Genomic DNA, 72,089 nt, shown 5'->3' on the forward strand with positions numbered 1-72,089 from the left:
AGATTTTCATCATTTTCAAGGGTTTTAAAGTGAGAGAGTGGAAGAATATAAGGGTTCTAGTCAAAAAGGCACCAAGGTATGAAAATTAGAACTGGAGAGAGAAAGTTATGAAAGCTTCACATCAAACTTCCATGGAAGAATTGAAGAAACGTGAGAGGGAAGAGAACAAGAAGAAGAAGCTGCTAGAAATCCCAAGAAGTTGCCAGAAGGAGAGGATATTTATGGCCCAAGCTTATCCACTCCCTTGGAAATTACTAAAATGCCCCTCCACAAATTAGCTTAATCCTTGAAATCCCACACTTTTTCTTCAATTTTACCACCTAGGGTTTGAGTTCTTTCCTTTCCTTTTCACTTCATGCTTTGGCCAGCCATATGGGGGAGACTAAGAGAGTTTTAAATAGATTTTACAAGGAAATTCTAGAATAATCCAAGCTTGACACATGGCATGTTTCCATTGGTCCATGTGTAATACTTATCCATTAAGCAATCTCTCTCCACCACAAAAAATGTTTCAATTATCCACAATGTAAAATGTTAATGGCTAAAATCCATGGGCATGACAAGTGTCAGGTGGTGTAAAATTTCAAAAATTCCCATTTTGTCCTTGGGTGATAAAATTACCATTTTGCCTCTAGAACATGAAAATCATCAAAATTTTTATTTCCTTGTCATTTAACCCATATTTTCATCATTCATTTATGGTTTATGCCTACTTAAGCCATAATATTGTTTAAAACTTACTTTTATTGAGAAACTGACGAAATTACCCCTAATTAGGGATATCACGTATATTTCTATCTACGAGTCTATAAAGGTTAAGGTCTCACATTCTCCCCCACTTAAAGAAATTCGGTCCCCAAATTTAAATTCAACTATAAGGTCACTTACCTCTATGCAACAAGAAGGTAGGGATACTTTGTTTGCATATCCTCCTCGGCCTCCCATGTTACCTCTTCACTCTATCTGTGCCTTTGGTAAACATTTTTCCTTTTCTTCCCCGAGGACCCTCTGAGGCCTTAGCTACAAACTCATCTTTACTTTGTGTTTCTTTAATCCTGTCTATTAAAATAGGCCTCACTCTAAAATATGCTAGCAATGCATTTATCTCAGCAACTTCCCAATGCACACCTATGTCTCCCAAGCTATGGATCTCCCTAACCAAGGATCTTCTATCTGTAGCAATATGTGTCAGACTCCCCATGGTGAGACGCTAGGTCGGATAAAGCCTTTATCCAATAAATCTTCTAACTGATCCTTACGCTCTTTAAGCTCTGCAGGTGCCATTCTATATGGGGTATGGATATAGGTCTAGTGTCGGGAATCAAATCTATGCAAAATTCAATCTCTCACTCGAAATGTAAACTTGGTAGTTCCTCAGGAAATACATCCATGAACTCATTCACCATTGATACTTGACTTACATTTCCAACCTTCGCTTGAGTATCCCTTACCACTGCCAAGTAACCTATACAACCCTGTCGTAATAACCTTCGGGTAGACAGGACCGATATCAAATTGGTTCGAACATTACTTTTATCCCCTTGAATACTAAATGATGGTTCACCGAGGAAATCAAATCTAACCAATTTATGATAGCAGTCCACACTAGCATGGCAAGGTGATAACCAATTCATCCCTAAAATCACATCAAAGTCTGAGATGTCTAACACCACTAGATTCATCAAAGTATCTTAATCCCGCTACAATACTAGCACTAGGCGAGTCATTCCCCTGCTGGGGTAATCGTGAGTCCCTTTGTGGACCTTGACGGCTAGAAGACTAGCCACCACTGCTGAAATCTCTACGGCCTTGATAACCTTCTGTTTTGGCCCTTTTTGCTCCATCCCTCGCAACCCTACTCTCACTTGTCCTCATTTCAATCCGCTGAGCACAATCTACCGCTGCGGAGTAGATTGTAAAATCTCAAGATGCCACAGCCCTAAACAGTGGCTCTACTAGCCTATCCACAAACCTCTGAATCTTCATCTCCTCAGTGGAAACTAGGTAGGGAGCATACCGAGACAACTGCGTGAACTTGATGTCGTACTCCAACACCATCATACTCAAGGTCTGTACCAGAGTCACCAACTCCCTAGCTCGTGCATTACGTACACTGAGTGGTAAGAATCGGTCTAAAAAGACTGCACTAAACTTACCTCAATCAGTGGTGCTGCATCCGTCAGTTTGCCTCTACATAGAGATCTATACCATTCCTGCGCCACATCCTCTAATCGGAAGGCGGCTAGCTCAACTGATCGGACACTAGAGTATCCCAAAGCCTTACATATTTTCTCCATATTATCTAAAAAGATTTGGGGCTTCTCCGACGCATCTGACCCTAAAAATGATGGAGGCTTAATCTTAAGAAAATTAGGAAGAGAAATCTCTAAATGACCTCTCTCAACCTCATGATATTGGCGGTCGGCCTGTCCTTGGGAGCTAGGGGATTCTTGCACTGTAGGTCCCCCCTCTACTACCCTCTGTATATCCTCTATACGGGTCGCCATCATCTCTACAACCCGATTAACTCCCTATAGGCCTGCCGCCAAATCCTTAATGGTAATACCCCTAGCTAGGTGTTTATCTACATCACTTGAAGACTATCCCTCCTCTCGCCTACTCACAAGCATATCCACCCTCATTGGCCTAGTGGCCCTACCATGTCGACCTAGGCCCCATAGGGTGGATGCCCATGGCCTATCTGCCATCTCAGTAGCAGCATCTTGCTCCCCCATCCGTCTTGAGGTGGCTCTTCTCTTAGGCGGCATTCTTATCAAGACAAGAGCAAACACCTGTTACTAAACACATTTTATAATCATACTCAAGGCAAAAATAAGTTTCTAAGATAGGGAATCTGTGCGGTCCCTTGGTCTTAAAATGTGCCGCAGTTCACAATTCACAACCGAAGTTCCCACATAAAAACCCGACACTCTGCTGGACCAACAAATGGAAGTCCTAGGACCTAGACAAACCTAGAGGTCTGATACCAACATTGTCACGACCCAAATTCTGAGTCATGACCCGCGCATGGGCCCAATGGACCTAGTCCACTAAGCCCAAGCAAGCCTATTAATCTGAGATGTTCATCATTCCATCATAAACTACTAAGTCATATATCATAACTTATAATCAAAATAATATTAAGCATTGCCACTTCATACTGGCATACCAAACAAGTGTATATACACTGTCTACACATGTATCTTAATAATTCACATTAGGTTCGTCTATACACAACAAAAGGAGACTTGATGTCCAGTGGAGAGACTCAGACGAATGTACAGCTACTGAATGCCGAGACACCTACCAAAAGATGGATACAAGCCCACGAGGACACCTCGTCCTAGTTACCGACTATCTCTTAATCTGAAAACATGAAGTTGAAAGCGGTGAGCATAAACTCAGTGAGCGAACAAGAAAGGAACAAGCATACCATAAGGAATGTTTATCGAAATCATGATGCACTCATTTTCTCAAAACAATGCAATTTGTTCCAGTTCTTAGTAGAACCCCTCATGTAAACCCCTAATGAGTAAATCACTTAAAAGATCCATACTCAACTATGGTACCAAAGAATCGAAAAATATAGCAAAACGCACAAGTTAGCCAAAATGGACAGAAAGTTTCTCGCTGCAGCGAACTTCATTCTCACTACAGCGAGAATCAAGTTTGGTGAAGGCCCTCAAACCCGAGAGTTTCTTGCTGCAGCAAGAATGAATCTCGCTGCAGCGAAAGTCTGAACATCGAGGAAAAAGTCTCATTTTCCTTTAAAACAAGCCATCCTGCTAAAATAACAATAGCAACATGTAACACATGTAAACTCTCCAAATTTCAACAAATCAAATGCTCACATATTTGCGTTTACAACTATACCATATATGTATATATATATATATATCAATCATCATATACGCCCTCCCATCATCATCATCTCATATGCAATGGCTTATGCGTACTCCCACTCGCATATAGCCGGGTCAGCAACGACTTATGTGCACTCCCACTCGCACATAGTTGGGTCAGTAACGACTTATGTGCACTCACACTCACACATAGCTGAGTCAGCAATGGTGTGAGACCTTGTCAAGCTCGATTAAAAGACGGTATGTACCGAGTGGTACAACTAAGTTAAATCGAGCCTTGAACTAGTTCAAATAGAAATTCTAAGAGGAAATTGAAAATTTGAAAACCCACAGAATGACTTAGAATAGTGATTCGGAGTTCAAAGTCCAGTTTGGAGTCCATCAGGAAAATTGACCGATTAGGGACAAAACGGTCATTTTCCCATTTGATGATAAAATGGAGATTTCTAGTCAAGATTTGATCACATTTGACCAAGAATAATTATATGAAATATAATTATGATTATTGGAGTATAAAATGATGTTTAGTAGTGAAAAATTGTGATTCTCGGTATTTTTGGAGCACAAGGGCAAAATGATAATTTTACCACTAGAGGACTAAACAAGAATTTTTATAAAATGATTTTTGCCCCATTTGGTTAATATTGATCAATATTAGTGTTATTTGAGGTTGAAAAGTAGAAATAATGTGATTCCGATACATTTCGGAGTATAGGGGCAAAATCGTAATTTTTTCACCTTGAGGGCAAATCGGTAAATTTTTGGCCCCAGCACTTGTCAAGACCAAGGGATTTTAATTTTGATAGGATTGGATAAATACCAGAATATTTGTGGTGGAAAATTAAGAAGAAAAAGTCAAAAAGTTAAAAAATTGGGCCAATAAGCATGTGACATGTGGCATGCTTGATTATTTTATTATTTTCTATAGAAATCAGCCCATTAAATCCCCAATTCTCTCACCATATTCAGCCTAGGCAACCAGCAACAAGAACAAAGGAAAAAAACAAGAAAACCTAAGTGAAAATTCAAAAAAAAAGTGAAGAAATCAAGGAAACAGGCTAGGTAAGTTATAATTTCTTTAATTCTCCTTGATACCTAGCTTATCCATGCTTTTGTTCTTGATTTTCATGGTTGAATATTGAGTTATCATGATGAATTCAATTCTGAAAAATGGGTATGGAAGAGGAATTGTTGTTGGAGCAATTTGATTTTATACTATATTAGTGTTTAGGGATAGTTAAGCATGGTTATGAATAAAAACACAAAAGAAATATTCAATTTCTCTAGGGTTCCTTGTTGGTCGAACCATGAGGGCTGAATATCAATGGGGGATTGTTTTTATTTCAAGGAAAATTCCTTGGAAAATGATGAATTAAGGTGAAACGGTTATGTAGAAAAAATTTCGGTGCTAGTGCACCAAATGATTAAATTTTTCTATAAGGAACTGTGAGGGTTCTAATGCTGAATTTGGCTTTATTTAAATGGTATGTGGTAAATTAAGGTATTAGAGGAGAAATTGATTAATTTAGAGGTGATTTGGACACAATCGCCAATTAATCGGTGATCGGTTGAATTTAATCGATACCGCGATTAAGCGGTAATCGGACGTATTTTTGCATTTACATGTCAAGCATTAGTAATTTAAATTAGTTTATATCAATTTAGGGACAATATAGTAAATTCCTTGACTTTGTTATTTGTCAAGATAGTGAGACGTCCAGAAAAGGCAAAGGAATTGCGCTTGGGGACTATTAGTCCGAGTGCACCCAGAATCCAGATTTTCGATACCGGTGAGTGGACTTGCATTTCAAACTTGTTTTGGGGAATATGAAAGATTCTATCCAACTTGTCTTAGAAAATGTACCTTGGGAACAAGCTTTTGTTAAATGGTTTGATGTTGTGATATGCGATTGCTATGGATTCATGCATTATTGCAATATGATGATATATATATGTGTGTTGTGCATGATGAATGATATTGTGTATAATGATTGTAACCGTGTGTGTGCACGATGTGGGAAGAATTAAGTTGGTATAAGAGCAAAGGATTTTACCTAATCCCTAGGAACTCTAACGCATGAACAGGGGTGAAGCATGGCTCTCCGCCCAGGGGCTTATAGAGGAAAGGGCTACCCAAAGAGGTGGAGCCGCCCTATGAGTGCTTGATAGGTACCATTTGTCGCCTCCGTAGTGAAAAGGTTGAGTGGTATGTCCCTCCCTAGTGACAAACTTGGTATCAGAGCCCCATTTTATGGTGGCGTGAGAGGTGGGTGATGATAGTGCCCGTGTGCACGATGTGGGAGGATGTACAAGATGGCACTGATTGTGCACGATGTGGGGAAATACACATGAGGGTGCCGGCTATGTGCACGATGTGGGGGGATGTACATGAGCTGGGTGTGATTACGATGATATTGATGTTTGTCTATCAAATTATGCATATCTAGACTTATGAAATGAAAGCTCATGAATGTGATATATGGTTGACATATATGTGAAATTTGATACATTGCACTTTGGGAATTTTCATGAGTTTTATGTTGATTTTGTTGGTTTAGTAGGATGTCCCTTTCGTTGAGTGAAGGGAAACTTTTCTCTTGTTGCTCTGTTTCGCTGCAGCGAGAAACTCTCGGGTTTGAAGGCCTTCACCAGAACTGGTTCTCGCTACAGCGAGAAACTTTCTGTCCATTTTGCAACTTGTGGGTTTTTGCCATATTTCCCATTTCTTTGGTACCATAGTTGAGCATGGATTCTTGTAAAGTGATTTACTCATGTGAGGTTTACATGAGGGGTTTAAAAGAGCTAAAACAATTGCATGGTTTTGAGAAAATGAATGCATCATGATTTCGATAAACATTCCTTATGGTATGCTTGTTCCCTTCATGTTCACTCACTAAGTATTGTACTCACGTTTCATAAAAATTCATCTTTTCAAATCAGGTGACTGTTTGACCCTAGATCGAGGAGACCCCGTAGTGCATCTCTTGAGTATGTGTCTAGCATTCGATAGTAATCCCTTTTATTGTAAATGTCTCCGCTGGAAGTCATGGGTCCTTTTGTATTGTGAATACAATCTAACAATGTGAATATGTGTATGCAATGTAAATTGCTAAATACATGACTGGTATAGTGCATGTATCTTATTATCGATAATGACATTATGTTTTGGCTATATTCACACCCGGGAAAAGGTGTGTGTGTGTATACATGATATGATAAATTTGTTAAGTAAAGGTAAATGGATAGGCTTGCTTGGGCTTAGTGAGCTATGCTCATTGAGCTCATGCACCGGTCATGGCTCGGGAAATTGGGTCATGACAAATGGCTTATGTGCACTCCCACTCGCACATAGCCGGGTCAGCAACGGCTTATGTACACTCCTACTCACACATAGCCGGGTCCACATCAACATGCAAAGAAGCATCCAATGCATATCATGCATTTTATCATATTGTGATAACACATAAACCATTGTATAGCACATTTTCACAATATAAATTCATTTTACTAAAAGCTTGTTCCCAAGGTACATTTTCTAAGACAAGTTGGATAGAATCTTTCATATTCCCCAAAACAAGTTTGAAATGCAAGTCCACTCACCGGTATTCGTTGAGCCTTTAGCCGACTCTTAATTCGCCTAATGATCCAATTAGAGTGATGGGGCTTCGTTAGCACCTACCATCAAATTAACATTTCCATAATGTCAATTTACATACTATAAACCCTAAAAGCTATGTTTTAGCTAGCTTTGAATTGCCATTTAAATGGCCATCCATTTTCAATTTCCTATCACTCCAAAGTGAATTAACAATCTCAACTACAAAATATTCACAAATCAAATCTCTAGTCATTCTCAACACTTAAAACCCAATATTAGTTTGCTACTCATCTTGATAGCTTTGTAACTTTGAACTTCATTCCGAAAGCTCTCAAGCTATTAATAAAGCTTCCTCTTTCTCTTTCTAAAACACCTAACTAGCAAAAGATTATGAAAATAATATTTTCATCATTTTCAAGGGTTTTAAAGTGAAAGAGTGGAAGAATACAAGGGTTCTAGTCAAAAGGGCACCAAGTTATGAAAATTAAAACTAGAGAGAGAAAGTTATGAAAGCTTCACATTAAGCTTCCATGGAAGAATTGAAGAAACGTGAGAGGGAAGAGCACAAGAAGAAGAAGCTGCTAGAAATCCTAAGAAGTTGATAGAAGGAGAGGATAATTATGGCCCAAGCTTATCCACTCCCTTGGAAATTACTAAAATGCCCCTCCATAAATTAGCTTAATCCTTGAAATCCCACACTTTTTCTTCAATTTTCCCACCTAGGGTTTATGTTCTTTCCTTTCCTCTTCACTTCATGCTTTGGCTAGCCATATGGGGGAGACTAAAAGAGTTTTAAATAGATTTTACAAGGAAATTCTAGAATAATCCAAGCTTGACACATGGCATGTTTCCATTGGTCCATATGTAATACTTATCCATTAAGCAATCTCTCTCCACCACATAAAATGTTTCAATTATCCACAATGTAAAATGTTAATGGCTGAAATCCATGGGCATGACAAGTGTCAAGTGGTGTAAAATTCCAAAAATTCTCATTTTGTCCTCGGGTGACAAAATTACTATTTTGCCCCTAAAACATGAAAATCATCAAAATTTTTATTTTCTTGTCATTTAACCCATATTTTCATCATTCATTTATGCTTTATGCCTACTTAAGCCATAATATTGTTTAAAACTTACTTTTATGGGCTTATTAAGAAAATGACGAAATTACCCCTGATTAGGGATATCGCGTATATTTCTATCTACGAGTCTACAAAGGTCAAGGTCTCATAGATAATGCTGGTCAGAATCTCGCTGTAACGAGAATGCCTTTCTGTTGCTGCGAGGACCCGTCGTTTACTTGACTTGAATTACACGAATGCTATTAAAGTTTTCACTATTCAAATCCTTTGTTGAGCATGGACCCTTTTTATCAAGTGATTTACTCATTTGGGGTTTACATGAGGGGTTTTAATAAGAGCTAAACTAAATTGCATTGTTTTAAAGATAAATGCATCATGATTTTCTTTAAACCTTCCTTATTGTTTGCTTGTTCCCTTCCTTGTTCACTCACTGGGTTTATATTCACCGATTTCAACTTCATGTTTTCAAATCAAGAGGCAGCTAGTAACTAGGCTGAGGTGTCTTAGTATATTCGACCTTTGGTAGGTGTCTTAGCCTTCAGTAGCTGTACATTCGTCTAAGTCTCTTTGTTGGAAATCGAGTCTTCTTTTTGATATGTATAAACAAACCTGATGTAAATTGTTAAGATACATGTTTTAGATAATGTATGTATATATTTGGATTGGTATGCCCTTAAGAGTTGGAAATGGTTAGCATTATTTTGGTTTGAAATTATGAAATGTAACTTTAGTAACTTTGATGGAATAATGAGCTAGATAATATAGATAGGCTTGCTTGGGCTTAGTGGGCTATGTCCATTGGGCCCTTACGTCGATCATGGCCCGAGATTTGGGTCGTGACAAACACCTCGACCTAGGTTCTGACTGCTTCCTAATCTGAAAACATAAAGTTAAAAACAATGAGTACAAACGCAATGAGTGAACATAAGAAAGGAACAAGCAACGATAAGGGAGGTTTGAAAATCATGATGCACTTATTTGAAAACAAGGCAATTTAGTTCAAGTTCTTAATAAAAACCCTCCATTAAACCTTTGGTTATTAAATCATTTATAATGATGGAATCATATTCAACATGAAATCAGAAAGAGAGAAAATTTTTGGCAATTATCCAAGTAAGGCAGCGTAATAGACAGATTCTCACTACAGCGGAAAAGCATTCTCGCTGCAGCGTATTTTAGGTACGTATCATTATCTGTACGAGGGTTCCTCTCAACTGCACAAGGGTTTCTCTCAACTACATGATGGTTTCTCATTAAAACCTCTCATTTCAAACTAGATAAATTAATCCTTTGACATTGGAAATTCATTATCAACCATGATGTTAAAGAAGTGGAAAATATAGCATAAATTAACAATGCCAACATACAACCCAATCACAAATATTTTAATAAACTTTCTATAACATACATATATACATATACATACTTTAGCATGCATATCACCGCCGCCTCACCCAGCTCATGTGTAACCCCCACATCGCGCACATAGCTGGAGTCATCGTGTGCACCCCCACATCGCGTACACGCACGGTGATATTCATTACACAATATTATTTACCAATGTACTATACATATATATATATATATCAACATATAAGGATTTCGCAAATTCATTACAATCACATTTCACAATGCAAGGAAAACATTTCATTAAAAGCTTGTTCCCGTATGCAATTTGAAGAAAAGACAATTTAAACAATTCAAGTGATTCATTCAAACATATGTACATCTACCCAAAACCTTTTAGTGCAGGTTCACTCACCAGTATTTGTTAAATCTTTACCCAATTCCAACTTCCTCTAGCGGTCCAAATGGGGCGGTGGAGCTTCGTTGGAACCTATCATCATAATAACATCACAATTAACTCAATTTACATAAATATAGTTCTAGAAGCTATGTTCTAAATCATGTTCTGCTAGTTATTCCTAACTAGTTTCCAGCTACCATTAAGTGGCTATCTATTTTCACTATTCTAATCACACTAAAATGAATAAATCACCTTCACTACAAAACACTCACAGATCTAACCACCAGCCATTCTCAACAACTAAGAATATCAACTCAATTTCAATACTCACCTTGCTAGATTTGTAATTGGATTCCTTCTCAAGAATTCCAAAACTATTATAGAGAGTCTTTATTTCTCTCTCTAAAACACCTAGCTAGTGATAGAAAGTATTAGTTTAAGACTTTGGAGGGTATTTTGTTGGCTCCATTAGTTTTTGATGATAATAAAACATTTCCATTTATTTATGTCTAATACCTTTACTTAAGTGTGCAAAAAAATCAATATATGAAATTAATTAATTAACTCTTCAAAAAGTATATCAAAAGAAAAAGAGGGATAAAAATAACAAGATGCAACTATCTAACAAGGAGGAAGCTTATTGGTGAAACAAGGAAGAATGTTGGTTGACCAAGTTTCAAATTGGAGGAATGGCGGGCTGAAGAGTTTGAGAAACAGAATCAACTTAGTCGACCAAGTCAGTCGACTAACTGCTCTCTGCTAGAATCTGCAACCTGAAATAGAACTAACTTAGTCAACCAAGTCAGTCGACTAAGAGCTCTCTGTCTGCAATTTGAACTAAAGTACTACAAGATAGATTAACGGCTAGAACTCATCCTCAATTATTTCCAACGAACATAAAACTGCCAAACTGCCATCAAAGTTGCTTTTCCAAGAATAAAAGGGTCTTCCAACAATTAGAAACAATTTTTAGAAGCCTTGAATGAGATTTGAGCTATAGAAAGTTGAAAAACCAGAAACTCTTCATTGCACTTGTCTGCACTTAAATGCCTACTATTTGCATTTGTATTTTGCACTCAATCTTGTACCAATCAGATCAACCAGTGATCATAGGTACTTTTTTTTACTACTCTTCTTGTATTCATAGAGTGAAGAAGTCACTCTAAGGGATTATTCAAGCTTGGGATAACTTGATTGTTGTAGGTTGTGGTTAAGCCTTGGAAAACCACTTTAGGTTTTAGTTTAGCCCATGAAAAACTAGTGTAAAAAGTTTTGGTTGAGCCTTGAAAAGCCATTGTAAAGCTTGGTGAAAGCTTGTAAATTTAACCGAATCTTAGTGGATTTGTTGGGAAAATCCTTGGTTGGATAATCAAGGTAGTGGATGTAGGTCTTGGACTGGACCACTCTAAATTGTTGTGCATCTTGCACTTTGTTTTTATTTTCTTAAGTTCTGGAAATAAGTTTCCAATATTGTTAAGAGCCAAATTGTGCTATTCACTCCCCCCCTAGCAAATATTATAGGGACCAACATTTTTAAGGTGAAAGAGTAAAAGAGCACAAAGGGCTTGTGAAAAAGTGCACAAAAGCATGAAATTTGAGACTAACTTGAGAGAGTTATGGAAGCTTGAAGAGAACTCCCATGGAGGATGAAGAAACGTGAGATGAAGAGAAAGATGGCAAAAAAAAGCTGTTGGAAAAAAATGAAGAAGGCTGCTAGAGAGTAGATATCTATAGTTAAAGCTTATCTAATTTTTCATGCAATTACAATAATGCCTTTAACAAGGCCACTTGTCTTCCTCCTTTTCTTGTGCAATCTTTTTTACTCTTTTGACATTGGGAAAAGGTCTAAAATCCTTTGAAAGAGGTCTCTTAAGTAGCCCCCAAAAGCCCTAACTTCAAAAATCCCCCAAGCTTGTTATTTTTGGAGATTACGGTGAGGGCCACGGCTCTCAATTTCCAACACTGCAGCACTTAAATGTTTTGTCCAAATATGTTCTTCTAGCGTAGTACTTTAACTTCGAAAAATATTTTAACCACTTTCCCATCAGAATTGGGCAAAGTGATAAACACCAAAGTTGTATCCCTACCTCTTAGCTTTCTAATGCTTCAAAAATCATGCTATTTAGACTTTTGTAATGGGAGATATGCTAGAAAAACCAAAACATATGTAAATAGAGTAACAGCCCATTATGCACCTTTCTTCACCAATTGAAATCACTTTTTAATCCTACTCCTATAACGACATAAAATAATTATAAGTAACGTAAAACTAGAATCATTAGCTCAAATTAAACCTTTAAACATAAGTTCTACCTCTAGTTACGTGTCTATGAAGGTCGAGGTTTCACAATACCCAAGCGAAGGTCGGGGATATAAACCAAGTGTCGATAGTGAGTGAGTTTATAGATGTATTTCCAGATGAACTACCAGGTTTGACTCCCGAGTGGGAGATTGAATTTTGTATTGACCCGATTCCAGATACTAGACCCATATCCATACCCCTATGCAGAATGGCACCTGCAGAGCTTAAGGAATTTAAGGATCAACTAGAAGATTTGTTGGATAAAGGCTTCATTCGCCCCAATGTCTCACCATGAGGAGCACCGGTGCTATTTGTAAATAAGAAAGATGGATCACTTAGGTTATGTATTGACTACTAATAGCTTAATACAGTGACGATGAAGAATAAATAGTCCCTTCCGAGAATAGATGATTTATTTGACCAACTACAAGGAGCACAATGTTTCTCAAAAATCAATCTACGGTCTGGGTACCATCAGTTAAGGATCAGGAATGAAGACATACCCAAGATCACATTTTGAACGAGATATGGGCACTATGAGATTTTAGTAATGTCATTTGGACTTATAAATGCCCTTACAGCATTTATAGATTTGGTGAACCAAGTGTTCAAGCCTTATTTGGACAAGTTTGTGGTGGTATTTATTGATGACATCTTGATATACTTGAGGAGCCGGGTCGAACACGAGCAACACCTTAAGATAGTGCTCCAAACTTTGAGAGAGTATCAATTATATGCCAAGTTCTCCAAGTGTGAGTTCTGTCTCGAAAGTGTTGCATTCTTAGGACCTGTGGTCTCTAAGGATAGGGTACAAGTCAACCCAAAGAAAGTTGAGGCAGTAGAAAAGTGGCCAAGGCTAACCTTAGTTACAAAAATTAGAAGCTTTTTGGGTTTGGCCAACTATTATCGTCGTTTTATTCAGGATTTCTCCAAGATAGCCACTTTTCTGACCAAACTGACACATAAGGATACAAAATTTGTGTGGTTGGATGCTTGTGAAGATAGTTTTGAGAAGCTTAAGGTTTGTCTCACCACAACTCTAGTATTAAGCCTACTACAAAGTACAGGGGGTTATATAGTATTTTGTGATGCATCACGGGTTGGTTTAGGGTGTGTATTAATGCAGCATGGGAAAGTGATTGCATATGCATCAAGACAACTTAAAAGGCATGGGCAAAATTACCCTGCACACGATTTAGAAATGGCTGCAATTGTGTTTGCCTTAAAAATTTGGAAACATTACTTGTATGGTTAGATTTGCGAGATATATACAGACCACAAGAGTTTAAATTATATATTTCAGCAGAAGGATCTTAACTTGTGGCAAAGTAGGTGGATAGAGTTGCTTAAGGATTATGACTATTCCATTCTCTATCATCTCGGTAAGGCTAATGTAGTGACAGATGCCTTAAGTTAAAAATCGATGGGGAGTCTAGCACATATATCTGTAGGAAAGAGATCCTTGATTCGGGAGATGCAAGGTTTAGGAGATATGGGTGTGCATTTTGAAGTTTTAGAGACAAATGCATTGTTAGAGCATTTTAGAGTTAGGCCTATCTTAACAGACAAGATCAGAGAAGCCCAAGGTAAAGATGAGTTCATAACTAAGGCGTTGGAAAACCTTTAGGGAAGGAAAGGAAAAATGTTTACTAAAGGCACAGATGGAGTATTGAGGTATGGGACCAGACTTTATGTGCCCGATAGTGATGGATTGAGGAGAAAAACATTGGAGGAGGCACACATGGTATTCTATGTGGTACATCCAGGAGCTATAAAGATATATCAAGACTTGAGAAAGGTATATTGGTGGGAAGGACTCAAGAAAGATGTAGTTGAGTTTATCTCCAAGTGCCTAGTTTGTTAGCAGGTTAAAGTCGAGCATTAAAGGCCTGCAGGGCTATTATAGCCATTACTGGTGCTCGAATGGAAGTAGGAGCATGTTACAATGGATTTTGTAACGGGCTTGCCTCGAACTAGTGAGGGCTATGACTTGATTTGGATCATAATAGACCGGTTAACGAAGTCAGCCCATTTTCTTCTAGTTAAGACTACTTACGGGGCTGCCCAGTATGCTCGAGTTTATGTGGATGAGATAGTACGATTGCATGGTATTCCCATTTCTATAGTATCTGACAAAGGGATAGTTCACCAATAGGTTCTAGGGTAAGTTGCAAGAAGCTCTGGGCACTAAGTTAGATTTTACCACAGCTTTCCACCCTCAGACTGATGTATAGACTGAACGAACAATACAAACGTTGAAAGATATGCTGAGGGCATGTGTAATAAACCTTAGGGTCAGATGGGATCGGTATCTACCCTTAGTGGAGTTTGCTTACAACAATAGCTTCCAAGCTAGCATCCAAATGACACCATTTGAGGCATTATATGGATGGAAGTGCAGATCACCCATTGGGTGGCTAGAGGTGGGAGAAAGGAAACTCTTGGGGCTAGAATTGGTACAGGATGCCACCGAGAAAATACACATGATTCGTCAGAGGATATTATTAGCACAAAGTAGACAAAAGTCATATGCTGATAATAGACAGAGAGACTTAGAATTTCAAGTGGGGGATCATATATTTTTGAAGGTCTCACCAACAAAAAGGGTAATGAGATTTGGCAAGAAAGGAAAATTAAGCCCTCAGTATATAGGACCCTTCGAGATCTTAGAAAAGATTAGAGCAGTAGCATACCATTTGGCACTATCGCTAGACCTCTCTAATATCCATCCGATGTTTCATGTGTCAATGCTTAGGAAGTATAACCCGGATCCATCTCATATAACATGGTATGAAACCATTTAGTTGAGAGACGACTTAACCTATGAAGAACAACCAGTGTCTATCCTTGATAGGCAAGTCAAAAAACTCCATCCAAAGGATGTAACCTCAGTGAAAGTGTTGTGGCCAAACCACACCAGTAAAGAGGTAGAGTGGGAAGCCGAAAAGGAGATGAGAGCAAAGTATCCGCACCTCTTTAATACATAGAGGTACACTACCTTGTAGTTAGATTTAAATTCGAGGACCGAATTTCTTTTAGTGGGGGAGAATGTGAAACCTTGACCTCCATAGATATGTAACTAGAAGTAGATGCGATAACACAAAGTAAGGGTAATTTTGTCATTTTCTTTGGTGAGCTCCTAGAAGTCAGTTTTCTAATATTATTAAGGCCTAAGTAGGCCTAAGGAATAAATGAGTGATGCATACAATAATGAAATAAGTGAAGAAAATGGAAATAATGATAATTTCCATGATAGGGGCAAAATGGTCATTTTTGGTCTCGGGTATAAAATTTTAAGTTTTCATGAACCCAAGTACCTCTAATCTATTATGGACCTTTTCTTAGTGTCAAAAGAGTAAAAAGTTTGAACCAAGTGGAAGAAGAAGGCAAAGTTAACTATTGAATGGCATTTTTGTAAATAAAAGGAACTTTAGTCAACTATAGGATAAATATAAAAAATTTTCAGCAACTTCTTCTTTTTCTTCCCATCTCTTCTCTCCATTTCACATTCTTTATCTTCCATGGAAGCATCCTTAAAAAAAAAAAAACCTCCATGACTTCCTCAAGTTAAACCCCAATTTTCATGCTTTTGTGCACCTTTTCACAAAGTCCTTTGTGCTCTTTTACTCTTCCACCTTAAAACCCTCAAAAGTTTTACCTTAACACTTTCTCTCACTAGCTAGGTGTTTTAGAGAGAGAAAGAGAGACTTCCTATAATAGCTTGAGAAATTTTGAAAATGAATTCAATTACAAATCTACCAAGGTGAGTAATGAAATTGAGTTGATTTTTGAGTTGTTGAGAATGGCTAGTGGCTAGATTTGTGAGTGTTTGTAGTTGAGGTTGTTTATTCATCTTTAGTATGACTAGAATAGTGAAAATAAATAGCCACTTAATGGTAATTGGAAGCTAGTTAGGTATAACTAGTAGAACATGATTTAGGAAATAGACTTTAGTATTTATATGTCAAGCCCAACTCTATAATATATTTTCCATATTGTATAGGTACTTGATAGAATGTCTGCATACTTGAATGCCTCAGAAATCGTTAAAAGACGATATTGTACCTAATGGTACAATTAAGTTGATTTAAGCCTCGAACTACTCCAAATAGAGATTTTAAGATGAAATTGAGAATTTTAAAACCCCAGAATGACTTAATATGGTGATTCGGAGTTCGAGGATTAATTTGGAGTCAAATTGGAATTTTCATGAAGTAAGGGTAAAATGGTCATTTTGCCACCCAAGGGAAAAATTGGAATTTTACACCACCTAACACTTGTCAAGCCCTTGAATTTTACCTATTATACTTTGGATAGTTGAGATATTTTATGTGGTGGTGGGATAATGCTTAATTATTAAGTTTAAAAATGGACCAATGGGATGGTGACAAGTGGCAAGTTTTCATTTCTTTATAATTTACATTAAAAACCAGCACAAACCTCTCTTATTCAATTCTTCATGTTTGGCCTCACCAAGGAAAAGAGGAAAGAAAGGAAGAACAAACCTTAGTGAGCAAAAATTCAAGGGAAAATTGGTGGATTTCAAGGTATTAAGCAAGTAAAGGTAAAATTGCTTGATTTTAGCTTGTGATCTACCTTTCCTATGCATTCTTTTTCATTTTCCATGGTTGAGAATCAAGTTTGCATGAGGATACCTTTGCTGGCCGGACATGGGGGGAGGAGTTTTGATCTTGGATTTAGCTAGATTTCATGTTACTCTAGTGTTTTTAGTTGTTTGGTGATGTGTAGCATAAAGAGCAAACAAGAAAAATTCATGTCCTTCCATTACCCTCATTGGCCGAATCTTCCTTACGGTATGTTGATGGTGGATTTGATTTTATTTCAAGTGATTTGGTTAGGAAATATGATTTATGGTGTAAAAATCAAGTGTGAAAAACCATAGTGTTTATGCACCCATCATGGCCGAATTTTCCAAGAGAAAATGTTGAGGATGATTTTGCTATAATTCATGTTATCTAGCTTATATTTGATGATTTGGAGTATTAGAAGTGAAATGAATTTATTTGGAGTCAATTTGGATGTTGTGGTTAAATCAAAGGTGAAGAGTTCGAATTAGGTCGAAAACGGATCCATTCCGATCACCCTTAAACCAACGTGAATTCCATTTTTAAGTGACTATCCAAACAACCTCATGCATTCATATAGAGCCTGAAATAGATTTATAATGATATGACACAATATATTGAATTATTTGTCGTGTATTGTGTATAGGTGGTGAGTCCTCTAACAAGGGTAAAGACATTAAGCCAGAGGACCAAGAATAGGAGTATTTCGAACTCCTGATATTGTGAGTAACCTTATTATCGTCTTAATTATCTAAAGTAGGTTTTATTCATTTTTTTATGATTTTATAGAAAAATGAGTTTAAATGGTAAATCCTTATGTTTTTTAAGTAAAATGTGATTAAAAGAAATGAGTTTTATAAATCATTTTGAAATTGAATGATGATTTTAGAAATTGAGTAATTGGAGACTGTTTGATTGTGTTGTAAATTTATGGTTTGAATTGAATGGCTTATGGTGATATTGGCATGAATGGCTGAATTGGAAATTGTGTTGAATATATGATCTGTTTTGCTTTGGCTTGACAGGCTGCTAATATTATATTAGCCATGTTATGCTACCGAAATTTTATTGATTTGGTTTGTTATGTATTTAGCTTACTGCAATGGGCGGGTTTCTGTGGACCAACCTATTAGAGGGGCACGGTAAACCTCGTTATATTTACCTTAGTGCGAGAGGCATGGAAGGTATCTCCTAAGGTAAAGCTTTAGAGTTCACTACACGCTAAATGTCACGACCCAGAACTCCATCGTGCCCATGACAATAGCCTCATTGTCTCGATCGACACTCATGACCTAGATTGTCAACCAGAACCCCGCAAGGCTTCAATATCAGTTTCTCTTTTCCTTGGTGAGCAACCATTACCAAATATCATGTTCTAAAAGAATTTAAGCTATTTCCAACTGAAATCAATAATAAAATGATTTTTGTCCCACAGGGGCTTTTTGGTCATTTTTTCTTAAAAGTTTCGAAACTAGTTAAAAAAGTAGTATGAAAGTATAAAACACATAATTCATAATCAAAAATAAATTTAAACGTCTAAAACTTTCATTTAAATGAAATTATAACTATTTGAATATAATAAAGATATAGAATAAAATATTCAATTTTTTCATAAAATAATATTTTTAAAACACTGCGCAAATAATTTTTACAACAAAAAAGCAAAATAAATTCATTTATATTGTAATATAGATAACCAAAGTATAAAACTAAATTTGCAGTGACACGTGAGCCCACGTACGACTAAACGTGTCAAAAGAATTGAACCTACATATTTTGAGGATGCCAATCCAATTGTAGTCCTCAATGAAATGAGCTATTTACCGACTATCCTGATACTTGAAATGGGTAGAAAGGAGGGTGGTGAGATTATAAAATCCTAGTGAGTAAACAAATATCATTTAAAATATCTAAAGGCGAGTAAAATGAGACTATTAAAATATTTCATCAAACTGTAATTTATCATTTTTCAACTTATTTCAACCAAATGAAATCAATTTATTTAAATCAAGTAATCAGTATGGCTTATGAATTTCTTAAAAAGCTTGGCTCATGCCAAAAATTATTATCATACTCAGTTATCTGGGATACCTTGGCCGAGGGCTATCCCAACTGAGTCCACCAAGGCTATTAGAAAGTCATGTATGCATAAAACATGTTTTCATTTTGAAAATATGGCCGTTCCTTGGCGTTGGCCTAGCTCACCTTCACATGGTGGTTTGACTTGAAGTGAACTCTAAAATCATACCTCGGGAGTTACCCTACTCGCCTCTCCAACCGAGGTAAAATATAACGGGGTTTACCGTGCCCCTCTAATAGGCTAGTCCACGGAAACCCCTGCAATAAGCTAAACCCACCATACAATAAAATTTTGACTGCATGACAGGGCTAATATATTACTACCCAGCCTGCAAGGGTAAAATAAAACAATTCATACAATTCATAAAACACAGCCCAGCCAGTCATGCCAACACAATAACATAAGCCATCAATTCAATCTTAAATTTACAACATATCAGTGGTCTCCAATTACTCTATTTTCAAAATCATCATTCAGTTTCCAAAATAATTTATAAAATCTTTTTATTTAAACTCATTTTTGTTTATAAAACCTAAAATTTGCCATTTAAACTCATTTTCATAAAATTTCACCAAAATCGATTAAAAACATACTTTGGATAATTAAAATGATGGTAAGGTTACTCACAGTACTAGGAGTTCGATATACTCTTATTCCCGATCTTCGGACACAATCTCTTTACCCTTGTTAGAGGGCTCACCACCTATACATTATACGTGACACAAATTTCAATATATTGTGTCAATTTATCATAAACTATTTCAGGCTCTCTAAATCTAAATGAATGCATGCGATGGGATGCAAAATGTCTGATTAATCACTTAAATGTGATATTTGACCTAAGTCACACTATACTTGGCCTAATCGGTTAAAATCTCCAATTTAACTCCAAATCAATTCTTCTCACTTTCTACACTCCAATTATACCTAAACTACCTCAGTGACTGTGAATGAGATTCAATTTATCAGTCTCGGGTCAATAATCACACATGTCTATACGTTAAGCAAAAATTTGAATTTTCACACCAAAATTTCCCATTTAATTTCTAGCCTCACCAAACATCAAATATCACCAAAATATCATAAAATATCATCAATTTCAGCCACAATATCCTCCCTATAAAATTCGGCCAATGATGGGTAATGGGAGAAAATGAATTTTTCTTGTTGGTTTGTTTCTAGACATGATAAACTAACTAAAAACACTAACATAACTTAGAATCAAATCAATCCAACTTCATTCTCTCTCCATACCCATTCCAACCAGCCATGAATTCACCATGAAAACATGAAATCTAACCATGGAAAATGAAAAAGAAAGCATGGGTAGTGTAAATCACAAGTCAAAATCAAGAAATTTTACCTTTATTAGCTTAATCCCTTGAAATCCCACACTTTTTCTTCAATTTTCCCACCTAGGGTTCTTGTTTTTTTCCTTTCCTCCTTTGTTCTTCTTTGGCCAGCCATATGAATTAGAAATGGGCTGATTTTGTGTTAATTTTAAAGCTAAATATTTAATGGTTATAAATATGCCATGTGTCACCATTTCATTGGTCCATTTTTATTTCTTAACTATTAAGCTTTCTCTCTACACCATATAAATTTCTTCAATTATCCATGACAAAATTGGATAAAATCCATATGCTGGACAAGTGTTCTGATGGTGAAAAATTATAATTTTGCCCTTAGGACGACAAAATTACCATTTTACCCCTATACTCTGAAAAATATCAGGATCACCATTTTTCACTTCTTAACCTCAAATCATACTCCAATAAGTCAAATATGATCAAAATCTTTAAAAGAAAATTCCCATTTTGTCATGAAGTGGCAAAATTACCATTTTGCCCCTAGATAGTGAAATTTTCTATTTGACTCCAAATTGATCCTCAAACTCAAAATCACCATATTAAACCATTCTGGGACTTTAAAATTCTTAATTTCATCTTAAATTCTCTATTTGATCTAGTTCGAGGCTTAAATCAACTTTGTTGTACCTCTAGGTACAATATCGAATTTTGTAAATTTTTCGGGACTCTCCTAGCATGCAAACATGCTATCCATCACATGTATGTTATGACAAATATTTTACAGAGTCAGGCTTGACATCTTCTCCCCCACTTGGATCAACCTTATGATTCTTCTTCATGACTGATTTCGACATCCAACTAAATATTAATATTTTAATATTATTTCATTAATAAAATATTATTTTATTCTAAAAATTTTATCTTGTCTCTTTGGTTCCCAAAGTTCCTTATTATGCCTCAATTCGCATCCGACCAACTTTATTTATCACCATATCAAAGTATGGGGCATTTCACTAAACCACCACATGAGGGTGAACTCAGCCAACGCGAAGGAACAACTATGTTTTAAAACGTACAAATATGGTTTATGGATATATGTCTTTTCTTTAACAGCCTTGGCAGACTCGGTTGGATGCCTCTGATCCAAGTATCCCCGAGAATGAGTTTTGGGTTGAGCCAAGTTCTTAAGAGATTCATAAGGCTCGTTGTATATTTTGGATGAAATGTAACTAGTTTAAATGATTTGAAATGTGTTTTGATGTTATGAACCATCTTATGATGATCTATTTTAATCGTCTCTATTTACTCGACTTTAGATATTTTAGATGATGTTTGTTTACTTACTGAGTTTATATAAACTCACCACCCTCCTTTCCACTCATTTCAGGCTCAGGATAGTTAGTAGATAACTGATTTCGTCGAGGGCTACAGTTGGATTTACATCCTCAAAAACCCTAGGTTCACAGCCTTCGTTACTTTTGGTCATTCGGGGGTCCACACATCATTGTAAATTAAATTATATACTCTGGTTATCTGTATTACTATATGTACGAATTTATTTTGTTTTACGCTACAAAAATTATTTACGGATATCTCTATAAATATTGTTTCATAAGAAAATGGAATATTTCATTTAATATTTTTATTTTATTCTAATACCTATCATTTCACTTTAAATGAATGTTTTAGACATCTAAACTTATTTTTGGTTATGAAATATGTATCGTTCACTCATATACTACAATTTAGATGGTTTCAAAATTTTTAAAGAAAAATGACCAAAATACCCTTGTGAGACGAAAATTATTTTTTTATTGTTTCGATTTGGAAATAGCTTATAATCTTTTAAAATATGATGTTTAGCAATTATTGCTCACAGGGGAGGTGCGAAAACTGATATTAAGCCTCGCGAGGTTTCGGTTGGCATTTCGGGTAATGAATGTCTATCGGGATATCACGACGGTTGTTACGGGCTTGAAGGGAGTACCAGGTCATGACAATTCGGTTGGTATCAGAGCTTTTGGTTTTAAAGTTATTTTAAAAATTTATAGTGTTAGTGTGGCCCCAAGTTAAGTTAGGTTAGGTTGAGTCGAATGCATGCATTTGCATATAGAAACCTACCAGTTCTTGTGATGCGTAAATAATTAAGAAATTACTGCTTGATTGCGTATAGGTTTTGATGTGCGCTAGTTGCACACACCATGTCTAGGAGAGACGGTAGTCTCGATGCCTCTCATAGTATTAGCGAGGGATCGCTAGATTCTACTACTAGGAGCCGATGGCAACCCGAACCAAGTAGTCCAAAAACTACCTCGCCTAGGATTCCTATTAATTGGATTCCACCAGATTTGGAGATGAGGGTTCGTAAAAAAGAAAGCGTCGACCCTTGTAAGACCATTGAAAGTGCTGATAGTAATGACATTAATGTAAGCATGAGAAATTCCCTTTTGAAAGAGTCTAAGGAATACGCTGAAAAAAAAGGGGAAAATAATGATAGCCGAAGGGGATAATCATCCTATAAAGGTATCTGTATCCGTTGTTCTACACTTTCCTCCAAGCTGAAAGAGTAATGTAAGGGAACAACAAGAAAAGAATAAGAAGAAAGTAACTGTTGTAAATCATCACCCTAGGAAGGTATCTGTTGTACGACATTTTCCTCCCGATTGTGGAAGAAATGCTGCACTTGTGAGTTATGAGGAATGTAGGAGAATACAGCAAGCTTGGATTAAGGAACAAATGAGAAAATCTCAAGAGGAGGAGGAAGATCCTGAAAAAGATCCTAAAGATACTTAATACCTTCATTGAAGTTTGTATCACCATAAGTTTGGGCAAGTGTCGTTGAAGGCAAAATGTAATAGTTATCTGTACAAAAAAGTTAATAGTTTGGCTTTTAAAGTGTACGACTAGAATGTATTATAAAGTAGCTGTTTAAGTGACTGGATGTATATGGGAATCTTTTGGTAGGACAGAAGTGGATTAGCATTATGACTATTAAGGAAAGATATTTATCTTAGTGGCATGGTTGATCATCTTAGATAATTATTGAAGACTGATGTCGAAAGTCATTAATGATTCAAGCAATTACCCTAATTAACAATGAATATATTTTGCAGTACAAAGAAATGGATACTGATTAACGTGATGAACTTTTGGGGTGATAACCCTAGATTTTGACGAGATATAAAAGGCCATTTGAATTGATGATGTTTGTTGAAAATTATTACTTATCGTAGTATGTGAGTTTTTTATATTATTCTGAATGCAAAGCTAAATAAAATTCTGGTTTATGGGACAAATTGTATTAGAGACGATGATTCCCGAGCAAACACATTGAACTAGGGGACTATGTTATAATAAGCAGGTTCAGTGTGTGGTAATTGCACAGGATATTGGAAAACAATGTGGTAAGACTGACAATCAATCATGGAGATGTGAAATTGGGAATATTAATTGTAGTTACAATTCGAAAAGATATGGAAGGGATTAATGAGGCTCTAGATGACACTTTGAGTGATTAATGTGATTAAGTTAAGGATCATAACTCTAAGTATGGAGGGAATTATAAAATGATGCCATAATATTATGAAATGATAATCTGACACAAATATGGTCCATTGGAGGTAAATGATGGAACTTGAGAAAGATAAATTCTTGATTAATAAGGATTGCGAGTGTAAAGTGTGGAGAAAGACAAACTGTTTTCATAGTAATTATATTGAAAGTCAATAAATTATTGGAGTACAAGACAAGGAAGATAATTAGATATGGACGACAACAAATTTGAGGAATGCTTTGGATAGTGAACAAATTATGTGTGGGGTGGTATATGTTTCTTGAATTCATTACACCATATGGAAAGGATGTTTTAAGGTAGGATTTCATGAATGATGATGAAAGTCAAAATATGACATGAGTTGAAAGTATTAACTTGGCTTAGTGTGTATGACAAGCAAATAGAAGGTACCTATGCTTATGGAATTCATGATATATGCCTAAAAGGGAAACCCAATGGTTGAGGATGATTGATGTAGTGACCTTGAATGCAAACAAATGGCTTTGATGAGGGAATTTCTAGTAATCACAGTGCTGCTGCACTGACTGTCCAGCGCTGTAATGCTATGAATATCTCATGTCTATGATGCATGAGCAAGATGGGAGTGAAATGATAATGAGCTTACAAGTTGAATTTCGGTCATTGGTCATTGAGCTTTGTTATTTGGGAGTTTTAAATGTTCTGGGGAATGTTAACCTGAATGAATTGAAAAGTTTCTTTATCTCCTTGTATATGGGCATATAATTAAAAGATTCTTGAAATGGCTACATTGAGATAAGATAACAAGTGATGGAACTGTGAATGAGGGATTACAAGGGCGATACAGAAAACGAGTTTATATAGAATATCGTTATGAGAATTTACAATTCTTGTCTTGACTCAGTTAAATGAAAAGGGTTAGTAACAACACAAGGCCAATTGTGTGATACCTTAGAAACCTATGAAGATGAGTTAGGGATTGAATGGATGAGTGCGTATTTATATACCTATAAGAATAAATGCACATCTATAGAATGACATACTCGAGATATTAAGGAGCAAATAAAAGATTAATTGTTTCAGGAATGCACAAACATCTTTGAGAAGAAATTTCTAATCCTGTACGACAAGTATGAAATGTGAGATTTTTAAAACTGGCTGAGGAGCTTAACGGCTAAGTCACAGGTTAAGTGATTACATGCTGTGAGACATAAGTTTAAGATAGGTATCCCCAAGGAAATACTCAAGAGGAGTTCTGCTATGGATTTTGTGAAAGTAAGTATTAAGTTATGTGGCTATAAAGAGGAAGCCGTAAGTTGGAAGTGAAATTCGTATTGACATTGAAAAGTACTTAAGAAGAACTTTGTTTCAAGTCTTGCAATTCCAAGTACAAACTACAAATTGGTCCAAGAAGAATGATGTCACATTAGTATGGAAAAATTGAACAAAAGATGATTGAAGTTTACCTTGATAATGAAGTCAGATAACGAAAATTTCCTAATATATTATGGGAATTGGAATTAGAAAAATGCTTGAGGCATACATGATTCAAATGAGTCTAAGTCTTAAGTGACAAATCAATATCGGAATGCAATAAGGATACAATATATGTAAGAGGCATGAAAGATAATTGAGGAATAAGGATGACCTTTAGGAATTATGGTATTGCATAACATGCAATGATCGAGTCAAGGAAAAATTTTTGAAGCATCAATGACATTATAAAGCATACATGCATATTAGATTGCAATTCAATGAAAATGACATTGTGATGCAATGATATATAGTACAAGGAAGCTTAAGTATATAATTGGGAATGATAAGAAAAGAGTAAAAAACGTGTACATGACGTGAAGCTAAGTATAGACATAAAGAGAGCAATCTGGAATGGATTATACCCAATGTTCGTAAGTTAAATATGAAAATTTTGACATGAATTATGAAGATTATTCTATTGAATCTTGGTTATGGATGGGAATGAACAAAGGGAAATTAGTCTGAAGGCACTTGAGAACAAGGACCTTTGTACATAATGACGAATATGGACATCTGAATATGCGTGTGCATATGTATGTGTGGAGTTAGTAATGTACCCAACTAAAGTGCAGAATGGTTCTTAGTGGTTCAAGACTTGAACTCAATATATTTGATGAGTTGCATAGATAATGTAACAATCAAGAATCCTGTCAGAACTTGACTTATGGTGACCTAAGGAGTTTTAGGGAAATAGTTAAGGAAATGTAATCTATAGTACGGTTAAGCCATACGAAATGGACTAATAGGATTAAGAAGATTGAAATTTCCTAAATGCAAGGTAAACATGAAGTATGTGGGAATAATTGAAGCCATTAACCTTCCTTAACGTTGAGGATATATACAAGAATGAGTATGGCATGTTAATGATACTGTAAACTACACAATATTGTATGAGGATGGGATGAATGAATGAATGTCAAGAAATTTGATAAGGAATGAAGTAATAAGATGGTGATTGGTATACATAAATAAATATAAAATACAATCGAAATTGGTATGATTGAGATGGAGTTATGGTTCAAATTTAATGATAGTAATAAAAGCATGCTTGGTGTCTCGATATAAGAGATCATTATTATGAAGGTTACTGTTGATCTGATTCTAAAGGATAATGATAAACATAAGTGACGTACTCAAGTTCAATTGGAGGTAAACGAGGTGAACAAATAAAAAATCCCTATAAAAGCTGATGACGTAGGAAGTCGAGCACTAGATGAAAAGCCAATACCCCCATCTTTTCTCCAAGTCCGATAAGTGAAATTTTGAGGTCAAAATTTTATTTTAAGGGGGGTAGTGCTATCAAGCCCAACTCTATAATATATTTGCCATATTGTATAGGTACTTGATAGAATGTCTGCATACTTGAATGCCTTAGAAATCGTTAAAAGACGATATTGTACCTAATGGTACAATTAAGTTGATTTAAGCCTCGAACTACTCCAAATAGAGATTTTAAGATGAAATTGAGAATTTTAAAACCCCAGAATGACTTAATATGGTGATTCGGAGTTCGAGGATTAATTTGGAGTCAAATTGAAATTTTTATGACGTAGGGGCAAAATGGTCATTGTGCCACCCAAGGGCAAAATTGGAATTTTACACCACCCAACACTTGTCAAGCCCTTGAATTTTACCTATTATACTTTGGATAATTGAGATATTTTATGTGGTAGTGGGAGAATGCTTAATTATTAAGTTTAAAAATGGACCAATGGGATGGCGACAAGTGGCAAGTTTTCATTTCTTTGTAATTTACATTAAAAACCAGCACACACCTCTGTTATTTCATTCGTCATGTTCAGCCTCACCAAGGAAAATAGGAAAGAAAGAAAGAACAAACCCTAGTGAGCAAAAACTCAAGGGAAAATTGGTGGATATCAAGGAATTAAGCAAGTAAAGGTAAAATTTCTTGATTTTAGCTTGTGATCTACCTTTCCTATGCATTCTTTTTCATTTTCCATGGTTGAGAATCAAGTTTGCATGAGGATACCTTTGCTGGCCGGACATGGGGGGAGGAGTTTTGATCTTGGATTTAGCTAGATTTCATGTTATTCTAGTGTTTTTAGTTGTTTGATGATGTGTATCATAAAGAGCAAACAAGAAAAATTCATGTTCTTCCATTACCCTCATTGGCCGAATCTTCCTTATGGTATGTTGATGGTGGATTTGATTTTATTTCAAGTGATTTGGTTATGATTTAATGATTTATGGTGTAAAAATCAAGTGTGAAAAACCATAGTGTTTATGCACCCATCATGGTCGAATTTTCCAAGAGAAAATGTTGAGGATGATTTTGCTGTAATTCATGTTATCTAGCTTATATTTGATGATTTGGAGTATTGGAAGTGAAATGAATTTATTTGGAGTCAATTTGGATGTTGTGGTTAAATCAAAGGTGAAAAGTTCGAATTAGGTCGAAAACTGATCCATTCCGATCACCTTTGAACCAACGTGAATTCCATTTTTAAGTGACTATCCAAACAACCTCATGCATTCATATAGAGCCTGAAATAGATTTATAATGATATAACACAATATATTGAATTATTTGTCGTGTATTGTGTATAGGTGGTGAGTCCTCTAACAAGGGTAAAGACATTAATGCAGAGGACCAAGAATAGGAGTATTTTGAACTCCCGATATTGTGAGTAACCTTATTATCGTCTTAATTATCTAAAGTAGTTTTTATTTCTTTTTTGTGATTTTATAGAAATATGAGTTTAAATGGTAAATCCTTATGTTTTATAAGTAAAATGTGATTAAATGAAATGAGTTTTATAAATCATTTTGAAATTGAATGATGATTTTAGAAATTGAGTAATAGGAGACTGTTTGATTGTGTTGTAAATTTATGGTTTGAATTGAATGGCTTATTGTGATATTGGCATGAATGGCTGAATTGGAAATTGTGTTGAATATATGAATTGTTTTTATTTGCCTTGACAGGCTGGTAATATTATATTAGCCATGTTATGCTGTCGAAATTTTATTGATTTAGTGGGTTATATATTTAGCTTACTGTAGTGGGTAAGTTTCTATGCACCAGCCTATTAGAGGGGCACGGTAAACCCTGTTATATTTACCTTAGTACGAGAGGCGCAAAGGGTATCTCCTAAGGTAAAGCTTTAGAGTTCATTACACACTAAACCACCATGTGAGGGTGAACTCAACCAACGCCAAGGAACGGCTATGTTTTAAAATGTACAAATTTGATTTATAGATATATGTCTTTTCTTTAACAGCCTTGGCGGAATCGGTTGGATGCCTTTGATTCAGGTATCCTCAAGAATGAGTTTTGGCACGAGCCAAGTTTTTAAGAGATTCATAAGCCTTGTTGTATATTTTGGATGAAATGTAACTGGTTTAGATGATTTGAAATGTGTTTTGATGTTATGAACTATTTTATGATAATCTATTTTAATCATCTCCATTTACTCGACTTTAGATATTTTAGATGATGTCTGTTTACTCACTAAGTTTATATAAACTCACCACCCTCCTTTCCACTCATTTCAGACTCAGGATAGTCAGTAGATAGCTGATTGTGTCGAGGGCTACAGTTGGATTTTCATCCTAAAAAATTGTAGGCTCATAGCCTTCGTTACTTTTGGTCATTCGAGGGTCCACACGTCATTGTAAATTAAATTACATACTCTGGTTATCTGTATTACTGTATGTACGAATTTATTTTGCTTTTACGCTACAAAAATTATTTACGGATATCTCTATAAATATTGTTTCATAAGAAAATGGAATATTTTATTTAATATTTTTATTTTATTCTAATAGCTATCATTTCACTTTAAATGAATGTTTTAGACATCTAAACTTATTTTTGGTTATGAAATATGTATCTTTCACTCATAGACTACATTTTTAAATGGTTTCGAAATTTTTGAGGAAAAATGACCAAAATACCCTTGTGAGACGAAAATTATTTTTTTATTGCTTCGATTTGGAAATAGCTTATAATTTTTTAAAATATGATGTTTGGTAATTATTGCTCACAGGGGAGGTGCGAAAATTAATATTAAGCCTTGCGAGGTTTCAGTTGGCATTCTGGGTAATGAATGTCTATAGGGACATCGCGACGGTTGTCACGGGCTCGAAGGGAGTACCGAGTCATGACATTATAGTTATGTGAATTGAGTTGATTGTGATGTTATTACGTGTGATAGGTTCCAACGAGGCCTCACACCTCCACACGGAGCATTAGTCGAAGTTGGAGTCGATCCACAAGCATTAACAAAGACATGTGAGTGAACTTGCGTTAAAAATGTTTTGGAGTAAATGATTTTGTGCTTGATTGAACTACTTGAAATATTTTATTGGTTTTTCTTTAAAATTGCATGGGAACAAGCCCTTGATGAAACGTTGTATGTTGTAAATGTGTAATATAATGAATCCTTGTACTCCTATATTATGTGGATATATATATGTTGTGTATGGATAGTTAATATTGTGTAATAATTATAACTGCGCATGTGTGGTGTAGGAGTGCACATGCCGGTGATGACGGGGTGTGGGAGTGTGAATGATGATATTGCCTGTGCGCGATGTGGGGGACCACACAATGGCATTAGCTGTGTGCGATATGGGGGAGCACACGATGGTATTAGCTGTGCGCGATGTGGGGGTGCACACGATGACTCCGGCTATGTGTGGTGTGGGAGTGCACATGAGCTGGGTGAGGCAGTGATGTTATATGTGTTTATATATATATATATATATATATATATATATATATATTGGCTATATCGAGAGGTTTGAAATTAATATGCGTTTGCATTGAATATTGAATGTTCAAATTGTTACATGCTTCCAAATTGAATTGCATTGTAGCAAAACTAGATTTTTATTGTGACAAAAATTCTTCTAACTTAATTGCCCTGTTTCTCACTGTAACAAAATTCATTCTCATTGTAGCAAGAAACTCTCAAGTGCTGGGGAATTTCATGGCTCGGGTTTTCGCTGCAGCGAAAATGCATTCTCGCTACAACGAGAAACTCTTAGGTGGTTGGGTAAAAATGCTTCCCGGATTGTTACTGCAGTGAAAATGCATTCTCGCTGCAACGAGAAACTCTTGGGTTGTTGGTTCAAAATTTTACCCAGAAGTTCGTTGCAGCGAGATTCGTTCTGCTATGCTTGCCTTGCTTAAACTGTACTGTACTTTTCACTCTTTAACTTCTTTATTGATTATGGATTTTTCAATGCTAAGGCACTAAATGATCAAGAGTTGAATTAAGGGGTTTTAACAAGAAATTGAGCTAAATTGTAGTGTTTCAACATAAGTGCATCATGTTTTCTAAAACTTCCCGTATTAATGCTTGTTCCCTTCTTATTGTCACAACCCAAATTTTGGGCCATGACCAACGCATGGGCCCAATGGAAATAGCCCACTAAGCCCAAGCAAGCCTATTTACATGATCTGTTCATTACTCCATCAAAATTACTGAAGTCATATTTCATAACTTTGAATCAAAATAATACTAAACATTGCCAACTCATAGTGGCATATTGATCAAGTATATATATATATATATGTATTGTCTATAACATGTATCTTAATAATTACATCAGTGTTGTCTATACATCTAAAAAAGAAGACTCGATTTCCAACGGAGTAACCATAGCGAAGGTGCAGCTACTGAATGCCATTGATACCTACCAAAAGATGGATACAAGTCTACGAGGACACCTCGTCCTAGTTACCGACTGCCTCTTGATCTGAAAACATGAAGTTGAAAATGGTGAGTATAAACCTAGTGAGTGAACAAGAAAGGGAACAAGCAAACATTAAGGAATGTTTAATGAAATCATGATGCATTCATTTTTCAAAACAATGCAATTTGTTTTAGTTCTTATTAAAACCCCTCATGTAAACCCCACATGAGTAAATCACTTTATGAAAAGGGTCCATGCTCAACAAAGGATTTGGAGAGTGAAAACTTTAATAGCATTCATACCAATCAGGTCAGATAAATGATGGGTCCTCGCTACAGCTGAAAGGCATTCTCGCTGAGGGTCAGAATGCCTTTCCGCTGCAGCGACACTTGACTTAAATTATCAGCTAGCCGAGGGTTTCTTAACTGGCTAAGGGTTTCTTAATTGGCCAAGGCTCACCAAACCTCCTCATTTTAAACTTAATTCATTTATTCCTTAATGTTGGAAGTCCATGCTCAACTGTGGTATCAAAGAAATGGAAAATAGGGTAGCAACTGAACCAAATGAGGAGCAAAACAGAAAGTTTTTCATCGCAGCGAGATTTAATCTCGTTGCAGTGAAATTTTTGGTCATAAAACAGAAAGTTTCTCACTGCAGCGAGAATGAATCTTGCTGCAGCGAGAAGCTACAGTAACATTCTCGCTATAGCGAGATTTTTGGCTAGCCTTACCCCTCTAACCCAAAAGTTTCTCGCTGCAACGAGAAACAGAGCAGCATGAAAAAGTTTCCTTTCTTACAAGAGAAAGCCATCCTGCTAAAATGACAAAAACAACATGAAACACACAAAGGTTTCCAAAGTTCAACATGCCAAATTCATATGCATTTCATTACAACCATATACCATATGTATATATATATATATATATATATATCAATCATCATACACACCCTCCCATCATCATCAACTCATATGCATCGGCTTATGCGCACTCCCACTAGCACATAGTTGGGTTAGCATCGGCTTATGCGCACTCCTACTTGCATATAGTTGGGTCAGCATCAGCTTATGCACACTCTTACTCGCACATAGCCAGGTCAATATCATTACACAACATTATTCATATATATATCAACATAATGTAGTAATACAACAATCCATAACAGCCACATGTCACACATAGAGACAATTTATCAAAGGCTTGTTCCTAAGGCACCCGTTTTTAAGAAAGATTGAATAAGTCATTTACATTCCCAAAACTATTTTGAAATGCAAGTTCACTCACCGGTACTTGTTGAATCTTTTAGTCGACTCTAACTTCTCTACTTGTCCAAATGGGGCGATGGGGCTTCGTTGGAACTTATTATCACATTAGCATCACCATTAAGTGAAGCCACATACTTATGAATTATAAAAGCTTTTTCTTAGCTAGCTTCCATTTGCCATTAAATGGCTATCCATTTTCACTATCCTATCACTCCAAAGTGAATTAACAATCTCAACTACAAAGTATTCACAAGTCAAATCTATAGTCATTCTCAACACTAAAATTTCAACTCTAATTTACTACTCACCTTAATAGCTTTATAACTTTGAAATTCTTTCCAACAATTCTCCAAACTATTGTAAAGCTTCCTCTTTCTCTCTCTAAAACACCTAACTAGTGAGAGAAAGTATGGAAACAAGATTTTTCAAAGGTTTTAAAGTGAGAGAATGAAGAGCACAAGGGTTTATGAAAAGGTGCACCAAAAGCATGAAAAATGGAGCTATTTTGAGAGAGGTTATGGAGCTTTATATCAAGCTTTCATGAGGTTGGGAAGCAACATGAAAGAGAAGAAGAAGAAGAAGAAGCAAAGCTGCTGGAGAATGTAGAAGCTGCTAGAAGGAAGAGATATTTATAGCCCAAGCTTATCCACTCCACTTAAATTACCAAAACGCCCCTCCACAAATTAGCTTATTCTCCTCCAATCTTTTATGAAATCTTTTACTCTTTTGAAACTAGGACAAGGTCCATAATGGTCTAAAAATGCTCGGGTTCATGAAAACTTAAAAATTTTGACTCGAGGTGAAAAATTATCATTTTGCCCCTACCATGAAAATCATCATCATTTTGATTGCCTTTGTCATTTTCCTTATTTAATCATCCATTTATGCCTTAGGCCTATTTCGGCCATAATATTGTTTAAAATTTACTTTTAGGGGCTTACTAAAGAACTAACGAAATTACCCCTAATCAGGGATATCGTGTGTACTTCTATCTACGAGTCTATAAAGGTCAAGGTCTCACACTTATGTTCACTTACTGAGTTTATACTCACCCTTTTTCAACTTCATGTTTTTCAAATCCGGAGATAGTTGGAACCTAGAGTGAAGGGTCCACGTATATTCGCCATTTTGGTATGCATCACGGCATTCAGTAGCTGCACCTTCACCTAAGGTCACTCCACTGGAAGTCGAGAGTTTTTCACCTGTGTAAATATACGCATGATGTAAATCACTAAGATACATGTTACAACAGTGTGTTTGCATTCTAATTAATGTTGCCACTATGAGTTGGCAATAGTTGACATCATTTTTGTAATACCCTGTATTTTGATACAATGGCTAATAAAGTTTATGGATACCAATTGAGGTTGATTACTGAGTTAAAAGGGTAATTTAGAAGTGAACCCATGAAATCTCAATCTCTATGAACACGCAACTAGAAGTAGACGCGATAATACGGACCAGGGGTAATTTCATAATTTCTCTTGGTGAGCTCTTGTGAGTGAGGTTTTTGATGCTATTAAGTTCTAAATAGGACTAAGGAATGAATAAATGATCTGTAATGATAAAAACCCGAAGAAAACTAGAAGTGACAATAATTTTCACAATAGGGGCAAAACGATCATTTTGCACCCCGGGTTAAAATTTTTAAGTTTTCATAGACCTGAGCATGTTTAGACTATTATGGACCTTGTCTTGGTATAAAAAGAGTAAAATGATTGCACCAAGGATTCAAGAAGAACAAGTTAATGTGCTAAGGGCATTTTCGTAATTTCAAGTGGAATGGATAAGCTTGAGCTATAAATATCTTTTTCTTCCAGCAGCTTCTTCATTCTCTAGCAGCTTCTTCTCATTTTTCTTCTTCCATCTCACGTTGCTTCAATCCTCTTTGGAAGCTTGCTTTGCAACTTCCATAACTTTCTCTCTCTAGCTCCAAATTTCATTCCTTTGCCCACTCTTTCATACGGTTTTTCATGCTCTTCCACTTTTACACCTTAAAACTCTCAAAAAGTCTTTGTTCAGCACTTTCTATCACTAGCTAAAAGTTTTAGAGAGAGAAAAAGAGACTTGCCATAGTAGCTTGGAAGCTTTTGAAAAGGAATTCAACTACAAAAAAAAAAAAAAACCACCAAGGTGAGAAATGAGTTAGAATTTAATTTTGTGTTAGAGATGGCTAGAAATTAGATTTATGGGCTGTTATATTTTTGATAGTTATATTGTGGGTGATAGGCTCCAACAAGGCCTCACATGTCCGTTTGAAGCAATAATCGAAGTTAGAGTCAATTAAAGATTCAACAAATATCGGTGAGTGAACTTGCATTAAAAAGGTTTTGGGATGTGTATACAAGTATGTTTGATTGAATCCCTAAAGTGTTTTATTTGTTTTATCTTCAAAACTAGTGCCTTGGGAACAAGCCTTTGATAAATTGTTTCTATATGTGACATGTGGCTGTTATGGATTGTTGCACTACTACATTCTGTTGATATATATATATATATGAATAATGTTGTGTAATGATATTGACCCGGCTATGTGTGAGTGGGATTGCGCATAAGTCATTGCTGACCCGACTATGTGCGAGTAGGAGTGCGCATAAGCCATTGCATATGAGTTGATGATGATGGGAGGGTGTGCATGATGATTGACATATATATATATACATATATTGTATATGGTTATAATGCATGTGAAATTTTGGCATGTTGAACTTTAGAAACTTTTGAGCATTTCATGTTGAAATTGGCATGATAAATCTTGAGAATGTCCCATTTTCTTGCAAATTGAGTTCACTGCAAGACCAAATGGATTTTTAGTGCAAAGGAGGTCCTTTTTACACTTAGGTGCCCTACTTCTCGCTGCAACGAGAAACATTCTGTTTTGGCAACCAGAAACTCACTGCAGTGAGAATAAATCTCGCTGCAGCGAGAAACTCTCAGGTTCTGATGTAGTGCCTTTACTTTAATGAATATTTTGACCACCTTCCCATCCGAACTGGGAAAAGTAGTAAACATCAAAGTTGTAGCCCTGCTTCTTAGATTTCTAATGGTCAAAAATTAGGTCAATTGGACTTCTATAATGGAAGATATACTAGAAAAACTAAAACACATGCAAACTGATATTGTTTCTCACTGTAGCGAGAAACATTTTGTCTTGCATGCTACCCTATTCAGTTTTTGACATATTTTTCACCCATTTAACTTCAAGGATTGATTATGGGTTGTTGCAACACTATAAGGTTATTAATCGAAGTTTGAAATGAGGGGTTTTTAATAAGAAATTAAATCAATTGCATTGTTTTTGAAACAAGTGCATCATGATTTCCAAATTCTTCCAAATGATTGCTTGTTCCCTTCTTATGTTCACTCACTGAGTTTCGTACTCACATTTTTTAAATTCATGTTTTTAGATTTGGAGGTAGTTGGGACCTAGATTGAGTCGCACACATATGCTTGTCTTCTTGGTAGGTACTATGGCATCTTAGTAGTTGTATCTTCACCTAGAGTCACTCCGCTGACAGTCTCGAGTTTATTACTTGTGAACATGTATATGTAATGTAAACTACTAAGAGTCATGTTATAAATGAAGTATGTATATGTTGGATTGATGATGATAGTATTTTGATATAATATAAATATGAATATTAAGTTGTTATAAAATATTACTGGAACATTTACTTTTGAGAGTTACAACACTTCATTTTAAAGATGATGGATGGGAATGATAATCGGAATTGCATATATAGGCTTGCTTGGGCTTAGTGGGCTATGCCCATTTGGCCCATGCGTCGGTCATGGCCGGATATTTGGGCTGTGACAAAGGTGGTATCAAAGCTCTAGGTTTAGTCCAGTTCTAGGGATTCTCGTGTCAGTTAGCGGAGTTGTCAGAGTTAATGTAGAGTCTTGTTTATGGTATGTGACTGCAGCACAATTCACAAACAATAGGCTATATAAAATCCTATTTCTAGTAACCTACGCTCTTGCTAACATTATGCAAAGGTCATAAGTGGTACCGTTGTCCTGGTTTGAGATGCCACTTGAGACACAAGTTGTTATTGGAAAGATTTTAAGCAAATGCTCCTAATGAAAGGCTAATGTAATAACAAATTCCTCCGATTAAAGATGGAGAAAATTGGAGCTGGACTAATAGGTCCATAATGACTTATTCATTTAGTGGAGTTATAACTTAAGCCCATAATTGTCAATGGGAAGAAATTTGATGATCATGGATGGTATTTAAGGTCAATATAAAGGACCACATGTGATAATGGTAATAAGGGACATACTTTGTCCGGAACGAATAATGATCATTGAGATTCACTTAAAGCTTGCACATCTAAGTATTAAGGGAGGTGTAAACTGATTCCCACGTGCACAGAGGCAAATGCACTGTGTTGATTAAGCTTGCCCTGCCCCTATATAAATGGTGTCAGACTTCCAAAATATTTTATATGCGGATATGTGCTGAATATGTGTGTAGTAGCCTATATGGAGTTGGTTTTGATTCTAATTAAGCAATTGCGAGATTCCAAGGCTTGAATTGAATTATGGTGGTTTATGGTTATAATTGCATGAATTAGCTAAAGGGTGAAAATCGCTAATTATTATAATTGACGTATGGTCATGAAGTAAAAGGCTAATAAATGATCTACTCTAAGGATGAGCTTGAATTTTGCTATGCTTAGTGTGGAGCTAAAGGATTAAAGGATTAGATGTGGATTTAGCAGTTTGAAATTAAATGACATGGAAATGACAAATTTAGTCTAAGTGCCATATGGAGTTCTATATGAAGATCGATATCTGAATTACTTTAAAGGTCAATTTAAAAATATGTTTGGTTCAATATGCAACCTATGATGTAAATGATTAGTCTTGAATGTGACTTCTCCAAAAGTAAGGGACTTAAAACATGTGGATTTTCGAATATACTCTAAGAGGAAGCTTTTGCATCCTAAACATAAGAAATTTTGATCTTATAACTGCAAAAGCAAGATACAAAAATTTAGTGAATTGTCTATCTTATGGATGTAATTGGTTAAGAATTGATGAGTAAAGTCAAGATCTTAACACTAAGTGGTGCACAATTTGATATATGTGTACCTAAGAGTAAATTTGGAGATCATTGCTTAATCAATTTGCACTAGATGTTGTGGTAAAGGTAAATGAATGTTAGTAGTGAAGTATGTCCAAAGTGACATATGTGGAGACTGATGTTCCGATCGCAAACTTGTGATAGAAAGCTATTTTTGCAAGTTGTGGTTTCCATGATCATAAAATATATGGAGGTTATCAATATGTAGGCATACACTTGGAGTTGTACATCTTGTGATCCCCATGCATCGTATGGAAGGAGATATCCTATAGGGGAGTTTACCCTAATTTATGGTTACATGCCTATAGGCTTGGCATGAGATTGAGAATGCCCTGGCATAAATGTGGAATGTATTATGAAAGGTTGAAAAGCCACATATACCTTAACAAGGTCAATAACATGAATAAGGGGGAAATATGAATGTTGATATGTTGAGCATAAAGAGCTTAAGGATAATTAATGTAATTATACTAAGTTAGATGGTATGATCCTAACTAAAAACACGGACACCTTGGGAGATTTTAAAATAATGTCTAGTGGGGTCAGTGAGCTAAAGTGTTATCGGGTATACAATGAACGATTAAAGTTATGAGTGGCTTTGAAGATAAGCCTTTGATTGATTAAGTTCTCAATGGAACCCTATTAAAGGAAGTGTTTAAGTGTTTTGGAAATGTATGGAAAAGCATAAGAGAATATATTAGCTTTTTTTTTTAAGCTGGAAGATAACGCATGGCCCAACTACCCTGTAAAATTTTATAATAATTAGAAATTAAAGTGCAAAGGGGAGGGGGACATAAACCGAACCTCCCTAGTTACATGAGTTTGAAAGGAAATAAGTAAAGAGAATATATTAGCTTAACTTGCTATAAGAGGTCGAATTTGGATGGCCATGAGTAGCTTGTGAACAATCAAGCAGTGTAAAGTATGTGCTCATAAAGGGAGCTATGATTGGTAGATAAAGGTTGAACTTTGGAATTTCATTGTCATAGTTATTAGATTATATTTTGTGTTATATAATATAGCGTAGAACATCAATGATGAGGTTGTGTTCAATGCTTTAGGCCTTGAACTGTAAAATATGGACATATATCCACCTTATGAATACCCTGATGAGATAAATTCGAAAGACTTTTCACAATGAGCAAACATTAAAGCTTAAAAAGCAAAATGGCTATGCAGTCAAGTTGGGCTCGTGACTGACATGTCACATAAGTATGAAGATATGATACAAGCATAAGTATACTTGGAAATATTGGTTTGAGGCAATGATTATCCTACCGTTTTGTGGACCCAATGTGGTTTTGGTCTCGACATAATTATAGACGCAAAGCATAAATTGTGAAATGTGCTTCCCCACAAGTTCCAATTTCTTTTGAGTAACTATCAAGGTAAAGTGCCTGATAGGGATAGTGGAAGGTTAAATTATGCTTCAAATGTTTAGAAAATGAGGGTGACATGGTTTGATTAAATGATACTACCCTTGGTAAGGGAATAAAAATGCACTATGGAAATTTTAGAAATCTACTTAGAAAAGAGATGATGATTTGAGAATTCAAGTAATCGTATACGAGTAAAGATTTGGTAATGAGACATGACCTAAAGATGGAACACTACAATATAAATTTTGACTAAGAAAATAGACTTATAAAACACGTGGTGTTTGGAGATAGTGCCAATTAGTGGTTAACTCTTGTATGAGAATGGAATACTGGAATCAGCTTTGTGTATTCATCACAAATGAGGAACATGATCTAACCAACCAAGAGAAAAAAAATGATTCTAAACTTGATTGTTGGTTATTTTGATTTTACAGACGGCTTATTAGGCTTGATATGCCTAAGGCTATTCGAAGTTAAAATTTTTTGAAATATATATGTATGGATATATATGTTGCTTATTGGTATAAAAGCTCATGCGGAGTTAGCTATAATTTGATTTGATGATTATATTCTATCAATGGTTATAGTGTTAGACAATGATTAAGATAATTTATCACTGATTTTGGCAATGAACAAGTGGATTATAATGTTGTTAGCTTAAAAGTAAGTGTTTATACTTTAGGTATGAGTTCATTAAATTCTATTTTATCATGATCAAAATTAGTGTTTTGTTATAGCCTGAAAGGCTTGGCATATGAACTAGTTTAACTGTGAGCTAGAAATTGTTAAGTTATTATGAAGTACACAAATAAAGAAGTATGACATGAATTTAATATCCTAAGGGGCAATGGAAAATGATTTATCGGTTTTGGTATAACTTCAATATATATAGTTTTGATATATAAAGATGTGGGGAAAAGTTTATAGCTTATGAGTAAAGGTGTGCGTTTGAATTCATGTAATTAAAAGTGTAAAATCTGCCTTGATTGGCATAGAGCCCATGATTCAAAATGAAGGATTATGGATTTAATTTTCTAAGGTAAAAGGGCTAAAGAAGTTGATTTCGGAAAGGTCTTAGTAAATGATTCCTTGATTTTAAAGTACACTTAAGGAGAGGTAAGTGTCAAATTTCATCTTCGGACTAATAAACTAATAAGGTTACAAGATTTAGCATTTGGAGTAAATTTGAAGAATTTCAAGTTAGATATGTTGTATGTGATTGATGATGAATAAATTTGCTACAACATTGGAAATATAGAAATGATCAATAATTAGGATGAAACTTGGAAAGAAACCTTAAAGGAAAATTTTGAGCAACTTTAACTTTGAGAAGTTGAGTTATTGATTAAAGGGATTGGCTGAGATCATAGGAGGTATGTGAATGTCATGACTTATTGAAATGCTTCATGGTATAAGTTAAGATTTATTTAATAAGCACTCGATCATGAAAGTACTGAAGTTTTGTTTTTGTGAATATGGTTACTAATGGTTACCGAATTTGAATCATCTGTGATGTTAAATATATATGAATAAATAAAGAGTGTTGGATCCTTATGTATTATGAAATGCTTGAATGGAATTAGTATGGAGGTATGTAAAACGAAATAGAGGTTGGTTGACCATTTAGACCCATAGTTAATGGTGGAATAAATGCTAGAATGTTGGAAGGTTTGATAAAAGATCAAGGTAGAGGAATTGTGAATGGTTAGGTAAACAAGCATGATTGATGATTTAAAGATGATTTGATTGAGGTGTGACCAGAATTAATAGCATATTTGAATCCTCTTCATAAGATAAAGAATGATATTGTTTTGATCCAACAAGAGTGGTGCACATAACTATATACTATGACATTGTCGAGTTTTCTATAAGATTGGAAGTTAATATGATGCATAAACCAAGATCTTATATTAAGAATGGTCAACGAAAGTGATATAGAAGAATTTTAGAACTTTGGTTGCTCAACCTACTCCGATTTGAATTTGAGGACGAATTCATTTTAAGTAGGGGAGACTGTAGTACCCTGTATTTTGATACAGTGGCTAATAAAGTTTACGAATACAATTGAGGTTGATTACTGAGTTAAAAGGGTAATTTAGAAGTGAACCCGTGAAATCTCGACCTCTATAAACACGCAATTAGAAGTAGACGCGATAATATAGACTAGGGGTAATTTTGTAATTTCTCTTGGTGAGCTCCTACTAGTGAAGTTTTTTATGCTATTAAGGTCTAAATAGGACTAAGGAATGAATAAATGATGTGTAATGATGAAAACCTGAAGAAAACTATAAGTGACATTAATTTTCACAATAAGGGCAAAATGGTCATTTTGCACCCCGGGTTAAAATTTTTAAGTTTTTGCAGACTAGAGTATGTTTAGACTATTATAGACCTTGTCTTGGTATAAAAAAAGTAAAATGATTGCACCAAGGATTCAAGGAGAACAAGTTAATGTGCTAAGGGCATTTTCGTAATTTCAAGTGGAATGGATAATCTTGAGCTATAAATATCTTTTTCTTCCAGCAGCTTCTTCATTCTTTAGCAGCTTTTCCTTCTTCTTCTTCTTCCATCTCACGTTGCTTCCATCCTCCATGGAAGCTTGCTTTGCAACTTCCATAACTTTCTCTCTCTAGCTCCAAATTTCATGCTTTTGCCCACTCTTTCATACTACTTTTCATGCTCTTCCACTTTTACACCTTAAAACCCTCAAAAAGTCTTTGTTCAGTACTTTCTCTCACTAGCTAAAAGTTTTAGAGAGAGAAAAAGAGACTTGCCATAGTAGCTTGGAAGCTTTTGAAAAGGAATTCAACTACAAAAAAAAACCACCAAGGTGAGAAATGACTTAGAATTTGATTTTAAGGTGTTAGAGATGGCTAGAAATTAGATTTATGGGCTGTTATATTTTTTATAGTTATATTATGGGTGATAGGTTCTAACAAGGCCTCACATGTCTGTTTGAAGCAATAATCGAAGTTAGAGTTAATTAAAGATTCAACAAATATCAGTGAGTGAACTTCCATTAAAAAAGTTTTGGGATGTGTATACAAGTATGTTTGATTGAATCCCTAAAGTGTTTTATTTGTTTATCTTCAAAACTAGTGCCTTGGGAACAAGCCTTTGATAAATTGTTTCTATATGTGACATGTGGCTGTTATGGATTGTTGTATTATGACATTATGTTGATATATATATATATATATATATATGAATAATGTTGTGTAATGATATTGACCCGACTATGTGCTAGTGAAAGTGTGCATAAGCCATTGCTGACCTAGCTATGTGAGAGTGGGAGTGCGCATAAGCCATTGCTAACCCGGCTATGTGCGTGTAGGAGTGCACATAAGCCGTTGCATATGAGTTGATGATGATGGGAGGGTGTGCATGATGATTGACATATATATATATATATATATATATATATATATATGGTATATGGTTGTAATGCATGTGAAATTTTGGCATGTTGAACTTTGGAAAATTTTGAGCATTTCATGCTGAAATTGGCATGATGAATCTTGAGAATGTCCCATTTTCTTGTAAATTGAGTTCATTGCAACACCAAATGGATTTTTAGTACAAAGGAGGTCCTTTTTACACTTAGGTGCCCTGCTTCTTGTTGCAGCGAGAAACATTCTGTTTTGCAGCCAGAAACTCGCTGCAGCGAGAATAAATCTCGCTACACCAAGAAACTCTCGGGTTCTGATGCAGTGCCTTCACTTTGATGAAGATTTTGACCACCTTCCCATCTGAACTGGGAAAAGTAGTAAACATCAAAGTTGTAGCCCTGCCTCTTAGCTTTCTAATGGTCAAAAATCGAGTCAATTGAACTTCTGTAACGGAAGATATGCTAGAAAAACTGAAACACATGCAAACAGATACTATTTCTCGCTGCAGCGAGAATGAACTTCGCTGCAGCAAGAAACATTCGTGGATTGATCATGGGTTGTTGCAACACTATAAGGTTATTAATCAAAGTTTGAAATGAGGGATTTTTAGTAAGAAATTAAATCAATTGCATTGTTTTTAAAACAAGTGCATCATGATTTCCAAATTCTTCCTATTGTTTGTTCCCTTCTTATGTTCACTCACTGAGTTTCATACTCATGTTTTTTAAATTCATGTTTTCAGATTTGGAGGCAGTTGGGACCTAGATTGATTCGCACACATATGCTCGTCTTCTTGGTAGGTACTATGGCATCTTAGTAGCGTATCTTCACCTAGAGTCACTCCGCTGACGGTCTCGAGTCTATTACTTTTGAACATGTATATGCAATGTAAACTACTAAGAGTCATGTTATAAATGATGTATATGTTGGATTGATGATGATAGTAGTTTGATATAATATAAATATGAATATTCAGTTGTTATAAAATATTACTGAAACATTTACTTTTGAGAGTTACAGCACTTCATATTAAAGATGATGGATGGGAATGATAATCGGAATTGCATAAATAGGCTTGCTTGGGCTTAGTGGGCTATGCCCATTGGGCCCATGCGTCTGTCATGGCCCGGTATTTGGGCTGTGACAGTTTTGGGTTAATATAAATACAAATATTTGGTTGTCATAGCACATTACTAAAGTACTTATAGTTGAGAATTAAGAAATGTAACTTTAGAAATTGTCTGATGGAATGATGAACAAGTTACATAAGAGGCTTGCTTGGGTTTGGTGGGTTGTGCCCATTTGGCCCATGTTTTGGTCATGGCCCAAACATTAGGCTATGACAAAAGCATTCTATTTGACCATCTATTTGCGAGTGATAATTAGAAGATATGTTAAGTTCTGACCCAATAACTTGAAACTTCTTTTCTAGAAAAAGCCTGTAAACCTTGGATCTTTGTCATTGATAGTACTCTTAGGAACACCCCAATATTTTACCCCATGTTTAAAAATCATATGAATCAATTCTTCTGTGAAGCCAAACTTCTGCACTGGAATGAACATTACATACTTAGAGAAACAGTCCACCACTACCAAGATCGTTGTCATATCTCTCACTTTAGAAAGTCCTACAATAAAGTCCAGAGAAATACTTTCCCATGGTTTAGTCGGCACTAGTAGAGGTTCGAGCATTCCCGTCGGTCTTTGTCTATCTACTTTGTTTTGTTGGCAAATAAAGCACATCTTTATATAATCCATCACATCCTATAGCATATAAGGCTAATAGTAATCCTGTTTCAATAGTGCAATAGTCCGCTACTGACTTTGATGTCCTGCCCAAGGAGTGTCTTGACATTCTCGCATTAATTTCTGCCTAAGCTCTCCCGCTCTTATAACAAATATGCATGGTCCTTTCATTAGTAGGAGTCCATTTATCACCCAAAAGTATTTCGACTTTCCACTCTCCACCAATTTTATAATAACCATTACTTGGGGATCTCGATGCTAGTTTCCTCCAAAAGATTACGGATATCTGTGATCACTTTGCTGGCTAACATTGGTGCGACTACCATTAGAGTTAAGAATTTGGCCTTCCTATTGAGGGCATCTACCACATGGTTCACCTTTCTAGCTTTGTGCTTGAAGGAGAAATAAAACTCAGCTAGGAACTCTTACCATCTCGCCTACTTGGTTGTAAGTTTTGACTGTGAAAGGAAGTGACTTACTACTATGTTATCAGTCTTTAACCACGAATTGTGATCCTCGCAAATAGGGTCACCAAGCCCCGTAAATAGTGAATCACTACGAGTAGTTCTTTCTCCTGTGCTATGTGTCACGACTCGATACTCCTCTTGAGCCCATGACAACTGCCGCGGTGTCCCGATCGACACTCATTACCCGAAATGTCAACCGGAACCCCGCAAGGCTTTAATATTAGTTTCTCATTTCCCATGTGAGTAACCATTGCCAAATATCATGTTCTAAAAGATTTTAAGCTATTTCCAACTTAAATGAATAAAAAAATGATTTCTGTCTCATAGGGGCATTTTGGTAATTTTTTTTCAAAAATTTCGAAACCAACTAAAAATGTAGTATGTGAGTATAAAACACATAATTCATAATAAAAAATAAGTTTAAATGTCTAAAACCTTCATTTAAAATGAAATTATGACTATTTGAATATAATAAAAATATTCAATAAAATATTCTATTTTCTTATAAAACAATATTTATAGAGTTACCGGTAAATAATTTTTTTAGCGTAAAAGCTAAATAAATTCATACATACTGTAATACAGATAATCAAAGTATAAAATTTAATTTACAGTGACACATGGGCCCACGAACAACCAAAAGTATCAAAAGCGGTAAATCTACAATTTTTGAGAATGCAAGTCCAACTGTAGCTCTCAACAAAGTGAGCTATCTATCGACTATCCTGAGCCTGAAATGGGTGGAAAAGAGGGTGGTGAGATTATATAATCCCAGTGAGTAAACAAATACCGTCTAAAAAATTTAAAGCTGAGTAAATGGAGACCGATAAAATAAATTAGCATAAAAATGATTCACAGCATTTCGAACTCATTTTAATAAGATAAAATAGATTCATTTCACCCAAATAAACAACGAGGCTATGATTTCCTGAAAAGTTTGGCTCGTGCCAAAATCATTATCATACTCAGTTATCAGGGATACTGTCACGACCCAAATTTCAAGTCATGACCGACGCATGGATCCAATGGACGTAATCCACTAAACCCAAGCAAGCCTATTATTTATCTTACTTATGATTCTATTTATTATCACTAAGTCCTATTTCATGACTTTGAGTCAAAATAGTGATATACATTGCCAACTCGTACTGGCATTACTCTTTTAAAATTTACATTTAAGTTCATATATACATAACAAAATAATACTCAACCTCCAGCGGAGTGACTCGGATGGATATACAGCTACCGAATGCCGAGACACCTACTAGAAGATGTACACAGATCTACAAGGACACCTCGTCCTAATTATCGGCTACCTCGTGATCTGAAAACATGAATTTGAAAATGGTGAGTATAAACCCAGTGAGTGAACAAGGAAGGGAACAAGCAACAATTAGAAAAAATTTAAAATCATGATGCACTTGTTTCAAAACAATGCAATTTAGTTCATTCCTATTTAAAACCCCTCCAAACCCCAGAGTTTTTTCGCTACAGCGAGCATGAATTTCGATGCAGTGAAAACAAAGCAACAAGAGAAACATTTTTCCTCACTCAACAGAAAGCCATCCTGCTAAAATAATAAAATCAACCTAACATTCATGAAAATTCTCAAACTACAATGTCTCAACTTTCATGTACATCACATCCATAAATCATTGTCCATCCATTTGCTATATCACACATATTTACATATGTATATATATATATATATATATATGTATATACCCATCATCATCATCTCACCAACGCATCATCATCATCACCAACTCATCATCATCATCACCAACTCATGCGCACTCCCTACTCGCACATGGCTGGGTCATCATCGGGTTATGCGCACTCCCTACTCGCACATAACCGGGTCATCACCGGGTTATGCGCACTCCCTACTCGCACATAACCGGGTCATCCTCGGCTTATGCGCACTCCCTACTCGCACATAGCCGAGTCAACATAATTACACAACATTATATTCAAGCATATATGTATATCAACATAATGCAGCCACACAGAAATCCATAATAACTACATTTCATAACATAAACCTTTTCTCAAAAGCTTGTTCCCAAGGCATTCATTTTCATAAAAAAAAAAGTTATAAAATCATTCAAACACTTTGTTCAAAGCAGTCATATTCCCAAAACAATTTTAATAGGCAGTCCACTCACAGGTGTCGAAAATCCGGATTTCGGGTGAACTCTGACTAATAGTCCTCAGGCACAATTCCTTTGCCTTTTCCGGATGTCTCACCACCTTGACAAATAACAAAGTCGAGGAATTTACTATATTGTCCCTAAATTGATATAAATTAATTTAAACTACTAATGCTTGATATGTAAATGCAAAAATATGTCCGATTATCGCTTAATCACAGTATCGATTAAATTCGAATCACCCGATTAATCGGCTATTGTGTCCAAATAACCTCCAAATTAATTCATTTCTCCTCTAATACCTTAATTTACCACATACATTTAAATAAAGCCAAATTCAGCATCAAAACCCTCACAATTCCTTATAGAGAAATTTGGTCATTTGGTGCACTAGCATCAAATTTTTTTCTACATAACCGTTTCACCTTAATTCATCATTTTCCATGCCATTTTCCTTGAAATAAAAACAATCCCCCATTGATATTCAGCCCTCATGGTTCGGCCAACAAGGAACCCTAGAGAAATTGAATATTTCTTTTGTGTTTTTGTTCATAACCATGCTTAACTATCCCTAAACACTAACATAGTCTAAAATCAAATTATTCCAATAACAATTCCTCTTCCATACCCATTTTTCAGAATTGAATTCATCATGATAACTCAATATTCAACCATGAAAATCAAGAACAAAAGCATGGGTAAGCTAGGTATCAAGGAGAATTAAAGAAATTTTAACTTACCTAGCTTGTTTCCTTGATTTCTTCACTTTTTCTTTGAATTTCCACCTAGGTTTTCTTGTTTTTCCTTTTGTCCTTCCTTTTTTCTTGTTGCTGGACGTCTAGGCCGAATATGGTGAGGGAATTGGGGATTTAATGGGCTGATTTCTATAGAAAATAATAAAATAATCAAGCATGCCATGTGTCACATGCTTATTGGCCCAAATTTTTAACTTTTTGACTTTTTCTTCTTAATTTTCCACCACAAATATTCTGGTATTTATCCAATCCTACCACAATTAAAATCCCTTGGTCTTGACAAGTGCTGGGGTGAAAATTTTACTGATTTGCCCCCGAGACGAAAAAATTACGATTTTACCCCTATACTCCGAAATGTACCGGAATCTCATTGTTTCTACTTTTCAACCTAAAATAACACTAATATTGATCAATATTAACCAAATGGGGTAAAAATTACTTAAAAAAAATTTTCGTTTAGTCCTCTAGTGGTAAAATTACCATTTCGCCCTTGTGCTCCATAAATACCGGGAATCAAAATTTTTCACTGCTAAACATCATTTTATACTCCAATAATCATAATTATATTTCATATAATTATTCTTGGTCAAATGTGATCAAATCTTGGCTAAAAATCTCCATTTTATCATCAAATGGTAAAATGACCGTTTTGTCCCTAATTGGTCAATTTTCTGATGGACTCCAAACTGGACCTTGAACTCCAAATCACTATTCTAAGCCATTCTGTTGGTTTTAAAATTTTCAAATTCCTCTTAGAATTTCTATTTGAACTAGTTTAAGGTTCGATTTAACTTAGTTGTACCACTCGATACAATATCGTCTTTTAATCGAGCTTGACAGGGTCTCACATTCTCCCCCACTAATAAAAATTCGGTCCCCGAATTTAAATTCAATGTAGAGTGGCTTACCTTTACATATCGAAGAGGTGTGGATGCTTTGTCCGCATCTCATCCTCAGCTTCCCACGTTACCTCCTCGCTAGTGTGATTCCGCCACAACACTTTCACTAAGGCTACATCCTTTGAACGGAGCTTTTTAACTTGCCTATCAAGGATAGCTACCGGTTGTTCCTCATAGCTTAGATCATCTTGCAACTGAATAGTTTCATACCGTATTACATGTGATGGATCTGGGTTGTACTTCCTAAGCATGGACACATGAAACACGGGATGAATATTAGAAAGGTCTGGCGGTAATGCCAAACGATAAGCCACAGCTCCAACCTTTTCTAAGATCTCGAATGGCCCTATATAACGAGGACTTAACTTCCCTTTCTTGCCAAACCTCATTACCCTTTAGTTGGCGAAACTTTCAAAAATACATGATCTCCTACTTGGAACTCCAAGTCTCTCCGTCGGTTATCAGCATATGATTTCTGTCTACTTTGTGCTGTTAACATCGTCTGACGGATCATGTGTGTTTTCTCGGTTGCATCCTGTACCAATTCAGGCCCCAAAAGTTTCCTTTCTCCCACCTCTAGCCATCCAATGGGTGACCTACATCTTCGTCCATATAAGGCCTCAAATGGTGCCATTTGGATGCTAGTTTGGAAACTGTTGTTGTAGGCAAATTCCACTAAGGGTAGATATTGTTCCCACCTGACACCAAGGTCTATCACACAAGCCCTCAACATATCTTCCAATGTCTGTATGGTCCGTTCAGATTGTCCATCAGTCTGAGGGTGGAAAGCTGTGCTGAAATCCAACTTAGTGCCCAATGCTTCTTGCAACTTTCCCCAAAACCTACCAGTAAACTGAGCTCCTCTGTCAAATACTATAGAAATGGGAATACCATGTTGTCGCACTATCTCATCCACATAAACTCGAGCATATTGGGCAGCCCCATAAGTAGTCTTAACCGGAAGAAAATGAGCTGACTTTGTTAACCGGTCCACTACTATCCAAATTGAATCATATCCCCCACTGGTTCGAGGCAAACCCGTTACAAAGTCCATAGCAATATGTTCCCACTTCCACTCGGGTACTGGTAATGGCTGTAGTAGCCCTGCAGGCTTTTGATGCTCGGCCTTAACTTGCTGACAAACCAGGCACTTGGAGACAAACTCAGCTACATCTCTCTTAAGTTCTTCCCACCAATACACCTCTTTCAAATCTTGATACATTTTTGTAGCCCCTGGATGTACCACATAAGCTGCCATGTGAGCTTCCTCCAATATTTCTCTCCTCAACCCGTCACCATCAGGCACATAAAGTCTGGTTCCATACCTCAACACTCCATCTGTGCCTTTAGTAAACATTTTTCCTTTCCTACCCCGAGGATCCTCTAAGGCCTTAATCACAAACTCATCTTTACTTTGTGCTTCTTTAATCCTGTCCATTAAAATAGGCCTCACTCTAAAGTGTGCTAGCAAAGCATTTGTCTCCGCAACTTCCAAACGCACACCCATGTCTCCCAAGCTATGGATCTCTCTAACCAAAGATCTCCTACAAATGGAAATATGTGCCAAGCTTCCCATTGATTTTTGACCCAAGGCATCCGCCACTACACTGGCCTTACCGGGATGATAAAGAATAGTACAATCATAATCCTTTAGCAACTCCATCCATCTACGTTGCCGTAAGTTAAGATCCCTCTGCTGAAATATATACTTCAGACTTTTGTGGTCCGTGTATATCTCGCAAGTCTCACCATACAAGTAATGTCTCCAAATCTTTAAGGCAAACACGATTGCTGCCATTTCCAAATCGTGTATGGGGTAATTCTGCTCATGCCTTTTAAGTTGCCTAGATGCATACGCAATCACCTTCCCATGTTGCATCAATACACATCCTAAACCAACCCCCGATGCATCACAAAACACCGTGTAACCCCCTGTGCCTTACGACAGGCTTAACACTGGAGCTGTGGTGAGACATGCCTTAAGCTTCTCAAAACTATTCTCACAAGCATCAGACCACTCAAATTTTGTATCTTTACGTGTCAGCTTAGTCAAAGGGGCAACTATTTTGGAGAAGTCCTTCACAAAGCGACGATAATAGCCAGCTAAACCCACAAAGCTTCTAATCTCCGTAACTGATGTTGGCCTTGGCCATTTTTCCACTACTTCAATTTTCTTTGTATCAACTTGTATCCCCTCCTTAGATACCACATGCCCCAAGAATGCAACACTTTCGAGCCAAACTCACACTTGGAGAACTTAGCATACAATCGATGTTCTCTCAAAATTTGGAGCACTATCTTAAGATGCTGCTCATGCTCCTATCGACTCTTTGAATATATCAAAATATCATCAATAAACACCACTACAAACTTATCCAAATAAGGTTTGAACACTCGGTTCATCAAATCCATAAAGGCTACAGGAGCATTCGTGAGCCCAAATGACATCACTAAGAACTCATAGTGCCCATATCTTGTTCGAAATGCGGTCTTGGGTATATCTTCGTTCCGGATTCTCAACTGATGGTACCCAGATCGCAGATCTATCTTAGAAAAACATTGTGCTCCTTGTAGTTGATCAAATAAATCATCTATCCTTGGGAGAGGATATTTATTCTTCACCGTCACTTTATTAAGCTGTCAATAATCAATGCACAGCCTAAGTGACCCATCTTTCTTCTTCACAAATAACACTGGTGCTCCCCATGGGGATACACTAGGTCGTATGAAACCTTTATCCAACAAATCCTCCAACTGATCCTTAAGCTCTTTAAGCTCTGCAGGTGCCATTCTATATGGGGGTATGGATATAGGTCTAGTGTCGGGAATCAAATCTATGCAAAACTCAACCTCCCGTTCAGGAGGCAAACCTGGTAGCTCATCAGGAAATACATCCATGAACTCCTTCACCACCGACACTTGAGTTACATCTCCAATCTTTACCTGACTATCCTTTACAACAGCCAAGTAACCTATACAACCCTGTCGTAATAATCTTCTGGCAGATATGACCGATATCAAATTGGTTGGAGCATTACTCCTATCCCCCTGAATACTAAATGATGGTTCACCGGGGAAATCAAATCTAACCAATTTATGATAGCAGTCCACACTAGCATGACAGGGTGATAACCAATTCATCCCCAAGATTACATCAAAGTCTAAGGTGTCTAGCACCACTAGATTCACCGAAGTGTCTTTGTCCTTGACTCGCACTACACAGGACTCATATTCCCACTCGGCCACAAATATCTCCTTTAAAGGAGTAGACACCACTAATTGTTCCTCTCTCCTAACACGACCTCTACCCAACCGAGATGCAAAACATGGAGAGATAAAAGAATGGGTAGCACCAGGATCAAATAGTACTCGAGCATTCATATTACAAACGGAGAGAATACTTGAGACCACGGCATTGGATGTTTGAGCCTCCTGCTGTGTTAAAGCAAACACCCTCGCTTGGCCTCTACCAATAGAACTTTGATGTCCGGACCCAGATGGTCTGCCTTGAGAGGAAGTACCCGCACCTCTACCTCTCGATCCACTAACCTCCTGGCCAGATGAGACAGCAACTGACGGAGCAGATGAAGCTGGCTGGGTGGAACCACGAGCAGAATCTGGTGATTGATGTGCCATCGGACAATCCCTCCTAATATGCCCAGGTTGACCGCACCCGTAACAAGTTTTTGTAGTAAGGAAGCACCGTCCACTATGTCGTCTCCCACAAGTATCACAAGAGCGAATGACTTGACTACTCTGTCTAGAATCTTGCTGCCTCCTAGAACTGAAGGTTCTCTGTCCCACCCTAATATTAGCACCAGGTGCGTCACTCCCCTGCTGAGGGAACCGTGAGTCCCTCTGTGGACCCTGACGGCTAGAAGATGAACCACCACTGCTGAAATCTCTACGGCCTTGATAACCCTCTATCTTACCCCTTTTTGCTCTATCTCTCGCAGCCCTACTCTCACTAGTCCTCATCTCGATGCGTTGAGCACGATCCACTGCTGCAGAATAGGTAGTGAAATCTTGGGATGCCACAGCCCTAAATAATGGCTCCACTAACCCATCCACAAACCTCTGAATCTTCATCTCCTCAGTAGAAACGAGATAGGGCGCATAACAAGCTAGCTGCGTGAACTTGATGTCATACTCAGACACCGTCAGCTTGAAGTCTGTACCAAAGTCTCAAACTCTCTAGCTCTGGCATTACGCACACTGAGTGGTAAGAATCGATCTAAGAAGGCTACACTGAACTCACTCCAGGCCAACGGTGTTGCATTAGTCGGTCTGCCTCTACATAAAGAGCTATACCATTCCTGCGCCACATCCTCTAATTGGAAGGTGACTAGCTAAACTGACCGAACACTAGAACATCCCAAGGCTTTACAAATTTTCTCCATCTTATCCAAGAAAACCTGGGGTTTCTCCGATGCATCAGACCCTGAAAATGTTGGAGGCTTAAGCTTGAGAAGTCAGGAAGAGAAATATCTAGATGTCCCCTATCCTCCTCATGATGTTGGTGATCGGCCTGTCCTTGGGAGCTATGGGATTCTTGTACTGTAGGTCTCCCCTCTACTACCCTTTGTATATCTTCCATGCGGGTCACCATCATCTCTACAACCCGGTTAACTCCCTGTAGGCCTGCCGCCAAATCCTCAATAGTAATACCCCTAGCTGGGTGTCTATCTACATCACCTGAGGACTGTCCCTCTTCTTGCCTACTCACAGGCGTATCCAACCCCACCGACCTAGTGACCCTACCACGTCTACCTCGGCCTCTCTGGGTGGATGCCCGTGGTCTATCTGCCATCTCAATGGGAGCATCTTGCTCCCCTGCCCGTCTTGAGGCGGCTCGTGTCTTAGGCGGCATTCTTACCTAGACAAAAGCAAACGCCTGTTATTAAACACATATTATAATCATACTTAAAGAATAAGGTGGTTTCTAAGATAGGGAATCTATGCGGTCATTTGGTTGTAAAATGTGCCGCGGTTCACACTTTACAACTGAAGTTTCCACATAAAGACCCGACTCTCCGCTAGACTAACAAAAAGGAAGTTCTAAGACCTCGACAAACCTAGGGCTCTGATACCAATACTGTCACGACCCAAATTTCGAGTCATCACCGACGCATGGATCTAATGGACGTAATCCACTAAACCCAAGCAAGCCTATTATTTATCTTACTTATGATTCTATTTATTATCACTAAGTCCTATTTCATGACTTTGAGTCTAAATAGTGATATACATTGCCAACTCGTACTGGCATTACTCTTTTAAAATTTACATTTAAGTTCATCTATACATAACAAAATAATACTCAACCTCCAGCGGAGTGACTCGGATGGATATACAGCTACCGAATGTCGAGACACCTACCAGAAGATGTACACGGATCTACAAGGACACCTCGTCCTAATTATCGGCTACCTCGTGATTTGAAAACATGAATTTGAAAATGGTGAGTATAAACCCAGTGAGTGAACAAGGAAGGGAACAAGCAACAATTAGAAAAAATTTAAAATCATGATGCACTTGTTTCAAAACAATGCAATTTAGTTCATTCCTATTTAAAACCCCTCCAAACCCCAGAGTTTTTTCGCTACAGCGAGCATGAATTTCGATGCAGTGAAAACAAAGCAACAAGAGAAACATTTTTCCTCACTCAACAGAAAGCCATCCTGCTAAACTAATAAAATCAACCTAACATTCATGAAAATTCTCAAACTACAATGTCTCAACTTTCATGTACATCACATCCATAAATCATTGTCCATCCATTTGCTATATCACACATATTTACATATGTATATATATATATATATATATATATATATACATATATATGTATATACCCATCATCATCATGTCACCAACGCATCATCATCATCACCAACTCATCATCATCATCACCAACTCATGCGCACTCCCTACTCGCACATAACCGGGTCATCACCGGGTTATGCGCACTCCCTACTCGCATATAACCGGGTCATCCTCGGCTTATGCGCACTCCCTACTCGCACATAACCGAGTCAACATAATTACACAACATTATATTCAAGCATATATGTATATCAACATAATGCAGCCACACAGAAATCCATAATAACTACATTTCATAACATAAACCTTTTCTCAAAAGCTTGTTCCCAAGGCATTCATTTTCATAAAAAAAAAAGTTATAAAATCATTCAAACACTTTGTTCAAAGTAGTCATATTCCCAAAACAATTTTAATAGGCAGTCCACTCACAGGTGTTGAAAATCCAGATTTCGGGTGAACTCTGACTAATAGTCCTCAGGCACAATTCCTTTGCCTTTTCTGGATGTCTCACCACCTTGACAAATAACAAAGTCGAGGAATTTACTATATTGTCCCTAAATTGATATAAATTAATTTAAACTACTAATGCTTGATATGTAAATGCAAAAATATGTCCGATTATCGCTTAATCACAGTATCGATTAAATTCGATCGATCACCCGATTAATCGGCTATTGTGTCCAAATAACCTCCAAATTAATTCATTTCTCCTCTAATACCTTAATTTACCACATACATTTAAATAAAGCCAAATTCAGCATTAGAACCCTCACAATTCCTTATAGAGAAATTTGGTCATTTGGTGCACTAGCATCAAATTTTTTTCTACATAACCGTTTCACCTTAATTCATCATTTTCCATGCCATTTTCCTTGAAATAAAAACAATCCCCCATTGATATTTAGCCCTCATGGTTCGGCCAACAAGGAACCCTAGAGAAATTGAATATTTCTTTTATGTTTTTGTTCATAACCATGCTTAACTATCCCTAAACACTAACATAGTCTAAAATCAAATTATTCCAACAACAATTCCTCTTCCATACCCATTTTTCAGAATTGAATTCATCATGATAACTCAATATTCAACCATGGAAATCAAGAACAAAAGCATGGGTAAGCTAGGTATCAAGGAGAATTAAAGAAATTTTAACTTACCTAGCTTGTTTCCTTGATTTCTTCACTTTTCTTTGAATTTCCACCTAGGTTTTCTTGTTTTTCCTTTTGTTCTTCCTTTTTTCTTGTTGCTGGATGTCTAGGCCGAATATGGTGAGGGAATTGGGGATTTAATGGGCTGATTTCTATAGAAAATAATAAAATAATCAAGCATGCCATGTGTCACATGCTTATTGGCCCAAATTTTTAACTTTTTGACTTTTTCTTCTTAATTTTCCACCACAAATATTCTGGTATTTATCCAATCCTACCACAATTAAAATCCCTTGGTCTTGACAAGTGCTGGGGTGAAAATTTTACTGATTTGCCCCCGAGACGAAAAAATTACGATTTTACCCCTATACTCCGAAATGTACCGGAATCTCATTGTTTCTACTTTTCAACCTAAAATAACACTAATATTGATCAATATTAACCAAATGGGGTAAAAATTACTTAAAAAAAATTTTCGTTTAGTCCTCTAGTGGTAAAATTACCATTTCGCCCTTGTGCTCCATAAATACCGGGAATCAAAATTTTTCACTGCTAAACATCATTTTATACTCCAATAATCATAATTATATTTCATATAATTATTCTTGGTCAAATGTGATCAAATCTTGGCTAAAAATCTCCATTTTATCATCAAATGGTAAAATGACCGTTTTGTCCCTAATTGGTCAATTTTCTGATGGACTCCAAACTGGACCTTGAACTCCAAATCACTATTCTAAGCCATTCTGTTGGTTTTAAAATTTTCAAATTCCTCTTAGAATTTCTATTTGAACTAGTTTAAGGTTCGATTTAACTTAGTTGTACCACTCGATACAATATCGTCTTTTAATCGAGCTTGACAGGGTCTCACATTCTCCCCCACTAATAAAAATTCGGTCCCCGAATTTAAATTCAATGTAGAGTGGCTTACCTTTACATATCGAAGAGGTGTGGATGCTTTGTCCGCATCTCATCCTCAGCTTCCCACGTTACCTCCTCGCTAGTGTGATTCCGCCACAACACTTTCACTAAGGCTACATCCTTTGAACGGAGCTTTTTAACTTGCCTATCAAGGATAGCTACCGGTTGTTCCTCATAGCTTAGATCATCTTGCAACTGAATAGTTTCATACCGTATTACATGTGATGGATCTGGGTTGTACTTCCTAAGCATGGACACATGAAACACGGGATGAATATTAGAAAGGTCTGGCGGTAATGCCAAACGATAAGCCACAGCTCCAACCTTTTCTAAGATCTCGAATGGCCCTATATAACGAGGACTTAACTTCCCTTTCTTGCCAAACCTCATTACCCTTTAGTTGGCGAAACTTTCAAAAATACATGATCTCCTACTTGGAACTCCAAGTCTCTCCGTCGGTTATCAGCATATGATTTCTGTCTACTTTGTGCTGTTAACATCGTCTGACGGATCATGTGTGTTTTCTCGGTTGCATCCTGTACCAATTCAGGCCCCAAAAGTTTCCTTTCTCCCACCTCTAGCCATCCAATGGGTGACCTACATCTTCGTCCATATAAGGCCTCAAATGGTGCCATTTGGATGCTAGTTTGGAAACTGTTGTTGTAGGCAAATTCCACTAAGGGTAGATATTGTTCCCACCTGACACCAAGGTCTATCACACAAGCCCTCAACATATCTTCCAATGTCTGTATGGTCCGTTCAGATTGTCCATCAGTCTGAGGGTGGAAAGCTGTGCTGAAATCCAACTTAGTGCCCAATGCTTCTTGCAACTTTCCCCAAAACCTACCAGTAAACTGAGCTCCTCTGTCAAATACTATAGAAATGGGAATACCATGTTGTCGCACTATCTCATCCACATAAACTCGAGCATATTGGGCAGCCCCATAAGTAGTCTTAACCGGAAGAAAATGAGCTGACTTTGTTAACCGGTCCACTACTATCCAAATTGAATCATATCCCCCACTGGTTCGAGGCAAACCCGTTACAAAGTCCATAGCAATATGTTCCCACTTCCACTCGGGTACTGGTAATGGCTGTAGTAGCCCTGCAGGCTTTTGATGCTCGGCCTTAACTTGCTGACAAACCAGGCACTTGGAGACAAACTCAGCTACATCTCTCTTAAGTTCTTCCCACCAATACACCTCTTTCAAATCTTGATACATTTTTGTAGCCCCTGGATGTACCACATAAGCTGCCATGTGAGCTTCCTCCAATATTTCTCTCCTCAACCCGTCACCATCAGGCACATAAAGTCTGGTTCCATACCTCAACACTCCATCTGTGCCTTTAGTAAACATTTTTCCTTTCCTACCCCGAGGATCCTCTAAGGCCTTAATCACAAACTCATCTTTACTTTGTGCTTCTTTAATCCTGTCCATTAAAATAGGCCTCACTCTAAAGTGTGCTAGCAAAGCATTTGTCTCCGCAACTTCCAAACGCACACCCATGTCTCCCAAGCTATGGATCTCTCTAACCAAAGATCTCCTACAAATGGAAATATGTGCCAAGCTTCCCATTGATTTTTGACCCAAGGCATCCGCCACTACACTGGCCTTACCGGGATGATAAAGAATAGTACAATCATAATCCTTTAGCAACTCCATCCATCTACGTTGCCGTAAGTTAAGATCCCTCTGCTGAAATATATACTTCAGACTTTTGTGGTCCGTGTATATCTCGCAAGTCTCACCATACAAGTAATGTCTCCAAATCTTTAAGGCAAACACGATTGCTGCCATTTCCAAATCGTGTATGGGGTAATTCTGCTCATGCCTTTTAAGTTGCCTAGATGCATACGCAATCACCTTCCCATGTTGCATCAATACACATCCTAAACCAACCCCCGATGCATCACAAAACACCGTGTAACCCCCTGTGCCTTACGACAGGCTTAACACTGGAGCTGTGGTGAGACATGCCTTAAGCTTCTCAAAACTATTCTCACAAGCATCAGACCACTCAAATTTTGTATCTTTACGTGTCAGCTTAGTCAAAGGGGCAACTATTTTGGAGAAGTCCTTCACAAAGCGACGATAATAGCCAGCTAAACCCACAAAGCTTCTAATCTCCGTAACTGATGTTGGCCTTGGCCATTTTTCCACTACTTCAATTTTCTTTGTATCAACTTGTATCCCCTCCTTAGATACCACATGCCCCAAGAATGCAACACTTTCGAGCCAAACTCACACTTGGAGAACTTAGCATACAATCGATGTTCTCTCAAAATTTGGAGCACTATCTTAAGATGCTGCTCATGCTCCTATCGACTCTTTGAATATATCAAAATATCATCAATAAACACCACTACAAACTTATCCAAATAAGGTTTGAACACTCGGTTCATCAAATCCATAAAGGCTACAGGAGCATTCGTGAGCCCAAATGACATCACTAAGAACTCATAGTGCCCATATCTTGTTCGAAATGCGGTCTTGGGTATATCTTCGTTCCGGATTCTCAACTGATGGTACCCAGATCGCAGATCTATCTTAGAAAAACATTGTGCTCCTTGTAGTTGATCAAATAAATCATCTATCCTTGGGAGAGGATATTTATTCTTCACCGTCACTTTATTAAGCTGTCAATAATCAATGCACAGCCTAAGTGACCCATCTTTCTTCTTCACAAATAACACTGGTGCTCCCCATGGGGATACACTAGGTCGTATGAAACCTTTATCCAACAAATCCTCCAACTGATCCTTAAGCTCTTTAAGCTCTGCAGGTGCCATTCTATATGGGGGTATGGATATAGGTCTAGTGTCGGGAATCAAATCTATGCAAAACTCAACCTCCCGTTCAGGAGGCAAACCTGGTAGCTCATCAGGAAATACATCCATGAACTCCTTCACCACCGACACTTGAGTTACATCTCCAATCTTTGCCTGACTATCCTTTACAACAGCCAAGTAACCTATACAACCCTGTCGTAATAATCTTCTGGCAGATATGACCGATATCAAATTGGTTGGAGCATTACTCCTATCCCCCTGAATACTAAATGATGGTTCACCGGGGAAATCAAATCTAACCAATTTATGATAGCAGTCCACACTAGCATGACAGGGTGATAACCAATTCATCCCCAAGATTACATCAAAGTCTAAGGTGTCTAGCACCACTAGATTCACCGAAGTGTCTTTGTCCTTGACTCGCACTACACAGGACTCATATTCCCACTCGGCCACAAATATCTCCTTTAAAGGAGTAGACACCACTAATTGTTCCTCTCTCCTAACACGACCTCTACCCAACCGAGATGCAAAACATGGAGAGATAAAAGAATGGGTAGCACCAGGATCAAATAGTACTCGAGCATTCATATTACAAACGGAGAGAATACTTGAGACCACGGCATTGGATGTTTGAGCCTCCTGCTGTGTTAAAGCAAACACCCTCGCTTGGCCTCTACCAATAGAACTTTGATGTCCGGACCCAGATGGTCTGCCTTGAGAGGAAGTACCCGCACCTCTACCTCTCGATCCACTAACCTCCTGGCCAGATGAGACAGCAACTGACGGAGCAGATGAAGCTGGCTGGGTGGAACCACGAGCAGAATCTGGTGATTGATGTGCCATCGGACAATCCCTCCTAATATGCCCAGGTTGACCGCACCCGTAACAAGTTTTTGTAGTAAGGAAGCACCGTCCACTATGTCGTCTCCCACAAGTATCACAAGAGCGAATGACTTGACTACTCTGTCTAGAATCTTGCTGCCTCCTAGAACTGAAGGTTCTCTGTCCCACCCTAATATTAGCACCAGGTGCGTCACTCCCCTGCTGAGGGAACCGTGAGTCCCTCTGTGGACCCTGACGGCTAGAAGATGAACCACCACTGCTGAAATCTCTACGGCCTTGATAACCCTCTATCTTACCCCTTTTTGCTCTATCTCTCGCAGCCCTACTCTCACTAGTCCTCATCTCGATGCGTTGAGCACGATCCACTGCTGCAGAATAGGTAGTGAAATCTTGGGATGCCACAGCCCTAAATAATGGCTCCACTAACCCATCCACAAACCTCTGAATCTTCATCTCCTCAGTAGAAACGAGATAGGGCGCATAACAAGCTAGCTGCGTGAACTTGATGTCATACTCAGACACCGTCAGCTTGAAGTCTGTACCAAAGTCTCAAACTCTCTAGCTCTGGCATTACGCACACTGAGTGGTAAGAATCGATCTAAGAAGGCTACACTGAACTCACTCCAGGCCAACGGTGTTGCATTAGTCGGTCTGCCTCTACATAAAGAGCTATACCATTCCTGCGCCACATCCTCTAATTGGAAGGTGACTAGCTAAACTGACCGAACACTAGAACATCCCAAGGCTTTACAAATTTTCTCCATCTTATCCAAGAAAACCTGGGGTTTCTCCGATGCATCAGACCCTGAAAATGTTGGAGGCTTAAGCTTGAGAAGTCAGGAAGAGAAATATCTAGATGTCCCCTATCCTCCTCATGATGTTGGTGATCGGCCTGTCCTTGGGAGCTATGGGATTCTTGTACTGTAGGTCTCCCCTCTACTACCCTTTGTATATCTTCCATGCGGGTCACCATCATCTCTACAACCCGGTTAACTCCCTGTAGGCCTGCCGCCAAATCCTCAATAGTAATACCCCTAGCTGGGTGTCTATCTACATCACCTGAGGACTGTCCCTCTTCTTGCCTACTCACAGGCGTATCCAACCCCACCGACCTAGTGACCCTGCCACGTCTACCTCGGCCTCTCTGGGTGGATGCCCGTGGTCTATCTGCCATCTCAATGGGAGCATCTTGCTCCCCTGCCCGTCTTGAGGCGGCTCGTGTCTTAGGCGGCATTCTTACCTAGACAAAAGCAAACGCCTGTTATTAAACACATATTATAATCATACTTAAAGAATAAGGTGGTTTCTAAGATAGGGAATCTATGCGGTCATTTGGTTGTAAAATGTGTCGCGGTTCACACTTTACAACTGAAGTTTCCACATAAAGACCCGACTCTCCGCTAGACTAACAAAAAGGAAGTTCTAAGACCTCGACAAACCTAGGGCTCTGATACCAATACTGTCACGACCCAAATTTCGAGTCATCACCGACGCATGGATCTAATGGACGTAATCCACTAAACCCAAGCAAGCCTATTATTTATCTTACTTATGATTCTATTTATTATCACTAAGTCCTATTTCATGACTTTGAGTCAAAATAGTGATATACATTGCCAACTCGTACTGGCATTACTCTTTTAAAATTTACATTTAAGTTCATCTATACATAACAAAATAATACTCAACCTCCAGCGGAGTGACTCGGATGGATATACAGCTACCGAATGTCGAGACACCTACCAGAAGATGTACACGGATCTACAAGGACACCTCGTCCTAATTATCGGCTACCTCGTGATTTGAAAACATGAATTTGAAAATGGTGAGTATAAACCCAGTGAGTGAACAAGGAAGGGAACAAGCAACAATTAGAAAAAATTTAAAATCATGATGCACTTGTTTCAAAACAATGCAATTTAGTTCATTCCTATTTAAAACCCCTCCAAACCCCAGAGTTTTTTCGCTACAGCGAGCATGAATTTCGATGCAGTGAAAACAAAGCAACAAGAGAAACATTTTTCCTCACTCAACAGAAAGCCATCCTGCTAAACTAATAAAATCAACCTAACATTCATGAAAATTCTCAAACTACAATGTCTCAACTTTCATGTACATCACATCCATAAATCATTGTCCATCCATTTGCTATATCACACATATTTACATATGTATATATATATATATATATATATATATATATGTATATACCCATCATCATCATCTCACCAACGCATCATCATCATCACCAACTCATCATCATCATCACCAACTCATGCGCACTCCCTACTCGCACATAACCGGGTCATCACCGGGTTATGCGCACTCCCTACTCGCATATAACCGGGTCATCCTCGGCTTATGCGCACTCCCTACTCGCACATAACCGAGTCAACATAATTACACAACATTATATTCAAGCATATATGTATATCAACATAATGCAGCCACACAGAAATCCATAATAACTACATTTCATAACATAAACCTTTTCTCAAAAGCTTGTTCCCAAGGCATTCATTTTCATAAAAAAAAAAGTTATAAAATCATTCAAACACTTTGTTCAAAGTAGTCATATTCCCAAAACAATTTTAATAGGCAGTCCACTCACAGGTGTTGAAAATCCAGATTTCGGGTGAACTCTGACTAATAGTCCTCAAGCACAATTCCTTTGCCTTTTCTGGATGTCTCACCACCTTGACAAATAACAAAGTCGAGGAATTTACTATATTGTCCCTAAATTGATATAAATTAATTTAAACTACTAATGCTTGATATGTAAATGCAAAAATATGTCTGATTATCGCTTAATCACAGTATCGATTAAATTCGATCGATCACCCGATTAATCGGCTATTGTGTCCAAATAACCTCCAAATTAATTCATTTCTCCTCTAATACCTTAATTTACCACATACATTTAAATAAAGCCAAATTCAGCATTAGAACCCTCACAATTCCTTATAGAGAAATTTGGTCATTTGGTGCACTAGCATCAAATTTTTTTCTACATAACCGTTTCACCTTAATTCATCATTTTCCATGCCATTTTCCTTGAAATAAAAACAATCCCCCATTGATATTTAGCCCTCATGGTTCAGCCAACAAGGAACCCTAGAGAAATTGAATATTTCTTTTATGTTTTTGTTCATAACCATGCTTAACTATCCCTAAACACTAACATAGTCTAAAATCAAATTATTCCAACAACAATTCCTCTTCCATACCCATTTTTCAGAATTGAATTCATCATGATAATTCAATATTCAACCATGGAAATCAAGAACAAAAGCATGGGTAAGCTAGGTATCAAGGAGAATTAAAGAAATTTTAACTTACCTAGCTTGTTTCCTTGATTTCTTCACTTTTCTTTGAATTTCCACCTAGGTTTTCTTGTTTTTCCTTTTGTTCTTCCTTTTTTCTTGTTGCTGGATGTCTAGGCCGAATATGGTGAGGGAATTGGGGATTTAATGGGCTGATTTCTATAGAAAATAATAAAATAATCAAGCATGCCATGTGTCACATTCTTATTGGCCCAAATTTTTAACTTTTTGACTTTTTCTTCTTAATTTTCCACCACAAATATTCTGGTATTTATCCAATCCTACCACAATTAAAATCCCTTGGTCTTGACAAGTGCTGGGGTGAAAATTTTACTGATTTGCCCCCGAGACGAAAAAATTACGATTTTACCCCTATACTCCGAAATGTACCGGAATCTCATTGTTTCTACTTTTCAACCTAAAATAACACTAATATTGATCAATATTAACCAAATGGGGTAAAAATTACTTAAAAAAAATTTTCGTTTAGTCCTCTAGTGGTAAAATTACCATTTCGCCCTTGTGCTCCATAAATACCGGGAATCAAAATTTTTCACTGCTAAACATCATTTTATACTCCAATAATCATAATTATATTTCATATAATTATTCTTGGTCAAATGTGATCAAATCTTGGCTAAAAATCTCCATTTTATCATCAAATGGTAAAATGACCGTTTTGTCCCTAATTGGTCAATTTTCTGATGGACTCCAAACTGGACCTTGAACTCCAAATCACTATTCTAAGCCATTCTGTTGGTTTTAAAATTTTCAAATTCCTCTTAGAATTTCTATTTGAACTAGTTTAAGGTTCGATTTAACTTAGTTGTACCACTCGATACAATATCGTCTTTTAATCGAGCTTGACAGGGTCTCACATTCTCCCCCACTAATAAAAATTCGGTCCCCGAATTTAAATTCAATGTAGAGTGGCTTACCTTTACATATCGAAGAGGTGTGGATGCTTTGTCCGCATCTCATCCTCAGCTTCCCACGTTACCTCCTCGCTAGTGTGATTCCGCCACAACACTTTCACTAAGGCTACATCCTTTGAACGGAGCTTTTTAACTTGCCTATCAAGGATAGCTACCGGTTGTTCCTCATAGCTTAGATCATCTTGCAACTGAATAGTTTCATACCGTATTGCATGTGATGGATCTGGGTTGTACTTCCTAAGCATGGACACATGAAACACGGGATGAATATTAGAAAGGTCTGGCGGTAATGCCAAACGATAAGCCACAGCTCCAACCTTTTCTAAGATCTCGAATGGCCCTATATAACGAGGACTTAACTTCCCTTTCTTGCCAAACCTCATTACCCTTTAGTTGGCGAAACTTTCAAAAATACATGATCTCCTACTTGGAACTCCAAGTCTCTCCGTCGGTTATCAGCATATGATTTCTGTCTACTTTGTGCTGTTAACATCGTCTGACGGATCATGTGTGTTTTCTCGGTTGCATCCTGTACCAATTCAGGCCCCAAAAGTTTCCTTTCTCCCACCTCTAGCCATCCAATGGGTGACCTACATCTTCGTCCATATAAGGCCTCAAATGGTGCCATTTGGATGCTAGTTTGGAAACTGTTGTTGTAGGCAAATTCCACTAAGGGTAGATATTGTTCCCACCTGACACCAAGGTCTATCACACAAGCCCTCAACATATCTTCCAATGTCTGTATGGTCCGTTCAGATTGTCCATCAGTCTGAGGGTGGAAAGCTGTGCTGAAATCCAACTTAGTGCCCAATGCTTCTTGCAACTTTCCCCAAAACCTACCAGTAAACTGAGCTCCTCTGTCAAATACTATAGAAATGGGAATACCATGTTGTCGCACTATCTCATCCACATAAACTCGAGCATATTGGGCAGCCCCATAAGTAGTCTTAACCGGAAGAAAATGAGCTGACTTTGTTAACCGGTCCACTACTATCCAAATTGAATCATATCCCCCACTGGTTCGAGGCAAACCCGTTACAAAGTCCATAGCAATATGTTCCCACTTCCACTCGGGTACTGGTAATGGCTGTAGTAGCCCTGCAGGCTTTTGATGCTCGGCCTTAACTTGCTGACAAACCAGGCACTTGGAGACAAACTCAGCTACATCTCTCTTAAGTTCTTCCCACCAATACACCTCTTTCAAATCTTGATACATTTTTGTAGCCCCTGGATGTACCACATAAGCTGCCATGTGAGCTTCCTCCAATATTTCTCTCCTCAACCCGTCACCATCAGGCACATAAAGTCTGGTTCCATACCTCAACACTCCATCTGTGCCTTTAGTAAACATTTTTCCTTTCCTACCCCGAGGATCCTCTAAGGCCTTAATCACAAACTCATCTTTACTTTGTGCTTCTTTAATCCTGTCCATTAAAATAGGCCTCACTCTAAAGTGTGCTAGCAAAGCATTTGTCTCCGCAACTTCCAAACGCACACCCATGTCTCCCAAGCTATGGATCTCTCTAACCAAAGATCTCCTACAAATGGAAATATGTGCCAAGCTTCCCATTGATTTTTGACCCAAGGCATCCGCCACTACACTGGCCTTACCGGGATGATAAATAATAGTACAATCATAATCCTTTAGCAACTCCATCCATCTACGTTGCCGTAAGTTAAGATCCCTCTGCTGAAATATATACTTCAGACTTTTGTGGTCCGTGTATATCTCGCAAGTCTCACCATACAAGTAATGTCTCCAAATCTTTAAGGCAAACACGATTGCTGCCATTTCCAAATCGTGTATGGGGTAATTCTGCTCATGCCTTTTAAGTTGCCTAGATGCATACGCAATCACCTTCCCATGTTGCATCAATACACATCCTAAACCAACCCCCGATGCATCACAAAACACCGTGTAACCCCCTGTGCCTTACGACAGGCTTAACACTGGAGCTGTGGTGAGACATGCCTTAAGCTTCTCAAAACTATTCTCACAAGCATCAGACCACTCAAATTTTGTATCTTTACGTGTCAGCTTAGTCAAAGGGGCAACTATTTTGGAGAAGTCCTTCACAAAGCGACGATAATAGCCAGCTAAACCCACAAAGCTTCTAATCTCCGTAACTGATGTTGGCCTTGGCCATTTTTCCACTACTTCAATTTTCTTTGTATCAACTTGTATCCCCTCCTTAGATACCACATGCCCCAAGAATGCAACACTTTCGAGCCAAACTCACACTTGGAGAACTTAGCATACAATCGATGTTCTCTCAAAATTTGGAGCACTATCTTAAGATGCTGCTCATGCTCCTATCGACTCTTTGAATATATCAAAATATCATCAATAAACACCACTACAAACTTATCCAAATAAGGTTTGAACACTCGGTTCATCAAATCCATAAAGGCTACAGGAGCATTCGTGAGCCCAAATGACATCACTAAGAACTCATAGTGCCCATATCTTGTTCGAAATGCGGTCTTGGGTATATCTTCGTTCCGGATTCTCAACTGATGGTACCCAGATCGCAGATCTATCTTAGAAAAACATTGTGCTCCTTGTAGTTGATCAAATAAATCATCTATCCTTGGGAGAGGATATTTATTCTTCACCGTCACTTTATTAAGCTGTCAATAATCAATGCACAGCCTAAGTGACCCATCTTTCTTCTTCACAAATAACACTGGTGCTCCCCATGGGGATACACTAGGTCGTATGAAACCTTTATCCAACAAATCCTCCAACTGATCCTTAAGCTCTTTAAGCTCTGCAGGTGCCATTCTATATGGGGGTATGGATATAGGTCTAGTGTCGGGAATCAAATCTATGCAAAACTCAACCTCCCGTTCAGGAGGCAAACCTGGTAGCTCATCAGGAAATACATCCATGAACTCCTTCACCACCGACACTTGAGTTACATCTCCAATCTTTGCCTGACTATCCTTTACAACAGCCAAGTAACCTATACAACCCTGTCGTAATAATCTTCTGGCAGATATGACCGATATCAAATTGGTTGGAGCATTACTCCTATCCCCCTGAATACTAAATGATGGTTCACCGGGGAAATCAAATCTAACCAATTTATGATAGCAGTCCACACTAGCATGACAGGGTGATAACCAATTCATCCCCAAGATTACATCAAAGTCTAAGGTGTCTAGCACCACTAGATTCACCGAAGTGTCTTTGTCCTTGACTCGCACTACACAGGACTCATATTCCCACTCGGCCACAAATATCTCCTTTAAAGGAGTAGACACCACTAATTGTTCCTCTCTCCTAACACGACCTCTACCCAACCGAGATGCAAAACATGGAGAGATAAAAGAATGGGTAGCACCAGGATCAAATAGTACTCGAGCATTCATATTACAAACGGAGAGAATACTTGAGACCACGGCATTGGATGTTTGAGCCTCCTGCTGTGTTAAAGCAAACACCCTCGCTTGGCCTCTACCAATAGAACTTTGATGTCCGGACCCAGATGGTCTGCCTTGAGAGGAAGTACCCGCACCTCTACCTCTCGATCCACTAACCTCCTGGCCAGATGAGACAGCAACTGACGGAGCAGATGAAGCTGGCTGGGTGGAACCACGAGCAGAATCTGGTGATTGATGTGCCATCGGACAATCCCTCCTAATATGCCCAGGTTGACCGCACCCGTAACAAGTTTTTGTAGTAAGGAAGCACCGTCCACTATGTCGTCTCCCACAAGTATCACAAGAGCGAATGACTTGACTACTCTGTCTAGAATCTTGCTGCCTCCTAGAACTGAAGGTTCTCTGTCCCACCCTAATATTAGCACCAGGTGCGTCACTCCCCTGCTGAGGGAACCGTGAGTCCCTCTGTGGACCCTGACGGCTAGAAGATGAACCACCACTGCTGAAATCTCTACGGCCTTGATAACCCTCTATCTTACCCCTTTTTGCTCTATCTCTCGCAGCCCTACTCTCACTAGTCCTCATCTCGATGCGTTGAGCACGATCCACTGCTGCAGAATAGGTAGTGAAATCTTGGGATGCCACAGCCCTAAATAATGGCTCCACTAACCCATCCACAAACCTCTGAATCTTCATCTCCTCAGTAGAAACGAGATAGGGCGCATAACAAGCTAGCTGCGTGAACTTGATGTCATACTCAGACACCGTCAGCTTGAAGTCTGTACCAAAGTCTCAAACTCTCTAGCTCTGGCATTACGCACACTGAGTGGTAAGAATCGATCTAAGAAGGCTACACTGAACTCACTCCAGGCCAACGGTGTTGCATTAGTCGGTCTGCCTCTACATAAAGAGCTATACCATTCCTGCGCCACATCCTCTAATTGGAAGGTGACTAGCTAAACTGACCGAACACTAGAACATCCCAAGGCTTTACAAATTTTCTCCATCTTATCCAAGAAAACCTGGGGTTTCTCCGATGCATCAGACCCTGAAAATGTTGGAGGCTTAAGCTTGAGAAGTCAGGAAGAGAAATATCTAGATGTCCCCTATCCTCCTCATGATGTTGGTGATCGGCCTGTCCTTGGGAGCTATGGGATTCTTGTACTGTAGGTCTCCCCTCTACTACCCTTTGTATATCTTCCATGCGGGTCACCATCATCTCTACAACCCGGTTAACTCCCTGTAGGCCTGCCGCCAAATCCTCAATAGTAATACCCCTAGCTGGGTGTCTATCTACATCACCTGAGGACTGTCCCTCTTCTTGCCTACTCACAGGCGTATCCAACCCCACCGACCTAGTGACCCTGCCACGTCTACCTCGGCCTCTCTGGGTGGATGCCCGTGGTCTATCTGCCATCTCAATGGGAGCATCTTGCTCCCCTGCCCGTCTTGAGGCGGCTCGTGTCTTAGGCGGCATTCTTACCTAGACAAAAGCAAACGCCTGTTATTAAACACATATTATAATCATACTTAAAGAATAAGGTGGTTTCTAAGATAGGGAATCTATGCGGTCATTTGGTTGTAAAATGTGCCGCGGTTCACACTTTACAACTGAAGTTTCCACATAAAGACCCGACTCTCCGCTAGACTAACAAAAAGGAAGTTCTAAGACCTCGACAAACCTAGGGCTCTGATACCAATACTGTCACGACCCAAATTTCGAGTCATGACCGACGCATGGATCTAATGGACGTAATCCACTAAACCCAAGCAAGCCTATTATTTATCTTACTTATGATTCTATTTATTATCACTAAGTCCTATTTCATGACTTTGAGTCAAAATAGTGATATACATTGCCAACTCGTACTGGCATTACTCTTTTAAAATTTACATTTAAGTTCATCTATACATAACAAAATAATACTCAACCTCCAGCGGAGTGACTCGGATGGATATACAGCTACCGAATGTCGAGACACCTACCAGAAGATGTACACGGATCTACAAGGACACCTCGTCCTAATTATCGGCTACCTCGTGATTTGAAAACATGAATTTGAAAATGGTGAGTATAAACCCAGTGAGTGAACAAGGAAGGGAACAAGCAACAATTAGAAAAAATTTAAAATCATGATGCACTTGTTTCAAAACAATGCAATTTAGTTCATTCCTATTTAAAACCCCTCCAAACCCCAGAGTTTTTTCGCTACAGCGAGCATGAATTTCGATGCAGTGAAAACAAAGCAACAAGAGAAACATTTTTCCTCACTCAACAGAAAGCCATCCTGCTAAACTAATAAAATCAACCTAACATTCATGAAAATTCTCAAACTACAATGTCTCAACTTTCATGTACATCACATCCATAAATCATTGTCCATCCATTTGCTATATCACACATATTTACATATGTATATATATATATATATATATATATATATATATATATATGTATATACCCATCATCATCATCTCACCAACGCATCATCATCATCACCAACTCATCATCATCATCACCAACTCATGCGCACTCCCTACTCGCACATAACCGGGTCATCACCGGGTTATGCGCACTCCCTACTCGCATATAACCGGGTCATCCTCGGCTTATGCGCACTCCCTACTCGCACATAACCGAGTCAACATAATTACACAACATTATATTCAAGCATATATGTATATCAACATAATGCAGCCACACAGAAATCCATAATAACTACATTTCATAACATAAACCTTTTCTCAAAAGCTTGTTCCCAAGGCATTCATTTTCATAAAAAAAAAAGTTATAAAATCATTCAAACACTTTGTTCAAAGTAGTCATATTCCCAAAACAATTTTAATAGGCAGTCCACTCACAGGTGTTGAAAATCCAGATTTCGGGTGAACTCTGACTAATAGTCCTCAGGCACAATTCCTTTGCCTTTTCTGGATGTCTCACCACCTTGACAAATAACAAAGTCGAGGAATTTACTATATTGTCCCTAAATTGATATAAATTAATTTAAACTACTAATGCTTGATATGTAAATGCAAAAATATGTCCGATTATCGCTTAATCACAGTATCGATTAAATTCGATCGATCACCCGATTAATCGGCTATTGTGTCCAAATAACCTCCAAATTAATTCATTTCTCCTCTAATACCTTAATTTACCACATACATTTAAATAAAGCCAAATTCAGCATTAGAACCCTCACAATTCCTTATAGAGAAATTTGGTCATTTGGTGCACTAGCATCAAATTTTTTTCTACATAACCGTTTCACCTTAATTCATCATTTTCCATGCCATTTTCCTTGAAATAAAAACAATCCCCCATTGATATTTAGCCCTCATGGTTCGGCCAACAAGGAACCCTAGAGAAATTGAATATTTCTTTTATGTTTTTGTTCATAACCATGCTTAACTATCCCTAAACACTAACATAGTCTAAAATCAAATTATTCCAACAACAATTCCTCTTCCATACCCATTTTTCAGAATTGAATTCATCATGATAACTCAATATTCAACCATGGAAATCAAGAACAAAAGCATGGGTAAGCTAGGTATCAAGGAGAATTAAAGAAATTTTAACTTACCTAGCTTGTTTCCTTGATTTCTTCACTTTTCTTTGAATTTCCACCTAGGTTTTCTTGTTTTTCCTTTTGTTCTTCCTTTTTTCTTGTTGCTGGATGTCTAGGCCGAATATGGTGAGGGAATTGGGGATTTAATGGGCTGATTTCTATAGAAAATAATAAAATAATCAAGCATGCCATGTGTCACATTCTTATTGGCCCAAATTTTTAACTTTTTGACTTTTTCTTCTTAATTTTCCACCACAAATATTCTGGTATTTATCCAATCCTACCACAATTAAAATCCCTTGGTCTTGACAAGTGCTGGGGCGACGAAAATTTTACTGATTTGCCCCCGAGACGAAAAAATTACGATTTTGCCCCTATACTCCGAAATGTACTGGAATCTCATTGTTTCTACTTTTCAACCTAAAATAACACTAATATTGATCAATATTAACCAAATGGGGTAAAAATTACTTTAAAAAATTTTCGTTTAGTCCTCTAGTGGTAAAATTACCATTTTGCCCTTGTGCTCCATAAATACCGGGAATCAAAATTTTTCACTGCTAAACATCATTTTATACTCCAATAATCATAATTATATTTCATATAATTATTCTTGGTCAAATGTGATCAAATCTTGGCTAAAAATCTTCATTTTATCATCAAATGTTAAAATGACCGTTTTGTCCCTAATTGGTCAATTTTCTGATGGACTCCAAACTGGACCTTGAACTCCAAATCACTATTCTAAGTCATTCTGTTGGTTTTAAAATTTTCAAATTGCTCTTAGAATTTCTATTTGAACTAGTTCAAGGCTCGATTTAACTTAGTTGTACCACTCGATACAATACCGTATTTTAATCGAGCTTGACAGGGTTTCACAGATACCTTGGCTG

Source organism: Theobroma cacao, chromosome 5 (genome assembly GCF_053813885.1).
Source record: "Theobroma cacao isolate CCN51 chromosome 5, ASM5381388v1, whole genome shotgun sequence".
In the NCBI taxonomy this organism is placed as follows: Eukaryota; Viridiplantae; Streptophyta; class Magnoliopsida; order Malvales; family Malvaceae; genus Theobroma; species Theobroma cacao.